This window comes from Betta splendens, chromosome 21 (assembly GCF_900634795.4).
Source record: "Betta splendens chromosome 21, fBetSpl5.4, whole genome shotgun sequence".
NCBI lineage: Eukaryota > Metazoa > Chordata > Actinopteri > Anabantiformes > Osphronemidae > Betta > Betta splendens.
In genome coordinates, this window is record NC_040899.1 from 7,200,857 (window position 1) to 7,270,642 (window position 69,786).

The 69,786-nt window shown below is 41.6% G+C and overlaps 5 protein-coding genes and 2 long non-coding RNA genes across 28 annotated transcripts in view; 4 read left to right on the forward strand and 3 right to left on the reverse strand.

Moving 5' to 3' along the window:
- LOC114847081 (nectin-3-like) overlaps positions 1-8,109 on the forward strand; it is a 9,320-nt gene extending 1,211 nt beyond the window's left edge. For 2 of the 7 annotated variants that reach the window (XM_029136428.3, XM_055505102.1), the window contains exons 2-7: positions 1,405-1,743; positions 1,828-2,130; positions 3,315-3,408; positions 3,499-3,653; positions 4,098-4,203; positions 4,288-4,979. In XM_029136428.3, the coding sequence (XP_028992261.1) occupies positions 1,405-1,743; positions 1,828-2,130; positions 3,315-3,408; positions 3,499-3,653; positions 4,098-4,203; positions 4,288-4,366 (1,076 nt within the window). In that variant the 3' untranslated portion in view covers positions 4,367-4,979. Of the gene's footprint in view, positions 1-1,404; positions 1,744-1,827; positions 2,131-3,314; positions 3,409-3,498; positions 3,654-4,097; positions 4,204-4,287; positions 4,980-7,278 lie in introns of those variants that run through there. The other 5 variants (XM_029136432.3, XM_029136433.3, XM_029136429.3 and 2 more) reach the window with 5 other exon arrangements.
- A 1,175-nt stretch (positions 8,110-9,284) lies between these two features.
- On the forward strand, positions 9,285-45,395 carry LOC114847079 (nectin-2-like). 8 transcript variants are annotated; one of them, XR_008693418.1, is made up of 15 exons: positions 28,765-29,191; positions 30,562-30,900; positions 30,985-31,287; positions 31,707-31,800; positions 31,891-32,045; positions 33,511-33,613; positions 33,700-33,764; positions 39,137-39,475; positions 39,560-39,862; positions 40,647-40,740; positions 40,831-40,985; positions 41,622-41,724; positions 41,805-41,894; positions 42,056-42,141; positions 42,595-45,395. XR_008693418.1 is itself a non-coding variant. In XM_055505096.1 (14 exons), exons 2-14 carry the CDS (start codon positions 18,061-18,063, stop codon positions 41,872-41,874), a joined length of 2,199 nt encoding a protein of 732 aa, XP_055361071.1. In that variant the 5' UTR covers positions 9,285-9,342; positions 17,942-18,060; the 3' UTR covers positions 41,875-45,395. The 8 variants fall into 8 exon arrangements, 6 of the variants coding, with proteins under 6 accessions (XP_055361071.1, XP_055361070.1, XP_028992257.1 ...); XM_055505096.1 differs by lacking the exons at positions 28,765-29,191; positions 30,562-30,900; positions 30,985-31,287; positions 31,707-31,800 and adding exons at positions 9,285-9,342; positions 17,942-18,136; positions 19,244-19,582; positions 19,678-19,980; positions 20,400-20,493 and having other exon boundaries at positions 41,805-45,395; XR_008693419.1 differs by lacking the exon at positions 41,622-41,724.
- On the forward strand, positions 10,658-16,871 carry LOC129603515 (nectin-3-like). Of its 5 annotated transcripts, XM_055505109.1 has the most exons (8): positions 10,658-10,979; positions 11,460-11,559; positions 12,560-12,898; positions 12,983-13,285; positions 13,705-13,798; positions 13,889-14,043; positions 15,478-15,580; positions 15,667-16,871. In XM_055505109.1, exons 3-8 carry the CDS (start codon positions 12,670-12,672, stop codon positions 15,737-15,739), a joined length of 957 nt encoding a protein of 318 aa, XP_055361084.1. In that variant the 5' UTR covers positions 10,658-10,979; positions 11,460-11,559; positions 12,560-12,669; the 3' UTR covers positions 15,740-16,871. The 5 variants fall into 5 exon arrangements, with proteins under 5 accessions (XP_055361084.1, XP_055361079.1, XP_055361080.1 ...); XM_055505104.1 differs by lacking the exon at positions 11,460-11,559; XM_055505105.1 differs by lacking the exon at positions 11,460-11,559 and having other exon boundaries at positions 15,670-16,871.
- LOC129603518 (uncharacterized) lies at positions 23,157-26,832 on the reverse strand. Its single transcript, XR_008693420.1, has 2 exons — positions 25,869-26,832; positions 23,157-23,549 (listed from the first exon to the last, which is right to left on the reverse strand). It is a non-coding gene; the product is annotated as an uncharacterized LOC129603518 (long non-coding RNA).
- Positions 45,396-45,719: 324 nt separating the features above from the next.
- On the reverse strand, positions 45,720-48,879 carry LOC121201914 (uncharacterized). The gene is made up of 2 exons (XR_005897100.2): positions 48,739-48,879; positions 45,720-46,420 (listed from the first exon to the last, which is right to left on the reverse strand). It is a non-coding gene; the product is annotated as an uncharacterized LOC121201914 (long non-coding RNA).
- On the forward strand, positions 48,093-54,833 carry LOC114847084 (nectin-4-like). Of its 5 annotated transcripts, XM_029136445.3 has the most exons (9): positions 48,093-48,910; positions 49,432-49,471; positions 49,629-49,745; positions 50,827-51,165; positions 51,250-51,552; positions 52,392-52,485; positions 52,576-52,730; positions 53,360-53,471; positions 53,543-54,833. In XM_029136445.3, exons 3-9 carry the CDS (start codon positions 49,664-49,666, stop codon positions 53,607-53,609), a joined length of 1,152 nt encoding a protein of 383 aa, XP_028992278.1. In that variant the 5' UTR covers positions 48,093-48,910; positions 49,432-49,471; positions 49,629-49,663; the 3' UTR covers positions 53,610-54,833. The 5 variants fall into 5 exon arrangements, with proteins under 5 accessions (XP_028992278.1, XP_040924799.1, XP_028992279.1 ...); XM_041068865.2 differs by having other exon boundaries at positions 49,432-49,745; positions 53,546-54,833; XM_029136446.3 differs by lacking the exon at positions 49,432-49,471.
- An 8,548-nt stretch (positions 54,834-63,381) lies between these two features.
- On the reverse strand, positions 63,382-65,323 carry LOC114847178 (gap junction alpha-8 protein-like). The gene has a single exon (XM_029136653.2). The coding sequence runs from the start codon at positions 65,312-65,314 to the stop codon at positions 64,043-64,045; it is 1,272 nt and encodes a 423-aa protein (XP_028992486.1). The 5' UTR covers positions 65,315-65,323; the 3' UTR covers positions 63,382-64,042.
- Between the last annotated feature and the right edge of the window lie 4,463 nt (positions 65,324-69,786).

The window sequence follows — 69,786 nt, forward strand, 5'->3', positions numbered from 1 at the left end:
ATTAGGCAAAGCGCGCGATCTCCAGGCTTGCTTCAATAACTAAGCAGAGTAAGCACAATGCTGAGGTCTTTACATGTGTGTTTCTCTTACTCTAGAAAAAAGGAAACAGGCTGTTTTAGAATGTTTGATTAAATTGAACCAGTATATTTTTATCCTATAACTCACCACAACAGCTGTGACATTCAGCCTCCACGCCGCTAGAGGCGCTCTTGGGACTTTTGCTGTGGGTCTGAGTTTTAATTTCCTGTGTAATTAGTTGACCCACCTGTTTTGGTTTGTATATAAGGGATGTCTTTTGTTTCACACATTGCTGGTGTGTACGCGGTTGTAGCCAGATGCTACACCAAGTTATGTCTAAAGAGAGGAGAGTAAGTAGTGGAGTTCCTGCGTTTTGATTTGATGTCCTGTAAGGTTTGTGAGTGTCTTATGTTTCATGTTGAGGATTTTTGCCCGTAGTGTACGGAGCGTTTAGTTTGAGATAGTGAGTTAGGTTAATGATCACGTTTACCTGCATCGCAGTGATTTTTAGTTCTTCCTTTTGTGTTGACTGAGTCCTGCTGTGTAGAGAGTTTATGTTGTATTTAAATAAACCACTTTATGTTAACTGTTAAGTCACTGTGTTTGGGTCGTGCATTTGGGGTCTCCCCCCTCTCCTGTGTTCCCTGCGACCTGGTCTGCCGGTTGCGGCCAGGTGTCTGTGTGAGGGATTACACAGAGCTGTGTGCTGGAAGCACGTCGGCCGTGGTGCCTGAAGCCTCCGCTCAGTGTGAGCGCGTTCTCCTCCCGGCTCCGTGAGAGCCGTAGTTCTCCCCGCTTGGAGCGGGTGCTGTCACCGTCTCTCTCCACCGCATCTCCTCTCCTGCCCAGGGTTCCGTCAAAGCCCCGCCGGTTCGGAACCGACGGGGCGAGTTCGTAACAACAGCTGCTGTCACATGTGTGATACTTTTATTGATGACATGGTTGTAATGTGATCAGAGACAACTTTAAAACACAGTAATTTAAAGTATTGCAGTGCTATAAGTTGTAGTTCAATGTACAAAAATAATTATCTCATTATAATTAGTTGTGTTGTAAGTTCTTTGGTTAATAAACCAGGTATCAGATCCAGACATGTTAAATCCTTTGTTGCCACAATGAAGTAAAGCAGTGGGAACAGACTTTTTTTTTTTTTTTTTTTCTGACCCTCCTTTTTCACACACCAGTCATTTCACGCATTTCAAGTTGTATTGTTTTCAGGCCTCATTTAAAGGAATCAAATGGACAAGATGACAGCGTTAAATTGGATTACTTTTACAAATGTCTACTGATTTAGCAGATAGTTTTGTAACAGTCACAACCTCCAGAGACTGAAACCTCTTGTGCTTCTGCTCGTGTTTGTTTCCTGATTTTCCATTTGTCTTTCAGCTGTCCGGGTGGTGGGAGGAAACGTGTCGGTGGTTCTTGGAGAGAGCGCTACGTTACCCTGCCACCTCTTTGACACCACAGAGACGCTCACACAGATTTCATGGCAGAGAATGACTAAGGGGAAGCCAGAAAATGGAAATTTCATTACGATTATGGCTGATAAAACACACAACACCAATGGAGCTGACTATCGGTTCAGGAACATTGGAAACTTTACCAAATACGATGGAACCCTCCAGTTATCAGACGCCACGTTGCTGGATGAAGGCAGCTACTCGTGCATATTCACTCTGTTTCCGAGCGGAAATTTCAGGACAGATGTTACACTAAACCTGCTCGGTATGATAAATGTGTGTGTGTGGAGTAAACAGATAAAAGCTGGAGTCCCACACTGACCTTTGACCTGTGTGCTTCCTCTTGTAGTCCCTCCAGTCGTAACGGTGGAGGACGACGCCCCTCTGTTGGGGGGTGAAGAAGCTTCCCTTGCTACCTGTACGGCGGCTGGTTCCCGGCCTCCTGCTGAGGTGAAGTGGATTATGGGTTCTCTGGAGGGCTCGGTCCGTTCAACCACCACCTCCACCCTTCACGATAACGGAACCACCACCACGGTCAGCTCGCTGCTTGGAGTCCCTACCAGAGACGTCAACCAGCGTTTGGTGAGATGTGTCGTCACCAGCGCGGCGCTGACACAAGCAAAGAGCCTGCCCTTCACGTTACAAGTGTTCTGTGAGTATAATGATGTCATACGCTGCACTGGAGTCGGTGGAAATTCTCAATTATCCGGGTGACGTTTTGTGAAGGTTGAATCATTTCAACTGGATTTCTTCTTTTCCGTGGAAACGTTTTACCCTCGATTCAGGTGCTTGTTTTTCTTCAGTCTGAGTAAAGTTGACTTAAATTACAAGGCAGTGGATTTCAAGTGTGTGGTTGAATAGAACCACTCCACCCTTCTGACATTTCAACACATGCCTCCACTAAAACACATGTAAAGGCTAAATGGTTTTTAGGAATAAGGAATAACGTCTAACGGTCACTTTTTTGAATTGAATGAGATTAACTGACTTTGACTTTAGTAGACAAACCTCTAGTTAGTGACACTACGTACGCTGCACTGGAGTTAATATCCGTGGAGATTCTCAGTCATCCAGGTGATGTTATCTGAAGGTTGAGTTGTGTCAACTGGATTTCTTCTTTTCCGTGGAAACGTTTTGCCATTAATTTAGGTGTTTGTTTTTCTTCAGTCTGAGTAAAGCTGACTGAAGGCCACATATTTATCCTTCAGAGAGGTTTCCTCCACTACCTGTAGATGATTGTCTCATTATGTGAGCAAAGAGCTGGGGGCCGTGAGTATCTGAACTGTCAACTACTTATTTCTTGGTTTCACAGTGGACCGAGAAGAGAAGTGATTTGATAGAGGGTTGAGGGAAGAGTGATAAAATATGTACAATTTAAAGCACCCTCCCTCAACAGAGTAGGAGGCCTCAGACACAGTCTGGCTCCCATTTATCATGCTGCTATTTCATCTATTCCTGAGAAGATTAACACACACCACAACCCTGTAACGGTGGAGGAACAGCCAAGTAGTTGAGACTTCACAGCTGCTTACTGATACCTTGCTGTGGGTGGGGTGCTCTGCCTCACAGCAACACATTGTTACATGTCTGGTTGATTTATGGTCCTAAACACCTTAACAGTGTTTTTTTTAAGTGTCTGTGTGGTTGAATGGAACCACTCCACGCTTCTAACATTTCAACACTAAAACACGAGAAGGCTGAATGGTTGTTAGGAATGAGGAAGAACGTCTAACTGTTGCATTTTTTTAATTGAATGAGTTTAACTGACTTTAACTTTAGTAGACAAACCTAGTGACACAACCCAACAAAGCAGCTCATTCTCTCTCCTCTTTGCAGTTTCACCCACGACAGTGAACATCACTGAAAGGTCAGATAATTCATTTGAGTGTATGACTGAAGCCAACCCAGCTGCCAGCTTCACCTGGAGCAGGTACGGTGCTGCTGTCTGATCACAAAGAGCATCTTAATAAGTTGGTTTCAGGTGTTCGTGGTACAGGAACCTTTGTCTTGTGTGTTTCAGAGCTGACAAGTCCTGGCCTCAGTCTGGTGTCACTGTGGTCGGACCAACGCTGCAGTTTGTGAGGAACACCGCTGGCGTCAATGGCCTCTACCAGTGTGAAGCCTCCAACCAGTACGGGAGGAGTCATGGTAACTTCTATGTGCATGTGACATCAGGTGAGGCCTGTGCTCCAGGATGCACACTTATATTTGGAGGCTATTATTATTATTATTAGCACAGTGTTTTTATTATGCAAAGTAAAGGACAGACATGAGGAGCATTTTTCAGTCTTAGGATTTAAAATGAATCAATCGAGACTTAGAATGTAAAGTTTTACGTTTGGTTTACAATAAGTTCCTGCTCATTATGTGTCATAGAGTAGTAAAGTTATATGTTCGGTTTATAATAACTGTCTTTGGTTCCTGTTTGTTTTGTGTCAGAGTAATGTCAGCTGATCTGGGCTGAAATAAAAACTCCTGCTTTGTCTGTGTCTCTGCTAAAAACGTTAATGGTATTTTCTGTTGTCTTTGCTTCAGACTCTGACCTACGCAGGTCGTTCTTTCTGTCCTGGCAGCTCTAGTCCTCCTGTGTATTTGTCTTACGTGTGTGATTCCCTACAGGCTCCTGCACGGTTTGCTGGGTATTATTTAGCCTTTTGCTCGTCCTTTTTTTGCCATTGGTCTTGCTGCATGGTACTACCTTTTTTATATTCAGGCCCAAACAAAGGTACAAAATACAGTAATACTGCATATTATACTGGACATTTAATTTAAGTTTATAAATATATAAATTAATTGGTTTCTTTTCCAGCAGAGAAGAGTCTCCTGCATGGATGCAGCCTGTCCCTACAGAAGATGAAGCTGTAAAGCTCATGTTTAATGTAAACTAACTCTGCATTACTCAGAGACAAAGTGTCTCATTAACTACTTCCCCAAGTGCAAACACAGTATCAGTTTATGACGCAACAGTTTAATTCTCTGTGACTATTTGAGTACAGTTCTCCTTTTTTGTTTTTTGAGTACTTTTGTTTTGCTTTGGCAAGTTTACCCTCGTGCTGCAGGACAGAACAATGAGTGAAGGTGTAACCTGCATCAGTGCAGTGTGTCAACGTGCGAACAGACCTCACCATGGCTCCAATGTTGAAAGGATGCGTTTTTCTTCTGTGTTTTTTTTTTTTTTTTTTTTTTTTTTTTTTTTTTTGTTCTGTCCAGCAGTTTAGCAAGCAGCATATATTACGCTGAATGCCATATTGTGATGGACAGCTTTGCTTTAACAAGAAGAGTATATATAGAATATATATACACTCTTCCTGATTTATGGTTTATTTAATGGTTTATTTAGCTAATCCAAAATGTATGTGATGTTGCTGTGTTGGTGGACAGGTTAGGTTTCTGCTTTAGGGTGTGTATGCGGGAGGGTGTGTGGGGGGTAAGGGGTGCAACCAGCTGCTGAAACCAAGCAAATCTGTTAAGTAAACAATCGGAGCAAAAAAAAAAAAAAAAGCAGGGATGTACCTTAGGCTAACACATTAATAACTAAACAACTTTTGTACTGTGGTTCACCTTGGAGATTAATACTAATACCAATAATAGTGCCAAGGTATGTGCACATACTCATACAAACACATACATATAATATACATACATATGTGCATTATTACACATATCCCATACTACTTAATAAAAGTCCACAAATTCCATATTCACACTTTATTGATATTGGTAGTGATAAGTATCAATAATACTTACAGTTGGATTTGGAAAGTGTCTTTTTTATTTTATTTTATCTTATTTTATCTCTCTTTTTATCTGTTCAGTATTTCTTATATAGCGCTTTCATTGTCTTACTGTAAACTGCTGCTGGGTGAACCTATAATTTTTTTTGTACCTGTACAATGACAAATAAAATTCTATTCTATATACAGTATAACATACAATATACGTGTTTGCATTCTTCTTTATTTTGCTGTCAGTTTAATTCACATGCTTTCTCCAAATCGCCACACGCTTCAAATGCCAAAGCCTCGATACGGAACGTCATCACATCACTAGTAGATGCAGTAGGTGGCGGTAATGCACAGTAGTACGCAAGCTGCCATAAAAAACAAAAGAAGAAGAAAAAGAAAAACAGGCGCCATACACAACAAATATCCTGAACCAATCGTGCTCCTCCTTTAGTGATAATAGTGAAGAAGGCGAAGGCTGAGAATCTCCAGTCAATAATACCCTAAAAGTAATGATAAAAGGGGACGTGTAATCACCGATCAGGACCCGTTGTGAGGCGACAGACTTGTTGCGTGTAGTTTTCTAAATTTACAACACACCAGTCTTATTACGAATCAGAATACGGGCACAGTACATTTTTAGCTGGGTTAACGACGGATGAAATAATGACGACTGAATGACTTCGCTACGAGCAGGTTTTCTCTAGGGATCCTGCTCCCGCTCCTGCTAAACACGATCTGGACCGTGAAAGGTGCGTGGACAACACTTTCTGTACAACATCGTATGTGCCCTATTTATGTTAGACCGCTGCAACACGTGTAACAACAAAGTAGCTGTTGTGTGATTGTATTTAGAGATAAACTAGGTTATATCAGACTGAAGGGTGTGGAGAACTCCTTCTAATACTGGACGACAGAAGAAATATGCATATATATGAAATAGAGGCGATGGACTACTTGGAATATTATGCGTTTAAAAAAGCTGATTTCAGGTCGGTAAGAGTGGCTTCATTGTTTTGTGACGTTGGAAATGTAAATCACATGTCACATAGTTTGACTATTTCCACACCAAGTTAACATGTTTTCTATACACATATACACGTTTCAGCTAGAAAATAAATACATGTTGCTCAGCAGGTAAGACCCAAATGAAAGGCTCTGTTCATTCAGACAGTGACTGTTTTCTTCATCTTTCTGCTGCTCAGACACGTTTTCTGACCCTCTTTTACATTTTTCCTCACACCAGGCATTTCAAGGAATTCAGCTCTGACGTTGACACGATGGCAGAATTAGATTGTTTTAAACTGTATCCTAACTGTAACTGTACCTACTGTATTTTATTTACAGACACCTACCTCATGTCTGTAAAGAACAGACATGGGGACCCCTTGTTAAGTCATAGCAGGTGAAACGTAAATGTAAGACAACATTAAAACCAGCTACATTCATGAGATCTACAGGTGTCATGGCGTTCAAAGCAGCGGACCCACACGCACAGCGGAGACAGGACTTAGATAATGAAGGTGTTTAATCAGGCTCGTCGTCAGGCAGACAAAGGCTGCTACCACTGTGTGACAATCTGGCACTGGGCTATGGTTGAAACGGTGCTTAAATACAGGACAATGTGAGTAATGACTGATTCCATACAGGCTCCTGCACGGTTTGCTGGGTATTATTTAGCCTATTATAAGAATAAGAATAAGAATAAGAATAAGAAAACCTTTAATAGTCCCGCAGTGAGGAAATTACCTCTCACAACAGCAGTACAGAAGAGCAAGAATACAGGTACAGAACAGTTTGTGTTGGCACAGTACAAAGCAGTACAGTACAGTTAGAGTGAGTATGAGGTCATTGCAGGGTTATTGCACAGTAATGGGTATAAGATTTGTACCGATAACCGATAACATTTTTACCGATAACAATATACATGAATATACATTGCTCGTCCTGTTTGCCCTTGGTCTTGCTGCATGGTTCTTTTATAGATCCAGGGTCAATCAGTAAAAGGTACAAAATACAGTAATACTGCATATTTTACTGCATATTTAATTTAAGTTAATTGATAGTTTCTTTTCCAGCAGAGAAGAGAGCACACCTGCAGGGATGCAGCCTGTCCATGTAGTGGACGATGAAACACCTACGTAAAGCACATGTTAAATGTAAAATCTGTATTACTCATGAACTACTTTCCCAAACAAACACAATAACAGTATTAGTTGATAGTGCAACAGTCCAACTGTTGGTTTTTGTCAGTATTTGAGCACAGTTTTCCAGTTGTCCCATAAGTTCTGTTTTGCTTTGCCAATTTTACCCTTGTGCTTCATGTGTGTGTGTGTATATATATCTATATCTCCCTGGAAATACATCTGACACCTCAGTCCAGAAAAGTGCAGTCCTAGAAACAGCAGAACAACAGAACCCTCAAGCTCCCTGGCCTCTGGTAGAGGACCCAAGCTTAGAAAGTGGATGAGACCACCCGCGGAGGGAGGGAATAGAGTGGTATATTTAGTATGTTTATGCATTAACTTGTAATCATAGTGATCTACACTGTCAGTGAAAACTAATTGTATGTTTCCACTAGATTTTACTGACAGTGTAAAAAATCCTGCTTTGTTTGAGTTTTTCCATTAGACAACGTGTCAATAGACATTTATGGTGCTTTAGATCATGCTTCATGTTTTTCTTTATTGAGGCTCCTCAGAGCCTTTGTGATAAGAAACTGTCTCAAACGGCTGTTGTTTCTACACTGATATGAGCAGTTGGAGGTTGGTGGCGTCTTCTGTCTGTAACCAAGCATTTAATCTACGTCTGTGTCAATAGACCAGAGTTTGCTCAGTGAGCTATTAATGCACAGTAGCCCCTTTGTAAAGCACACTTTATATATTCACTATAAACAATAGTTTTTTTCATGATGTGTGCAGTTGAAAAGTTTTTTCCAAAAGAAATGATTAAACCTTTGTGTTATTTTTAGCTTATGTTATCTTAGCTTACAGCTGGAGTCATAGCTATAATTCAAGTTTTCTTTGTATTTAATTAACTTGTCGTTTATTACCACCATTACAAACTTGATGAAAACTGCAAATTGCTGCTGACAAAATCCACAACATTCAACATATGTATGAGACAAAGTGTCTGGAGAAAAGTATTACACTTTGAAGGAAAAAGTTTTGTGGGGATGATTTGATGTTTTTCTTCTGTAGCTCTGCTGCGTGATCTGATCATATGACACAACGTGACCAAGGTGTCAGGAGGCTTAATATGGTGGACCCACATGCACAGCACTTGAGACAAGTAGGTACCATTGAAGGGCTTTAATCACAGGTCCAGGAATGCAGGTACAGTAATCAGACAAACAGGTGATCAGATCAGGCGACGGTATAGACAGGGTTCAGGCAGAATGGGAGTACAGGCAAGGTTCGGTAACAGGTCAGAACCAGGAGAAACGCTGAAACATGGTGCTAACCCACAACAAACTGGCAGAGGTATAAGGTGAGTACTGGAGACTAAATACAAGACAGATTGTTAATTGTCTGCAGCTGCATGAGTCATGTAAAGCTCAGGCTAGACCTGAAACGGCAGTAGCTGGACAAGCACAAATTAAAACAGGAAAGGAAACCAGAAAAAAATAACACGAGTCCAGAGTATGACACAAGGCTTCACACGTCTTACAAATAAAAGTACAAAATTCACAACATCTGACACACATGGAATCAGTGTCATAGGGCTGTAATGGAAATGAGAGTCACAAGAGCAGCGAACACATGCCTGTGAATTACAATAACAGCAAACAAAAACAAAAAACGTTGACAGGCTCTTTAACAGTCCAGTTTCTACAAAAATTTGATTGATTATCAATTCAGTAATATAAATGTGAAAAAAAAATACATTTGATTTTTTATTTTGGGATCTTTATAAATTGTATTGTAGATAAATGTATGAATGTATTACAAAATCCTTATGTACAGAAATAAATTTTAGTTGGTGTTAATTTGCTTCAACTGCACAGCTTCCAAACAACACTTAATGTATGTGACTGTGTCAAAAATCTATTTTTTGCGTGTCAAACAAAACGAAGAGCTGTGTTTTTATTTTAAACATGCTTCAGAGATTCAGCTCCACGCGTATTTGAACAGCACTTTACGGTTGGGATGGGAGGTATGAGTTTTGTGGGGAGGTGGAGGGAGTGGAACATGTTATAATGGAGTGTAGAAGGAAAAGGGAAGGAATGGTGAGGAGTATGAGGGAAGCAGGAGTCAAAGATATATGTTTGAGGAGGGCGCTGGAAGTTGGAGGAGCAGGAAGTGGAATGATAGCATTGTTTAAATTTTTAAATGTTACTGGGTTGGAGAAAAGAATATGAGGGGTAGAGATATCGATAGGTGGCGGTAATGCAACAATTAGGATGCAAGCCGCCGCTAAACTCAGAAGAAGAGGAAGAACCGGAAGAGGAAGTTCAGCTTTAACGAGTCCGTCGCCACTGAACATCTCCCAGATCCGAACAAAGAGCACGTTGTTGTGAAGTGAGAGCCTTATTGTGTGTAGTTTTAACTACAACATATCAGTAAAGATGGCGAAATCGAAGCCTCATGAATCACTGAGCAACTATGACACAGTTGGGCTGAAATCAACACAATGCTCGACACCAATTTGACACAGTCAGAACATCGACATCTGCTGGTTGTGCGTTGGAACTGCATCAAAGCATACTGACCATCAAACCCTCGCTGATACGTGGTTGTTCAGGATCACAGTTTACATGTTTTATTGTCAAATAAAACATGGACTGTGATCTGGATCACAGTCCATGTTTTATTGTCAAATAATCTGGATAATAATAATAATCTGTGATCTGGATCACAGTCCATGTTTTATTGTCAAATAAAACATGGACTGTGATCCTGAACAACCACGTATCAGCGAGGGTTTATTGTCAAATAAAACATATGTAATCAAAGGTGAGTAATTGTGTTTCTCTGTGGATAATAATGTATAAGTAGCCTTGATATGGTAAATATGTTCGATAGTTCGATGTTATTAGAGCTGTATTTGGTTCTACTGCAACTCTGTTTATTACTACATTGAGGAGACATATTTGTCATTTAGTTAAATCAAAGACTTTTATTTTTTCCACAGAACATGACTTTAATCAGCTTCCCAACACCTCTCCAGCTTTGGAGAAGAGCCGTTTGCACGACACTGATGTCTGACTAATAAAGATATTTTTTTGGAACTGCGACTTGTCAAAATGTAGTTGTAGTCAACAACTACATTTGTGAACTTATCATAAATACATTACAGATATCCGTAATGTGAAACCTGTCTATCCTTTAGATCATCTAACATCTTATAGATCATCTCCGGACCGCTTGCCACGTTTATAAAGCTCTGGCATATTAAAAAAACGTCCATTCAAACTACAGATAAGATGCTCGGCAGTCACGTGACGTATCGACGCCTCTCGCTCTCATTGGTCACGTGATTCGGAACGCGCTCGAGATTCTGCTTACAGACACTTCTGCTTCAAAAGATCGACGCTGAGTCGAGTGGGAGGTCTCGAGTTGGACATCTCTACATATCACACGTCTTACCTTTCTGTGCAAACCGTAGTGCGGTCGCACTCCGTTTTGACGCCTGAATGATCGCAGTCTGAAACGGAGCCTCACACGAGGACAACCATTTCCAACGGACTTCGCTATGAGTGGATTTTCTCCAGGGATGCTCCACCTCCTCCTGCTGCTGCTGCTGCTGCTGCTGCTGAACCTGATCTGGACCGTGGAAGGTGCGTGGACAAAACTCTTTACTACATCATCACTTTATTTAGCTGAGACCGTTGTGTCACCTACAAGAACAAAGCAGCAGCTGTTGTTTGATTGTATTTAGATATAAACTAGGGTATATTACATTGAAGACTGTGAAGAACTCCTTAAACCTTTTAGACACCTGTCGTTTGACGACAGAAGAAATAAGGACCATAGAAGACAGTAAATAAGTAAATATATGACGCTGCATACAATGAGCACAACAATTATAGAACAAGATAGTTTTTTTATATATTAATAAAAAATAACTTTCATTTGCATTTCACTTTTAAGAAATGTCTCAGTGACTCCACTCACATTTTCATAAATTGTCATTTGTAACACTGTCTGGCTGAACTGTACTCTGGGAACAAAGCGTCCCTCATCTGAAGCTTTTATGTCATGTGTAATTCAATCATAGAAGCAGGATGAAAGCAGTGATGCCTGTTTCTTCTTGCCAGGAGCATCAACCCTTTTCAGGGAAGCAGCTGTGGACAGCTTCATACAGTTAATCTGAAGGATAAAATTTCAGTCATTGTCTTGATACCACCTGTTTTTCAGGTACATTACTGAGGTCTTTACATGTGTGGTTCTCTTGTACTCTAAAAAACAGGCTGTTAAGAACAGAACCAGAATATTTTTATCCTATAACTCACCACATGCCACAACAGCTGCTGTCACATGTGTGATGCTCTTATTGGTGACATGGTTGTAATGTGATCACAGACAACTGTAAAACATAAATTAAAGTATTGCAGTGCTTGTAGTTTAGCAATGTACAAGTGTAATTATCTCATTATAATAAGTTGTGTTGTAAGTAATGTTAAATCCTATGTTGTCAAAATAAAGTAAAGCAGTGGGAGCAGTCTGTTTTTAAAACATGGTTCATTATTTAAAGAAAACAAAAACCTAATGCAGTGAAAATGAACAACAGTAGATTCTCAGGGCAGCAGGTGTTTCTGGCAGTTAGACCTTTGTCTAAAAAACAAAGAAACAACAAAGAAGCTAATTTACTTAAACAGGTGAGGTCCACGTGAAAGGCTCTCTTTATTCTCAGACAGGTAATGTATTCTACATCACCACTCACCTGCTCAGACACGTTTTCTGAGCGGGTCATTTCAAGAATTTCAGCTTTTAGGTTTTATTTTTTTTTCAGGCCTCATTTAGTAGAAGCAAACGGGCACGATGGCAGAGTTAGATTGGATTACACTGTCCCTAATGGGCTGTAGGAGAGAAATACTCACATGTAGATACAAGCAAAGGTCAAACAAATGAACCACACGTGATTTTAAAACCGAGGCCTTGAATGGTGACAGACAGGATGGAGTCGAGGAAAGTGAGTCCTCCCTTGCTTCGTGTTTATCCAGTTTGTGAACACAGCTGTCCAGTATTATTGCACTTTTCTATTTCCTTCAAAATCAGCCTTACCACAGTTTTTATAATAGACATACAAATGTCTAATGATTTAGCAGATAGCTGTGTGACAGTCACAACCTCCAGAGACTGAAACCTCTTGTGCTTCTGCCCGTGTTTGTTTCCTGACTTTCCATTTGTCTTTCAGCTGTCCGGGTGGTGGGAGGAAACGTGTCGGTGGTTCTTGGAGAGAGCGCTACGTTACCCTGCAACCTCCTTGACACCACAGAGACGCTCACACAGATTTCATGGCAGAGAATGACTAAGGGGAAGCCAGAAAATGTGAATTTCATTACGATTCTGGCTGATAAAACACACATCTACAATGCAGCTGACTATCGGTTCAAGAACATTGGAAACTTTACCAAATACGATGGAACCCTCCAGTTATCAGACGCCACGTTGCTGGATGAAGGCAGCTACTCGTGCATATTCACTCTGTTTCCCAGTGGAAATTTCAGGACAGATATAACAGTAAACCTCCTTGGTATGATAAATGTGTGTATGTGGAGTAAACAGATAAAAGCTGGAGTCCCACACTGACCTTTGACCTGTGTGCTTCCTCTTGTAGTCCCTCCAGTCGTAACGGTGGAGGACGACGCCCCTCTGTTGGGGGGTGAAGAAGCTTCCCTTGCTACCTGTACGGCGGCTGGTTCCCGGCCTCCTGCTGAGGTGAAGTGGATTATGGGTTCTCTGGAGGGCTCGGTCCGTTCAACCACCACCTCCACCCTTCACGATAACGGAACCACCACCACGGTCAGCTCGCTGCTTGGAGTCCCTACCAGAGACGTCAACCAGCGTTTGGTGAGATGTGTCGTCACCAGCGCGGCGCTGACACAAGCAAAGAGCCTGCCCTTCACGTTACAAGTGTTCTGTGAGTATAATGACGTCATACGCTGCACTGGAGTTAATAACGATCAGTGGAGATTCTCAGTCATCCAGGTGACGTTATCTGAAGGTTGAGTCATGTCAACTGGATTTCTCCTTTTCCGTGGAAACGTTTTGCCATTAATTTAGGTGTTTGTTTTTCTTCAGTCTGAGTAAAGTTGACTGAAGTTACAAGGCAGTGGATTTTATGCGTCTGTGTGGTTGAATGGAACTACTCCACGCTTCTAACAACACATGCCCCCACCAATACACATATAAAGGCTCAATGGTTGTTAGGGATGAGGAATAACGTCTAACTGTCGCATTTTTGAATTGAATGAGTTTAACTGACTTTGACTTTAGTAGACAAGCCTCTAGCTAGTGACACAACCCAACAGAGCAGCTCATTCTCTCTCCTCTTTGCAGTTTCACCCACGACAGTGAACGTCACTGTAATGTCAGATAATTCATTAGAGTGTATGACTGAAGCCAACCCAGCTGCCAGCTTCACCTGGAGCAGGTACGGTGCTGCTGTCTGATCACAAAGAGCATCTTAATAAGTTGGTTTCAGGTGTTTGTGCTACAGGAACCTTTGTCTTGTGTGTTTCAGAGCTGACAAGTCCTGGCCTCAGTCTGGTGTCACTGTGGTCGGACCAACGCTGCAGTTTGTGAGGAACACCGCTGGCGTCAATGGCCTCTACCAGTGTGAAGCCTCCAACCTGTACCGGAGGAGTCATGGTTACGTCTATGTGCATGTGACATCAGGTGAGGCCTGTGCTCCAGGATGCACACTGATATTTGGAGGCTATAAATGTTAGCACAGTGTTTTATTATGCAAAGTAAAATAAAGGACAGACATAAGGAGCCTTTGTTCAGTAATAGCAAGAGAAGCACAAATATAAGACAACATAAAACAAGATAAATTCATGAGGGTTATGTTGTATATGGGGTGCCGAATGTAAAAGGAGCACCTATACCTAGTTTTCTCACATTTAACTAAATGACACAACATGTTTTCTTACATTTAGTTAAATGTGCAAAAGTCTAAATGTTAAATGTAAATGCTAAACGTTTGCCGAGTGTAAACTGAATATTCATGAATGTGCAAGTAGACTCCACCCCTACCCCGCAAACTCAAACACCTCCAACAGTGCGCGCAAACCCCTGAAACTTTTGTTTTTAGCCTGGACGTAACTTCGGCTAGCTAGTATAGTTAGCTAACTAATTCGCCACTGGCGCCACAGAAATATTCTATTTAAACCTATTTAACTCCCCATTAATGGTGTTTACGACAGAACAGCAGTTTGAAGCGGAGCCTCAGCCCGCACACCTGCCGTTACAGCCCGTTTGAGTCGGAGCTGGCGGCCATGATGACTTTGACTTTAGGCTTCTCTCCAGTATTTTCGTGCACCGATCCAGAGTCAGATGTGGGCGGAGCTATGCCTACTGTTTGACGTGTTTGAGTCCGCGTTACTGGTCTAGGACAATAGGGGGTGGAGTCCACTTAAATATTCAGTTTAATCCTTTAAAATTTAGATTTAACATTTACATTTAGATTTAACATTTACATATAGACTTGCATATTTAACTAAATGTGAGAAAACATGTTGTGTCATTTAGTTAAATTTGAGAAAACTAGTTATAGGTGCTCCTTTTACATTTGGCACCCCATAGTTGTGTAGTAATTACCAGAATAAAACAATAGTCTGATGTTTTTGGCTGTGAATGAATAAAACCCTTTAAAACAGTTGTTACAATACTTTAGAAGTTAGAGCTGACAGTGTTTACTTATTGACACATCGGATCATTTGAAATAAGTCCTCAGGCAAAGCTTACAGGCCTGTTCATAGAAAACTGTACAGTTTTAAACATGTTGGCTCTGTATGCATTTGAAATAATGAATCAGTCAAAACTTGTAGTGTTTTTATTTCCTGCTTATTTTGTGTCATAGCATAGTAAAGTGTTATGTTCTGTTTATAAAATAACTGTCCTTGATTCCTGTTTGTTTTGTGTCATAGAGTAATATCAGCTGATGTGGGCTGAAATAAAAACTCCTGCTTTGTCTGTGTCTGTACTATTAATTAATGGTCTGTTCTGTTGTCTTTGCTTCAGACTCTGACCTACGCAGGTCGTTCTTTCTGTCCTGGCAGCTCTAGTCCTCCTGTGTATTTGTCTTACATGTGCTCTGATTCCCTACAGGCTCCTGCACGGTTTGCTGGGTATTATTTAGCCTTTTGCTCGTCCTGTTTGCCATTGGTCTTGCTGCATGGTACTACCTTTTTATATTTAGGCCCAAACAAAGGTACAAAATACAGTAATACTGCATATTATACTGCACATTTTAATTTAAGTTTATATATATAAATTAACTGATAGTTTCTTTTCCAGCAGAGGAGAGAGCACACATGCAGGGAGGCAGCCTATCCTTACAGACGATGAAGAAGCTGAAACACCTACGTGAAGCACATGTTAAATGTAAAATCTGTTTTAGTCACGAGACTGTGTGAAGTGTCTCATGAACTACTTCACCAAACACAAAAACAGCATCAGTTTATGGTGCAAATGTCCAAGTGTGGCTGAGTATTTGAATACAGTTCTCCTTTTCCTTTTTTGAGAACTTCTGTTTTGCTTTGCCAGTTTACCCTCGTGCTTCAGGACAGAGGAATGAGTCAGTGTACAGTATGTCCTGTATCAGTACAGTAGGTCCACAGTAGCACCACAGCTCCAACTGTAAAAGGATGTGGTTTTTGTGGTGACTGAATATATCATTAGATTTAATCTTTTTTGCTTTAGTTGATCTTTGCCAGGTTAGAGTTTCAGACTGATGTATTTGCATATTTTACATTGTACGTTTAAGCATCAACTTAAATGTGCTGTCAGTGATATAACCTTCACAGCTTCTAAAACTACTTGTATGTTTCAATTGACTGTACTCACAGTAAAAAAATCCTGCTGTGTTTGAGTTTTTCCATTAAATGTGTCCAGAGACATTTGTTACATGATTTAGTTAAATGCTTTTTGTAATAACATATTTATTGGAGTTCTTCTGAGTCTCACAACAGATTATTCCCACTGTCAGCAAATCCTGTCTCTTAGTTTTTTTGCTTTGTTTGTTATCTTGTTCTACATTTGTCTTTTATTTGTTTGATTTGTAACCTTACAAATGTGTCTGGTCTGTCACATCATCACCTAAAACGCTTTAGGAGTCCTGTGACCAGTGTAATCTGCGCTGCTTTCAGCTTCCTCAGAATAGTCAATGTTAACAAAGACCAGGCAAAGAGCAGCTACAGCGATCTTCATAGTACAAGTCTTTGTGCTGTAGAACAAAAATAATGTTCAGATCGGTTTGTTATGAATCTAAAATGCTGTCATATAAAGTCGATTGTCTGTAGATGCTGAAGTGGAGTTGGGACGTTAACGCTGAGGTATCAGCACGTCACCATCTGTGCCACTGTGGCTTTTTGTTTCTAGACGAGTTCAACTCTCCTGCTGCACAATATGTCTGTCTGTTCATTGAAAGTAGTGAAGTTTGCTTCAAGTATTCTTTATATGAAGGTTCCCCATTGTGAGACTATTAAAGGTTTTATTAAGGAGACAGTTTAGTAGGTGTGTCATTGGTCCTGCTCTGTAGCTCATTGTTTAGATGGATTTGAGTCTCTCTGGGTGCTTTGCATACCGTTATGGGTTGGGCTGATAAAACTGTCACATCCAACGTCTTTTGTTCCACGCTGCTATGAGCAGTTGGAGTGTGGTGGTGCCGGCTGTCTGTAACCAGGCATTTGATCAACGTCTGTGTCAGTTTGCTCAGTGAATCATTAACGGACTGTAGCCCCTTTGTTGACACGCACCTGTTTTCTCTATAACAGTGCTTCTCAATTATTTTCTGTAACACCCCCACAAGAAGTAAACATTTTGCACCCCCTTCTCAGAATGTGATAAAAAGCAAAATTCTTTCAGCTTTTTATGTTAAAAGTGGATTAGAACCTACAACCTCGGCATCAGCAGCGTTGTTGGTAATATTCGTCACGTTTTCGCAGAACAAACTCCAGCGACTTGTCAGCGTGATTGGGGTGTGATGTCTTAGTGACTCTTGTTTATAAAAGCTTATTTGGCTTCATGCTGTCCGCTGCCAACACGTTCAGACACAGTAAACATAGCGGTCTTTCCTCGTCTCCACCGTATTTACAGTGAAGCCAGGCGCCACAGACGCTTCGTCATAGCTCCTCCTCTTAACTTTCTAGAGCCTTCCGTTTGTCTCATTATCTCCGTCTGTCTCCACCTTTCCTGTTATCCCAGTTAAATACCATTCCGTTGTTTGTTATCTGGTTTTCATGTGTCCGGTTCTGGGCTGTGTCTTGTTCACTGCTAAAAACTACCTGATAGCGACGATAACGATTCGTTTAATATAAACAAATTTTGACTCAGGAGGAACAAGTCCTCTCAGTGAACACCTCGTTCAGTTCCGTGTGGTACCTTCTCTCCTTCTCTCGCCACGTGGCAGCAGCTGCTTAAGCTCAGTGAGCAGGACACCTGAAACAGAAGTGAAGGAAGGAATGGTGAGGAGTATGGGGAAGAAGAGCACGTTGTTGTAAAGTGAGAGCCTTATTGTGTGTAGTTTTAACTACAACATATCACACATCTCACCTTTCTGTGCAAACCGTAGAATGCGGTCGCACTCCGCTCTTTTAGCTGGGTCAACGACCGATGAACTAATGACGGCTGAATGATCGCAGTCTGAAATGGAGCCTCACACGAGGGCAATCATTTCCAACGGACTTCGCTATGAGTGGATTTTCTCCAGGGAGGCTCCACCTCCTCCTGCTGCTGCTGCTGCTAAACCTGAGCTGGACCGTGGAAGGTGCGTGGACTTTATTTATCTTAGACCGTTGTGTCACCTACAAGAACAAAGCAGCAGCTGTTGTTTGATTGTATTTAGATATAAACTAGGGTATATTACATTGAACACTGTGAAGAACTCCTTAAACCTTTAGACCCCTGCCGTTTTAATGGGCGACAGAAGCAATAAGGGCCACAGAGACAATACATAATGTTTTACATTTAGAAAAGGTTCTTGTTAAGAAAGAAACGGTGGTTTTGTTGTTTTGTGAGGTTGTAAAAGTGAATCACGTGTCACATGAAGATCAGTTTGTAGGGATGGTTGGATGTTTTGGTCTAAAAAATGTTAAGCGGATTTCCTTAGAAAAGAAGTAAATATGACTATGAGCTGCATAAACAACAATTTTAGAACAAGATTAAGTTTTTTTTTTTGCTATTATTGAGCAAAAATAACTCTTTCATTTGCATTTGACTTTTAACAAATGTCTCAGTGGTTCCACTCACATTTTCATACATTGTCATTTGTAACACAGTCTGGCTGAACTGTACGGAGAACAGCCTCTCTCATCCAAAGCTTCACATTTTACCATGTCATGTGTAATTGAATCATGTATAGAAGCAGTGATGTCTGTTTCTTCTTATTTTGAAGTTAACTCTACATCACCACTCATCTGCTCAGACATGTTTCTGAACCTTCTTTGCAGTTTTTCATTTCAAGTATTTCAGCTCACAGGTTGTATCTTTCCAAGCCTCATGAATGATTGGATTACACTGTCCCTAATGGGCTGTAGGAGAGAAATACTCACATGTAGATACAAGCAAAGGTCAAATCATTAAATGAACCAGACTTGTGATTTTAAAAGCGAGGCCTTGAGTGGTGACAGACAGGATGGAGTCAGGCACATTGAGTCCTCCCTTGCTTCGTGTTTATCCAGTTTGGGAACACAGCTGTCTAGTATTATTGCAGTTTTCTATTTCCTTCAAAATCAGCCTTACCACAGTTCTTATAGTAGACACACAAATGTCTAATGATTTAGCAGATAGCTGTGTGACAGTCACAACCTCCAGAGACTGAAACCTCTTGTGCTTCTGCTCGTGTTTGTTTCCTGACTTTCCATTTGTCTTTCAGCTGTCCGGGTGGTGGGAGGAAACGTGTCGGTGGTTCTTGGAGAGAGCGCTACGTTACCCTGCCACCTCTTTGACACCACAGACACCCTCACACAGATTTCATGGCAGAAGAAGACTAAGGGGAAGCCAGTAGATGGGAATTTCGTTACGATTCTGGCTGATAAAACACACATCTTCAATGGAGGCGACTATCGATTCAAGAACATTGGAAACTTTACCAAATACGATGGAACCCTCCAGTTATCAGACGCCACGTTGCTGGATGAAGGCAGCTACTCGTGCATATTCACTCTGTTTCCCAGTGGAAATTTCAGGACAGATGTTACACTAAACCTGCTCAGTATGATAAATGTGTGTGTGTGTGTGTGTGTGGAGTAAACAGATAAAAAGCTGGAGTCCCACACTGACCTTTGACCTGTGTGCTTCCTCTCGTAGTCCCTCCAGTCGTAACGGTGAAGGACGACGCCCCTCTGTTGGGGGGTGAAGAAGCTTCCCTTGCTACCTGTACGGCGGCTGGTTCCCGGCCTCCTGCTGAGGTGAAGTGGATTATGGGTTCTCTGGAGGGCTCGGTCCGTTCAACCACCACCTCCACCCTTCACGATAACGGAACCACCACCACGGTCAGCTCGCTGCTTGGAGTCCCTACCAGAGACGTCAACCAGCGTTTGGTGAGATGTGTCGTCACCAGCGCGGCGCTGACACAAGCAAAGAGCCTGCCCTTCACGTTACAAGTGTTCTGTGAGTATAATGATGTCAAACGCTGCACTGGAGTTAATAACTATCCGTGGAGATTCTCAGTCATCCAGGTCACGTTATCTGAAGGTTGAGTCATGTCAACTGGATTTTTTCTTTTCCGTGGAATCGTTTTGCCATCAATTTAGGTGTTTGTTTTTCTTCAGTCTGAGTAAAGTTGGCTGAAGTTACAAGGCAGTGGATTTTATGCATCTGTGTGGTTGAATGGAACTACTCCACGCTTCTAACAACACATGCCCCCATCAAAACACATGTAAAGGCTCAATGGTTGTTACGAATGAGGAATAACGTCTAACTGTTGCATTTTTGAATTGAATGAGTTTAACTGACTTTGACTTTAGTAGACAAAGCTCTAGTTAGTGACACAACCCAACAGAGCAGCTCATTCTCTCTCCTCTTTACAGTTTCACCCACGACAGTGAACGTCACTGAAAGATCAGATAATTCATTAGAGTGTATGACTGAAGCAAACCCAGCTGCCAGCTTCACCTGGAGCAGGTACGGTGCTGCTGTCTGATCACAAAGAGCATCTTAATAAGTTGGTTTCAGGTGTTTGTGCTACAGGAACCTTTGTCTTGTGTGTTTCAGAGCTGACAAGTCCTGGCCTCAGTCTGGTGTCACTGTGGTCGGACCAACGCTGCAGTTTGTGAGGAACACCGCTGGCGTCAATGGCCTCTACCAGTGTGAAGCCTCCAACCAGTACGGGAGGAGTCATGGTAACTTCTATGTGCATGTGACATCAGGTGAGGCCTGTGCTCCAGGATGCACACTTATATTTGGAGGCTATTATTATTAGCACAGTGTTTTATTATGCAAAGTAAATGACAGACATGAGGAGCATTTTTCAGTCTTAGGATTTAAAATGAATCAATCGAGACTTAGAATGTAAAGTTTTACGTTTGGTTTACAATAAGTTCCTGCTCATTATGTGTCATAGAGTAGTAAAGTTATGTTCGGTTTATAATAACTGTCTTTGGTTCCTGTTTGTTTTGTGTCATAGAGTAATGTCAGCTGATCTGGGCTGAAATAAAAAGTCCTGCTCTGTCTGTGTCTCTGCTAAAAATGTTCAATAATGGTCTGTTCTGTTGCCTTTGCTTCAGACTCTGACCTACGCAGGTCGTTCTTTCTGTCCTGGCAGCTCTAGTCCTCCTGTGTATTGGTCTTACATGTGCTCTGATTCCCTACAGGCTCCTGCACGGTTTGCTGGGTATTATTTAGCCTTTTGCTCGTCCTCTTTGCCATTGGTCTTGCTGCATGGTTCTTTTATAAATCCAGGGTCCAGGGATCCATCAGTAAAAGGTACAAAATGCAGAAATACTGCATATTTTACTGCACATTTAATTTAAGTTTATATATATTAATTAATTGGTTTCTTTTTCAGCAGAGAAGAGAGCACACCTGCAGGGATGCAGCCTGTCCCTACAGAAGAAAATAAAGCTGTGAAGCTCATGTGTAAACTCTGAGTACTTTTGGTTTTTATTTTGCAAGTTTACCCTCGTGCTGCAGAACAGAACAATGAGTGAATGTATATATGTGCATCAGTGTATTGGGTCAATGTGCAAACAGACCTCACCACGCACCAGGATGCGTTTCTTTGTTTTACAAGCATCAGCATTAACTGTTCATTATGGAAGAAGAGTGTGTAGAACATAAGAATAAGAATAAGAAAACCTTTAATAGTCCCGCAGTGGGGAAATTACGTCTCACAACAGCAGTACAGATGAGCGAGAATACAGGTACAGAACAGTATGTGTTGGCACAGTACAATATAGCATATAGCATATAGCATATAGCACATACCAAGCCAACCAGGTTACTGACAGAGATTATCTGTCATAATTCATGTTTCTTAGTTACATTTCTTAGTTACGTTTTTCAGTCTTGTCTGGTTTTATTTTGTTACTACTTCCTGTTTAGTTCACATCCAGTTAACCCAGCTTCACTTCCGGTCCTTGTTAACCTCACCTGTGTTTCATCAGTAATCAGTTCACTCAGCACTTAAGCACCAGTTCTTGCCTTGCCCAGTTGCCAGATTGTCTACGTTGTTTTCCTGACTAGCATTCCAGCATTCTTTGTACTCTTGCCTTTCGTGATTGACCATGCCTTGCCACTGATTCAGCCTCCGACAATCCAGTGCTTTAAGTCTGACCATTGCCTGTATTTTGACCTTGCCTTCGCCTGCTCCTTGTCGGATCCTGTTTGCTGCCACAACGTTTATGACCTCTGCCTGCTTGAACGTGAATATTAAAACTCTGATCTTAACCAAGCCCCCCCTCACCATCCACAACACAGTGTCTACCGTGGACTCATTCAGGTCACTCACAGGACCTGAAGTGGTCCCCCCACAAAGACACTACCCGCAAAAAGGCCCAGCAGAGCCCCAGGAGCTGCTGACCATCTTCTACACAGCCATCATCCAGTCTGTCCTCTCCATCACTGTGTGGTTTGGTTCAGACACTAAGCAGGACAGACACAGACTGCAGCGGGTGGTCCGATCAGCAGAAAAGATCATCAGGACTGAGCTTCCTTCTATTGAACACCTGTACCGGGCCAGACTCAGGAAACGGGCTGTCAGCATCACTGCTGACCCCACACACACTGAACATAAACTGTTTAAACGCCTCCCCTCAACACAATGAATCAATGACTCTTCACAGACACAGACATAAATGTGCAATAACAAAAGTGATGTTAATGTGCAATAACAAAAGTGATAGTGAGCTGCAGTTTATATTATTTTATTCTTTATTTTATTTGTCCTGTGCAAACTTGGCGATTAAAGCGGATTCTGATTCTGATGTATGGTTTGTCCAAGATGGCGGTGCGTACGGACGCAGCGGCTCGACATTCTCCACAAATCTTTACCCTTTTATGCTTCTACTGTCTTTTGCATTTGTTTTTGCCCCATCCTACAACAGATTAACCTACAGTCGAGAAGATCTGATAGCCACAGAACAGCAACAGAGGTTACTTATTGTTTGATCAGACAGGATCTGTTCAAGATGCGAGTACTTATTTCTTATTTTATCTCTCTTTTTATCTGTTCAGTATTTCTTATAGAGCTTTCATTTTGTACTATAAACTGCTGCTAAATGAACCTGTAATTTTTTTGTACCTGTACAATGACAAATAAACTTCTATATACAGTATAACATACAATATACGTGTTTGCATACTTCTTTATTTTGCTGACAGTTTAATTCACAGGCTTTCTCCAAATCGCCACACAATACAAATGCCAACTGGCAGCACAGACCATGACAGAGAAAGACTGAACAAGCTGGTGAGGAAGGTCTGCTCTGTCCTGGTCGGTCCACTGGACTCTAGGGAGGAGGGTGAGAGGATGTCGGCCAAGCTGACGTCCATCATGGACAAGTCTCTCACTGCATCAGACAGTGGAGGCTCTGAGCAGCTGCTTCAGTGGCAGACTGATCCACCCCCAGTGTAGGAAGGAGCGGTACCACAGGTCCTTTATACCCACTGCTGTTAAACCGTACAATTCAACAGTCAAACAGACTCAACTGCACTCTGCTGGACACTTTGTGTACTGCACCCTGTGTGTGAGATAAAGATCTGTTACGTGTTCGTCTTAATTCTGCTCAAAATTAAGTCCAGTACTGCATGTGTGAGTTGTACATTCTGTCTTACGTCCTTTTTAATTCTACACAAGATTTTTGCACATTTCCGTTTTCCCAAATGTTTATCTTGCTCTTTTCTTGTGGCTACTCTGGCAATTGAATTTCCAGACTGTGGGATAAATCAGCCACACCTTCAATGAGGAAGAACTCAGAGCAATTTCATGAATTGGCTGAACAGTTTTAGATTTTGTGTTCCAGTATTTGAGCTGTCGGGACAATGGATGGACTGTAAGCAGCTCTACACTCAGAAATAAAACGGTGCTTGTGTTCAAAACGTTACACGAAAGCATCCAAGTAATGAATAACTAAAGTTAATATGAAAGGAATAATTAAGAGGTGCCACACAATATATAATGGATTGATTAGATCAGTGCTGGATTATAGAAGTATTATATATGGATCAGGTAGTATAACATTACTTAAGGAACTAGATAGAATTCAAGATTCAAAAAAATTTTTTGCACACTTTGATCGCTGTCACAGTTGGAGGTATACACAGGAAGGGCAGGAGATATCAGGCTCTAAGGTTATGCTGTGGAGCAGTGTAAGACCACACCAGTATCAGCATTACAGGTGGAATAAATAAGAATGCCATTAGGAGAGAGGAGACAGCAGTTGGCAATCAATTATTGGGCCAATTTAAAAAGGACACAGGGAAAGTCATCCAACAAAGGTAGTGTTAAAGCAATGTCAGGAGAAGACCAGAACAGAGGAAATCTGGAGTTTTGGGTGGGTAATTGGAGAAATGTAAGGAGGTAAGCCCAACGATGCCACTTTTATTACCCCTAGTTCCACCAGGTGTAATAGAAGATGTAGAGGTGAATCTGAGTCTGCTAGAAAGAAAAGGAGAGGAAGGAGTTGGTGCACATGAGGTGGAAGAATACATTGGGTTAAAGTATAGAGGGTATATAAAAATATACACAGATGCATCAACAACAGGTGGGCAAGTAGGGATTTTGTGGTAACAGAGGTTAAGGTAGAGCAAAGACAAAGAATTGGTGAGTTATTGGTGTTTATAGTGTAATTAGTGGTAATATTGTATGCACTTAAGTGGGTAGAGGTATGTAGGGCACAAAGGGTGGAATAGGTTCAGACTCAGGTATCTCACTGATAAGTATTAAACAAATGGAATTTGAAGCTAGGTAGGATGTGGTGGTGGAAATCTTAAACACAGTGCATAGAATAAGGAGGACAGGGGTGGAAGTGATGTTTGTATGGATACCAGCACATATAGGAATATTGAAATATGGTATAATAAAAGAGAAAGAACAAAAAAAGTGGCAAGAATAAAGGGATAGAGGAAGTAAGGGAAGAGCATATACAACATACAAAGGAAAGTTGGAACAGTAATAGGATGTAGTGGGAATAGGAGGAGGGATGATTTGATGAACAGAATGAGATTGGGACATACAAGTCTTAATAGTACAAAGAAGATACTTAAACGCATGAAACAGGATAGTGTGATATGTGATAATCTATTGCCCAACGTATAGTGTTCAAAGGGAAAGGTTGATAGAGTTCTTAAGAGTAAAAAAAGCAAAGTTAGATTTGAATATAATATTAAATTTTAAAGCAAGTGACATGGGGTAGAGCTGTTTTTAGGTTTCTAAGAGAAATTATTATTATTGTTTTTTTTTGTTGTAAAGTTAGGAAAGAGAGTAGATGTGTAGATATGTATATGTAGTGATGGGCAGATGAAGCTTTATGAAGCATTGAAGCCTTTCATCCAATAGGTTCACTTCAGCGCAAAGCTTCTTGAATCTTTATTTGCTCTAGTAGGACATCTACTGGACGCAATATCAGCTGGCATCAATTTGAAGCGTGTGGCATTTTGCAGAAAGACTTTAAATTAAACTGTGAGCAAAATAAGTATGCAAAACATGTATATTGTATGTTATACTGTATATACAAATACACACACACACACACACACACACACACACACACACACACACACACACACACACAAACAAACACACACAAACTGGCATTATGGAAAATGATTATTTAGAAATTATGAAAATGGAAATTATTATTTACAATGAGGTGAGGGGGTTGTTTTTTCATTATTTAAAAACGTCAGTTTTTCCTCTTTTGACATTATTTCTTCTGCTTAGTAGATACAGTAGGTGGCGGTAAGTACGCACGGTAGTACGCAAGCTGCCATAAAAAAAAACAAAAGAAGAAGAAGAAGAAGAAGAAGAAGAAGAAGAAGAAGAAGGCGGCGCCACACACAATAAATAACCTGAACCGATCGTGCTCCTCCTTTAGTGATAATGGTGAAGAAGGCGAAGGCTGAGAATCTCCAGTCAATAATACCCTAAAAGTAATGATAAAAGAGGACGTGTAATCACCAATCAGGAGCCGTTGTGAGGCGACAGAGTTCTTGACTGCGGTCAAGTGAGCCGTCGTTCAGCCAGCCGCGCTTCAAAAACGTCTTGCGCCCGTATTACGCGCTTTACAGCAGAGCACAAAACGCGCTCGTCGCGACTTCCTCTTTTCATAGGGAGACGTCGGTCTGTTCAAAATATATAAAACTACGAAACAAAATATTGCATATATAGAAAAACTGTCGCCCAATAAAGATCTGTGTACTTTTACTGTAAAATTAAGCATTTATTAGTATTTAAAAATACCATGTCATACTGTAAAACCTTTATAATTAATAACTTAACTTTGGTGCATAGTTCCAGGCTCAGACCACTTCCCCCCTGATCTACTAGAGGTGTACTATCACCACACAAAGATCTGTGTATTTTTACTGTATAGTTTAGGATTTATTAGTATTCAAAACTACCATGTCATACTGTAACTGTATAGGCCGTATAGTCAAATTTAATGATCAATACCTTGACTTTGGTGCATAGTTCCAGGCCCAGACCACTTTCCCTTTGTTCTACTAGAGGTGTACTATCACCACACAAAGATTCTTGTATTTTTACTGTATAGTTTTGGATTTATTAGTATTCAAAACTACCATGTCATACTGTAATACAGTCAACTTTGATCAATAATAACTTGACTTTGGTGCATAGTTCCAGGCTCAGACCACTTTCCCCTTGTTCTACTAGAAGTGTACTATCACCACACAAAGATTCGTGTATTTTTACTGTATAGTTTAGGATTTATTAGTATTCAAAACTACCAGTTCATACTGTAACTGTATAGGCCGTATAGTCAACTTTAATGATCAATAACTTGACTTTCGTGCATAGTTCCAGGCTCAGACCACTTTCTCCTTATTCTACTAGAGGTGTGCTATCATCACACAAAAATTCGTGTATTTTTACTGTATAGTTTAGGATTTATTAGTATTCAAAACTACCATGTCATACTGTAATACAGTCAACTTTGATGATTAATAACTTGACTTTGGTGCATAGTTCCAGGCCCAGACCACTTTCTCCTTATTCTACTACAGGTGTACTATCATCACACAAAGATTCGTGTATTTTTACTGTATAGTTTAGGATTTATTAGTATTCAAATCTTCCAGGTCATACTGCAATACTCTATGGGCCTTATATTCAACTATGATGATGAATAACTTGACTTTAGTGCATAATGCCAGGCCCAGATTATGTCACTTTTCATATAAAAAACTGTGAGTGAGGCTAAGCACACACACATTAAATCCTTTTATTACCATCTGTTAGGACTCCAAAGTGTGACTTAATATTGAAACTAAATGTTTAATGTTTAATATAAAGTCATGAAACAGTCAAAAACTGAATATTTATGTGTGAAACATACATTAACGTGGTGGAGGAGTTTGTGTGCCTGAATGACCCTGGGAGCTATGTTGTCGGGGGCTAAATGCCCCTGGTAGGGTCTTCCAAGGCAAACAGGTCCTGGGCTGGGCTGAACTGGAGGAAGTGTCCGGAGAGAGGGAAGTTTGGAGTTTGCTTAGACTGTTGTCCCCGCGACCCGCCCCCAGAAAACGCGGTTGAAAATGGATGGATACTGAAATCATTATTTGTTCTCATTAAACCATTTCCCATGTCTGGAGTTTGTTTTATCAAAGTTATTGCCGTCTCTGTTCTTGCACATTGTAATATCTAGTTTTGAACACTAAAATGTAAATACAAAATGTATATAACCAAATATTCAGGATTAGATTTAATGCAATTATTCTCTCTTCACAATACAAACTTAAAACAATAAAAAAGAAAGTTACACACTACACTGTTTGTAGTGCAGTACTTATTGGTTTTATGCTTGACTGTAAGGGCCATATTTCAGCATAACATGGTACTACTAAAATCCTAAACTATATAGTAAAAATACATGAATCTTTGTGTGGTGATAGTACACATCTAGCAGAAATAGGAGAAAGTGGTCTGGGCCTGGAACTATTTACCAAAGTCAAGTTATTAATGATTAAAGTTGACTATACGGCCTATACAGTTACAGTATGAAATGGTAGTTTTGAATACTAATAAATCCTAAACTATACAGTAAAAATACACAAATCTTTGTGCGGTGATAGTACACATCTAGCAGAAATAGGAGAAAGTGGTCTGGGCCTGGAACTATTTACCAAAGTCAAGTTGTTAATGATTAAAGTTGACTATACGGCCCATACAGTTACAGTATGAAATGGTAGTTTTGCATACTAATAAATCCTAAACTATTCAGTAAAAATACATGAATATTTGTGGGGTGAAAGTACATCTCTAGTAGATCAGGGTGAATGTGGTCTGGGCCTGGAACTATGCACCAAAGTCTAGTTATTAACGATTAAAGTTGACTATACAGCCCATACAGTTACAGTATGAAATGGTAGTTTTGAATACTAATAAATCCTAAACTATACAGTAAAAATACACAGATCTTTGTGTGGTGATAGTACACCTCTAGTAGATCAGGGGGAAAGTGGTCTGAGCCTGGAACTATGCACCAAAGTTAAGTTATTAATTATAAAGATTTTACAGTATTACATGGTATTTTTAAATACTAATAAATGCTTAATTTTACAGTAAAAGTACACAGATCTTTATTAGGCGACAGATTTTCTATATATGCAATATTTTGTTTCGTAGTTTTCCATATTTTGAAAAGACCGACGTGTCGCTATGAAAAGAGGAAGTCGCGACGAGCGTGTTTTGTGCTCTGCTGTAAAGCGCGTAATACGGGCGCAAGACGTTTTTAAAGCGCGGCTGGCTGAACGACGGATGAACGAACGACGGCTCACTTGACCGCAGCGGAAGGGGAAGGGGAAGCTCAGCTTCAACCAGTCCGTCACCACTGAAAATCTCCCAGATCCGAACAAAGTGCACGTTGTTGTGAAGTGAGAGCCTTATTGTGTGTAGTTTTAACTACAACATATCACACGTCTTACCTTTCTGTGCAAACCGTAGAATGCGGTCGCACTACGCTCTTTTAGCTGGGTCAACGACCGATGAACTAATGACGGCTGAATGATCGCAGTCTGAAATGGAGCCTCACACGAGGACAACCATTTCCAACGGACTTCGCTATGAGTGGATTTTCTCCAGGGAGGCTCTTCCTCCTCCTCCTGCTGCTGCTGCTGCTGAACCTGATCTGGACCGTGGAAGGTGCGTGGACAAAACTCTTTACTACATCGGCACTTTATTTAGCTTAGACCGTTGTGTCACCTACAAGAACAAAGCAGCAGCTGTTGTTTGATTGTATTTAGATAAAAACTAGGGTATATTACATTGAAGACTGAAGACTTTAATTTGCATTTCACTTTTAAGAAATGTCTCAGTGACTCCACTCACATTTTCATAAATTGTCATTTGTAACACTGTCTGGCTGAACTGTACTCTGGGAACAAAGCGTCCCTCATCTGAAGCTTTTATGTCATGTGTAATTCAATCATAGAAGCAGGATAAAAGCAGTGATGCCTGTTTCTTCTTGCCAGGAGCATCAACCCTTTTCAGGGAAGCAGCTGTGGACAGCTTCATACAGTTAATCTGAAGGATAAAATTTCAGTCATTGTCTTGATACCACCTGTTTTTCAGGTACATTACTGAGGTCTTTACATGTGTGGTTCTCTTGTACTCTAAAAAACAGGCTGTTAAGAACGGAACCAGAATATTTTTATCCTATAACTCGCCACATGCCACAACAGCTGCTGTCACATGTGTGATGCTCTTATTGGTGACATGGTTGTAATGAGATCGCAGACAACTGTAAAACATAAATTAAAGTATTGCAGTGCTTGTAGTTTAGCAATGTACAAGTGTAATTATCTCATTATAATAAGTTGTGTTGTAAGTAATGTTAAATCCTATGTTGTCAGAATAAAGTAAAGCAGTGGGAGCAGTCTGTTTTTAAAACATGTTTCATTAATAAAAGAAAACAAAAACCTAATGCAGTGAAAATGAACAACAGTAGATTCTCATGGCAGCAGGTGTTTCTGGCAGTTAGACCTTTGTCTAAAAAACAAAGAAACAACAAAGAAGCTAATTTGAGGTGAGGTCCACGTCAAAGGCTCTCTTTATTCTCAGACAGGTACTGTACTCTACATCACCACTCACCTGCTCAGACACGTTTTCTGAGCGGGTCATTTCAAGCATTTCAGCTTTTAGGTTTTATTTTTTTTCAGGCCTCATTTAGTAGAAGCAAACGGACACGATGGCAGAGTTAGATTGGATTACACTGTCCCTAATGGGCTGTAGGAGAGAAATACTCACATGTAGATACAAGCAAAGGTCAAACAAATAAATGAACAGTACAGTGAGTCCTCCCTTGCTTCGTGTTTATCCAGTTTGTGAACACAGCTGTCCAGTATTATTTCAGTTTTCCATTTCCTTCAAAATCAGCCTTACCACAGTTTTTATAATAGACATACAAATGTCTAATGATTTAGCAGATAACTGTGACAGTCACAACCTCCAGAGACTGAAACCTCTTGTGCTTCTGCTCGTGTTTGTTTCCTGACTTTCCATTTGTCTTTCAGCTGTCCGGGTGGTGGGAGGAAACGTGTCGGTGGTTCTTGGAGAGAGCGCTACGTTACCCTGCAACCTCCTTGACACCACAGAGACGCTCACACAGATTTCATGGCAGAGAATGACTAAGGGGAAGCCAGAAAATGTGAATTTCATTACGATTCTGGCTGATAAAACACACATCTTCAGTGCAGCTGACTATCGGTTCAAGAACATTGGAAACTTTACCAAATACGATGGAACCCTCCAGTTATCAGACGCCACGTTGCTGGATGAAGGCAGCTACTCGTGCATATTCACTCTGTTTCCCAGTGGAAATTTCAGGACAGATGTTACACTAAACCTGCTCGGTATGATAAATGTGTGTGTGTGGAGTAAACGGATAAAAGCTGGAGTCCCACACTGACCTTTGACCTGTGTGCTTCCTCTTGTAGTCCCTCCAGTCGTAACGGTGAAGGACGACGCCCCTCTGTTGGGGGGTGAAGAAGCTTCCCTTGCTACCTGTACGGCGGCTGGTTCCCGGCCTCCTGCTGAGGTGAAGTGGATTATGGGTTCTCTGGAGGGCTCGGTCCGTTCAACCACCACCTCCACCCTTCACGATAACGGAACCACCACCACGGTCAGCTCGCTGCTTGGAGTCCCTACCAGAGACGTCAACCAGCGTTTGGTGAGATGTGTCGTCACCAGCGCGGCGCTGACACAAGCAAAGAGCCTGCCCTTCACGTTACAAGTGTTCTGTGAGTATAATGACGTCATACGCTGCACTGGAGTTAATAACGATCAGTGGAGATTCTCAGTCATCCAGGTGACGTTATCTGAAGGTTGAGTCATGTCACCTGGATTTCTTCTTTTCCATGGAATCGTTTTGCCATCAATTTAGGTGTTTGTTATTCTTCAGTCTGAGTAAAGTTGACTGAAGTTACAAGGCAGTAGATTTTATGCGTCTGTGTGGTTGAATGGAACTACTCCACGCTTCTAACAACACATGCCCCCATCAAAACACATGTAAAGGCTCAATGGTTGTTACGAATGAGGAATAACGTCTAACTGTTGCATTTTTGAATTAAATGAGTTTAACTGACTTTGACTTTAGTAGACAAGCCTCTAGTAAGTGACACAACCCAACAGAGCAGCTCATTCTCTCTCCTCTTTGCAGTTTCACCCACAACAGTGAACGTCACTAAAAGATCAGATAATTCATTAGAGTGTATGACTGAAGCAAACCCAGCTGCTAGCTTCACCTGGAGCAGGTACGGTGCTGCTGTCTGATCACAAAGAGCATCTTAATAAGTTGGTTTCAGGTGTTCGCGCTACAGGAACCTTTGTCTTGTGTGTTTCAGAGCCGACAAGTCCTGGCCTCAGTCTGGTGTCACTGTGGTCGGACCAACGCTGCAGTTGGTGAGGAACACCGATGGCGTCGATGGCCTCTACCAGTGTGAAGCCTCCAACCAGTACGGGAGGAGTCATGGTTACCTCTATGTGCATGTGACATCAGGTGAGGCCTGTGCTCCAGGATGCACACTGATATTTGGAGGCTATAAATGTTAGCACAGTGTTTTATTATGCAAAGTAAAATAAAGGACAGACATAAGGAGTCTTTGTTCAGTCATCATAGCAAGAGAAGCACAAATATAAGACAACATAAAACAAGATCAATTCATGAGGGTTACATGTTTTGTATGGGGTGCCGAATGTAAAAGGAGCACCTATACCTAGTTTTCTCACATTTAACTAAATGACACATGTTTTCTCACATTTAGTTAAATGTGCAAAAGTCTAAATGTTAAATGTAAATGCTAAACGTTCGCCGAGTGTAAACTGAATATTCATGAATGTGCAAGTAGACTCCACCCCTACCCCGCAAACTCAAACACCTCCAACAGTGCGCACAAACCCCGCCCACATCTGATCTTTTGAACCTGTCCGGAAACTTTTGTTTTTAGCCTGGACGTAACTTCGGCTAGCTAGTATAGTTAGCCAACTAATTCTCCACCGGCGCCACAGAAATATTCTATTTAAACCTATTTAACTCCCCATTAATGGTGTTTACGACAGAACAGCAGTTTGAAGCGGAGCCTCAGCCCGCACACCTGCTGTTACAGCCCGTTTGAGTCGGAGCTGGCGGCCATGATGGCTTTGACTTTAGGCTTCTCTCCAGTATTTTCGTGCACCGATCCAGAGTCAGATGTGGGCGGAGCTATGCCTACTGTTTGACGTGTTTGAGTCCGCGTTACTGGTCTAGGACAATAGGGGGTGGAGTCCACTTAAATATTCAGTTGGATCATTTAACATTTAGATTTAACATTGAACATTTAGATTTAACATTTACATATAGACTTGCATATTTAACTAAATGTGAGAAAACATGTTGTGTCATTTAGTTAAATTTGAGAAAACTAGTTATAGGTGCTCCTTTTACATTTGGCACCCCATAGTTGTGTAGTAATTACCAGAATAAAACAATAGTCTCATGTTTTTGGCTGTGAATGAATAAAACCCTTTAAAACAGTTGTTACAATACTTTAGAAGTTAGAGCTGACAGTGTTTACTTATTGACACATCGGATCATTTGAAATAAGTCCGCAGGCAAAGCTTACAGGCCTGTTCATAGAACACTGCACAGTTTTAAACATGTTGGCTCTGTATGCATTTTAAATAATGAATCAGTCAAAACTTGTAGTGTTTTTATTTCCTGCTTATTTTGTGTCATAGCATAGTAAAGTGTTATGTTCTGTTTATAAAATAACTGTCCTTGATTCCTGTTTGTTTTGTGTCATAGAGTAATATCAGCTGATGTGGGCTGAAATAAAAACTCCTGCTTTGTCTGTGTCTGTACCATTAATTAATGGTCTGTTCTGTTGTCTTTGCTTCAGACTCTGACCTACGCAGGTCGTTCTTTCTGTCCTGGCAGCTCTAGTCCTCCTGTGTATTTGTCTTACATGTGCTCTGATTCCCTACAGGCTCCCGCACGATTTGCTGGGTAATATTTAGCCTTTTGCTCGTCCTGTCTGCCATTGGTCATGCTGCATGGTACTACCTTTTTATATTCAGGCCCAAACAAAGGTACAAAATACAGTAATACTGCATATTATACTGCACATTTCAATTTAAGTTTATATATATAAATTAACTGATAGTTTCTTTTCCAGCAGAGAAGACAGCACACATGCAGGGAGGCAGCCTGTCCCTACAGAAGATGAAGAAGCTGAAACACGTACGTGAAGCACATGTTAAATGTAAAATCTGTTTTAGTCACGAGACTGTGTGAAGTGTCTCATGAACTACTTCCCCAAACACAAAAAAAGCATGAGGTTATGCTGCAACAGTCCAACTGTCGGTAAGTCTTTGAATACAGTTTCATTTTGCTTTGCCAGTTTACCCTCGTGCTTCAGGACAGAGGAATGAGTCAGTGTACAGTATTTCCTGTATCAGTACAGTAGGTCCACAGTAGCACCACAGCTCCAACTGTAAAAGGATGTGGTTTTTGTGGTGACTGAATATATCATTAGATTTAATCTTTTTTGCTTTAGTTGATCTTTGCCAGGTTAGAGTTTCAGACTGATGTATTTGCATATTTTACATTGTACGTTTAAGCATCAACTTAAATTTGCTGTCAGTGATATAACCTTCACAGCTTCTAAAACTACTTGTATGTTTCAATTGACTGTACTGACAGTAAAAAAAATCCTGCTGTGTTTGAGTTTTTCCATTAAATGTGTCCAGAGACATTTGTTACATGATTTAGTTAATGCTTTTTGTAATAACATATTAATTGGAGTTCTTCTGAGTCTCACAACAGATTATTCCCACTGTCAGCAAATCCTGTCTCTTAGTGAACACATTTTTTGCTTTGTTTGTTATCTTGTTCTACATTTGTCTTTTATTTGATTTGTAACCTTACAAATGTGTCTGGTCTGTCACATCATCACCTAAAACGCTTTAGGAGTCCTGTGACCAGTGTAATCTGCGCTGCTTTCAGCTTCCTCAGAATAGTCAATGTTAACAAAGACCAGGCAAAGAGCAGCTACAGCGATCTTCATAGTACAAGTCTTTGTGCTCGAGAACAAAAATAATGTTCAGATCGGTTTGTTATGAATCTAAAATGCTGTCATATAAAGTAGATTGTCTGTAGATGCTGAAGTGGAGTTGGGACGTTAACGCTGAGGTATCAGCACGTCGACATCTGTGTCACTGTGGCTTTTTGTTTCTAGATGAGTTCAACTCTCCTGCTGCACAATATGTCTGTCTGTTCATTGAAAGTAGTGAAGTTTGCTTCAAGTATTCTGTATATGAAGGTTCCCCATTGTGATACTATTAAAGGTTTTATTAAGGAGACAGTTGAGTAGGTGTGTCATTGGTCCTGCTCTGTAGCTCATTGTTTAGATGGATTTGAGTCTCTCTAGGTGCTTTGCATACCGTTAGGGGTTGGGCTGAAAAAACTGTCACATCTAACGTCTTTTGTTCCACGCTGCTATGAGCAGTTGGAGTGTGGTGGCGCCGGCTGTCTGTAACCAAGCATTTAATCAACGTCTGTGTCAGTTTGCTCAGTGACTCATTAACGGACTGTAGCCTCTTTGTTGACACACACCTGTTTGCTGTATGACAGTGCTTCTCAATTATTTTCTGTAACGCTTCGCAAGAAGTAAACATTTTGCACCCCCTTCTCAGAATGTGATAAAAAGCAAAATTCTTTCAGCTTTTTATGTTAAAGGTAGATTAGAACCTACAACCTCGGCATCAGGAGCGTTGCTGGTAATATTCGTCACGTTTTCGCAGAACAAACTCCAGCGACTTGTCAGCGTGATTGTGGTGTGATGTCTTAGTGACTCTTGTTTATAAAAGCTTATTTGGCTTCATGCTGTCCGCTGCCAACACGTTCAGACACAGTAAACATAGCGGTCTTTCCTCGTCTCCACCGTATTTACAGTGAAGCCAGGCGCCACAGACGCTTCGTCATAGCTCCTCCTCTTAACTTTCTAGAGACTTCCGTTTGTCTCATTATCTCCGTCTGTCTCCACCTTTCCTGTTATCCCAGTTAAATACCATTCCGTTGTTTGTTATCTGCTTTTCATGTGTCCGGTTCTGGGCTGTGTCTTGTTCACTGCTAAAAACTACCTGATAGCGACGATAACGATTTGTTTAATATAAACAAATTTTTATATCACTCAGGAGGAACGAGTCCTCTCAGTGAACGCCTCGTTCAGTTTCATGCGGTACCTTCTCTCCTTCTCTCGCCACGTGGCAGCAGCTGCTTAAGCTCAGTGAGCAGGACACCTGAAACAGAGGTGATTCGTTCACGACTTCAACTGAGCGTCCTTCCTCGGGGATTCGTTCTTTTATGACGTGACAGCCAGGCCACGCATGCTCTAGTTCTTTTCCATTTGTTTTTGGATCCTTACAGGTCGTTCTTTTGTCACGTGACAGCTTTTCACATGGTTTGAGTTGCTTGTGACATTTTGTGATTTTATAATTTGTCCGCTGAAGCAAACCATGTTGTCTTCAGTATATAGTGTTTGAGAACCGCGACTATTATTGCGACAGCCTGTGTGGTCCGTGCATCACATTCATGTGATGTTGCGTGACGGATCATCTGATCACACACACACTTTGCCACAGAATCTGCCCCACAAAGATGATGCGATGCACATTATCATGGCTCACAATGAGTTCAGTTATTGTGAGGCAGGTTGAGTGGCTGTTATTCTCCCGCAGGTAAAGCAGGCTCTGAGACAGGAAGTCCAATGATGGAGCATGTCTAAATGTCACTGTTTAGAATACTTGCAAAGATCGGCACAACATTAGAGCGTCTTCCTGGGCATAAGAGCATCAACCGGCCAAGCAGGAGGAAGCGATTTCAGTGTCATCATAAACTGAAAAATCACCGGAACACCGCAGATGCGCTAAATTCCTCCCCATCAGGTGTCGACAAGGTCGTGATGTCGCTGCACTCCTATGTGTCGAAACACGACTGCAATCCTTCAAGAGTTACACATATTTGCGGATGTTGCGCTTCAAATGCTGTTGGGCGTTTTATTGTGAAAGTCCGGCGACTGGCCCCGCCCCCGGTTTCCCTTTTTCCTATTTCATTTTGAAAGTGGAGAAAATGAGAATGAGTAAATCAGTATATCGCAAATGTGTTTTACCGATTTACGGAAACGAAACACAGCATGAAAAGACGTTGTTCAATTTTCATTTTACGCATGAATAATTAATTGCACTTCATGCACGGACCAATGATGCAGCTCCTCTGTTTTCAACAGGATTTGTTGGGTTTAGTTGTGTAACGTCTTAAACCTTACCTTGAAAAGTGCCTTGAGATAACTTTGCTGTGATTTGGTGCTATATATTTAAAATTAAATTGAAAATTAAGTTGACTTACAGTCTGTGTCGTCCTTGTTTATAACAGGAACCTCGTCATGTCACAAAATCATTTTATGCTTTTTCTTTGACTTTGTATTGATGTCATGTATCTTTGCAGCTGTCTAAATCTACATTAGTGGCCTTGGAAATAGTATTGCAACATTATTAATCTTCATAAATGATTATGCCCTGTGAAGGAAATATAGTGACACATTTTGGAGTAGCTTTTGAGCCAGTAGATCTTATGGTTTGGACGGCATTGAATTATTGATTTCTTGAGAAGCGACTACCATGTGAAGCTTCCAAAAGGTTCATCTGATTGTGCCAGAAAATGAACCAAAGTTGCGGGGCTTTGAAACCACACAGAACAAGTGACGTCATCCACGTACAACCGTAGGTAAACATTGTTTGGGATTCATTTTTCTTTCACAGAATAGCGCGTTCAGGCGTTTAAACAGATGAGATACGTCTGAACCTTGGTTCGACCAAACAATGTATTCGACGTCACCAGTCAAGTGACCAGCGCCACGTCACACACACACACACGACTTTGTGCTAAACCACGCTGGTTAACGAAGAAAACTGCCGAAGCGACTGCGTTAAACGGGCATTATCTGGGTTTCTCTTTAAATCTAAACCGCGGGTAAACGACGGATGAACTAATGACGGATGGAGGACTGCGGTCATAAACGGAGCCTCACACGAGGATAACTATTTCCAAAGGACGTCGCTATGGGCGGATTTTCTCCAGGGATGCTGCTCCTCCTCCTGCTGCTGCTAAACCTGATCTGGACCACGAAATGTGCGTGGACAACACTTTTATTTACTACATCAGCATTACATCACATGACGTCATCTTTCTCTTCAGTAGGTTAGACCGCTGCGTCACCTATGAGAACAAAGCAGCAGCAGCAGTTATTTTTTTCTAGTTATTAAGCAAAAATAACTTTCATTTGCATTTGACTTTCTTTTTAACAACTTTCTTTTTTTAAACTACTTTTCTTTTAACAAATCTCCCAGCGGGTCCACTCACATTGTCATGAATTGTCATTTGTAACACAGCTGGTTGAACTGTACTCTGAGACCAAAGCCTCCCTCATCCAAAGCTTCACATTGTAGCATGTGTAATTTAATCATGGATAGAAGCAGTGACGCCTGTTTCTTCTTGCCAGGGGCTCCATACAGTTAATCTGAAGGATAATATTTCATACATTGTCTTGAAACTTTCATGAAATTTTGTGGACGCCGCCTGATGTTTAGGTATATTACTGAGGTCTTTACATGTGTGGTTCTATTGTACTTTAAAAAACACGCTGTTAAGCCAGTATATTTTTATCATATAATTCACTCACATGCCACAACAGCTGCTGTCACATGTGTGATGCTCCTATTGGTGACATGGTTGTAATGTGATCAGAGACAACTGTAAAACAGAGTAATTTAAAGTATTGCAGTGCTATAAGTTGTAGTTTAGCAACGTACAAGTGTAATTATCTCATTATAATTAGTTGTGTTGTAAGTTTTGTGGTTAATGAATCAGGTTGTATCAGATCCAGACATGTTAAATCCTTTGTTGCCACTATAAAGTTAAGCAGAGGGAGCAGAAGTTTTTTTTTTCAATGCTTCAATAACAAAAGAAAAAAGGTCATACAGGCAGCGGCTGCTTCCTTTGTTTACAGATGCAGTAAAATGAACAACAGTAGATTCTCAGTGCGGCAGGTGTTTCCGACAGTTAGACCTTTGTCTAAAAAAACAAGACACAAGCTAATTTCCTTAAACAGGTGAGGTCTACATGAAAGGCTGTATTTATTCTCAGACAGGTACTGTACTCTACATCACCACTCACCTGCTCAGACACGTTTTCTGAGCCTCCTTTGCGTTTTTTACCACGAGTAATTTCAAGCATTGCAGCTCTCAGGTTTTATTTTTTCAGGCCTCATTTAGTGGAAGCAAACAGAAATGATGGCAGAGTTGTATCACGTGTATATACAAGCCGAGGTCAAATCATTAAATGAACCACTCTTGCTTCATGTTTATCCAGTTTGTGAACACAGCTGTCCAGTATTATTGCACTTTTCTATTTCCTTCAAAATCAGCCTTACCACAGTTCTTATACAAATGTCTAATGATTTAGCAGATAGCTGTGTGACATTCACAACCTCCAGAGACTGAAACCTCTTGTGCTTCTGCTCGTGTTTGTTTCCTGACTTTCCATTTGTCTTTCAGCTGTCCGGGTGGTGGGAGGAAACGTGTCGGTGGTTCTTGGAGAGAGCGCTACGTTACCCTGCAACCTCCTTGACACCACAGACACCCTCACACAGATTTCATGGCAGAAGAAGACTAAGGGGAAGCCAGTAGATGGGAATTTCGTTACGATTCTGGCTGATAAAACACACATCTTCAATGACGCTGACTATCGGTTCAAGAACATTGGAAACTTTACCAAATACGATGGAACCCTCCAGTTATCAGACGCCACGCTGCTGGATGAAGGCAGCTACTTGTGCATATTCACTCTGTTTCCCAGTGGAAATTTCAGGACAGATGTTACACTAAACCTGCTCGGTATGATAAATGTGTGTGTGTGGAGTAAACAGATAAAAGCTGGAGTCCCACACTGACCTTTGACCTGTGTGCTTCCTCTCGTAGTCCCTCCAGTCGTAACGGTGAAGGACGACGCCCCTCTGTTGGGGGGTGAAGAAGCTTCCCTTGCTACCTGTACGGCGGCTGGTTCCCGGCCTCCTGCTGAGGTGAAGTGGATTATGGGTTCTCTGGAGGGCTCGGTCCGTTCAACCACCACCTCCACCCTTCACGATAACGGAACCACCACCACGGTCAGCTCGCTGCTTGGAGTCCCTACCAGAGACGTCAACCAGCGTTTGGTGAGATGTGTCGTCACCAGCGCGGCGCTGACACAAGCAAAGAGCCTGCCCTTCACGTTACAAGTGTTCTGTGAGTATAATGATGTCATAGGCTGCACTGGAGTTAGTTGGAGTTTGGGGTAGATTCTCACTCATCCGGGTGACGTTATCTGAAGGTTGAGTCGTGTCAACTGGATTTCTTCTTTTTCATGGAAACATTTCCCCACCAGTGGCTTCTTCAGTCTGAATATTTATCCTTCAGAGAGGTTTCCCCTCCGACCTGTAAATGATGGGTTTGTTTTGTGACCTAGCCCAATCCAATTGGACTCAACCTTCAAAAAAATGCTGCAAATGAGAAAAGAAAACTAATTTTAGATTTTAAAGCTGCAATAATTTATTGAATAATTTAACCTTCACCTCATTATATTCCTGTTTCACAAACCAGCGCATTCCTTTGCTATCTTGGGTATTTTGTCTGGAGGAAAGCATTTCATATGAGGCCACAAGCTCTTGCAATGTGTTTCTCCATTTATGCAATATGTTTTGTGGTTGTTACAGAAACTGCTATTCAGCTTAAAGACTCTGCAGTCTTTCTAGGATACGTTTCTGCCTCACAGCAACACATTGTTAGCCCACTGTTAAATTACAAGGCAATGGATGTGTGGTTGAATGGAACCCATCCCCCTTGTCTAATGTTTCAACACAGGCTCCCACTATAACACACGAGAAGGCTGAATGGTTGTTAGGAATGAGGAATAACGTCTAACGGTCGCTTTTTTGAATTGAATGAGTTTAACTGACTTTGACTTTAGTAGACAAGCCTCTAGTAAGTGACACAACCCAACAGAGCAGCTCATTCTCTCTCCTCTTTGCAGTTTCACCCACGACAGTGAACATCACTAAAAGATCAGATAATTCATTTGAGTGTATGACCGAAGCCAACCCAGCTGCCAGCTTCACCTGGAGCAGGTACGGTGCTGCTGTCTGATCACAAAGAGCATCTTAATAAGTTGGTTTCAGGTGTTTGTGCTACAGGAACCTTTGTCTTGTGTGTTTCAGAGCTGACAAGTCCTGGCCTCAGTCTGGTGTCACTGTGGTCGGACCAACGCTGCAGTTTGTGAGGAACACCGCTGGCGTCGATGGCCTCTACCAGTGTGAAGCCTCCAACCTGTACGGGAGGAGACATGGTTACCTCTATGTGCATGTGACATCAGGTGAGGCCTGTGCTCCAGAATGCACACTGATATTTGGAGGCTATAAATATTAAATAAATATATATAAAAGTAAAGAACAGACATGAGGACCCCTTGTTAAGTCATAGCAGGTGAAGCATAAATGTAAGACAACATTAAAACCAGCTACATTCATGAGATCTACAGGTTTTGTAGTGATTAGCAGAATAAAACAATAGTCTCTCGTTTTGGGCTGTAAATGAATGAAACCACTTAAACCAGTTGTAACGATACTTTAAGTTAGAGCTGACAGTGTTTAGTTATTGACACATCGGATCATTTGAAATAAGTCCTCAGGCAAAGCTTACAGGCCTGTTCATAGAACACTGCACAGTTTTAAACACGTTGGCTCTGTATGCATTTGAAATGAATCAGTCGAGACTTAGAAAGTTTTGCGTATGGTTTATAATAACTGTCTTTGTTTCCTGCTTATTTTGTGTCAGCTAATGTCGGCTGAAATAAAAACTCCTGCTTTGTTGTGTCTGTGCTTAAAACGTTCAATTATGGTATTTTCTGTTGCCTTTGCTTTAGACTTTGACCTACGCAGGTCGTTCTTTCTGTCCTGGCAGCTCTAGTCCTCCTGTGTATTTGTCTTACATGTGCTCTGATTCCCTACAGGCTCCTGCACGGTTTGCTGGGTATTATTTAGTCTTTTGCTCGTCCAGTTTGCCATTGGTCTTGCTGCATGGTACTACCTTTTTATATTCAGGCCCAAACAAAGGTACAAAATACAGTAATACCCCATATTATACTGCACATTTAAGTTTATATATATACATTAATTGGTTTATTTTCCAACAGAGAAGAGAGCACACCTGCAGGGATGCAGCCTGTCCACACTGCAGAAGATCAACCTGAAACACCTATATGAAGCTCATGTTAAATGTGAACGTATGTATAGTAGTATAGTAGTAGAAAGTAGTTCATGAGACTAAGTGTCTTATGATCTACTTTCCCAAGCGCATTAACAGTATCAGTTCATGGTGCAACAGTCCAACTGTTGGTGAGCCTTGGTCGCCTTTTTTTTGAGTACTTTCATTTTGCTTCGGCAGGTTTACCCTCGTGCTTTAGGACGGAAGAATGAGCGAATATACGTCCTGCAGTAGGTCAACGAACAGACCTCACCACGGCTCCAAAGGTGAAGAGATGCAGTTTTCCAACCATCAGCCTTAACTGTTCATATGAGAAGCACATACAGTAAATACAGTACATAAGAAATCAGGTTACTGAGAGAAATTATTTAAATTCTCTGTTAGACTATGACTAGTCACAGCTTCTATAACTAATTCTACTTTTCCACTAAAATTTACTGACAGTGTAAAAGATCCTGCTGTGTTTAAGTTTTTCCATCAGACAACGTGTCCAGAGACATTTGTTACATGATTAAGTTCATGCTTTATGGTTTTGTAATAAGCTATACATATAAGATATTTTTTGAGGCTCTTCAGAGTCTCACAGATTATTCTCACTGTCAGCAAATCCTGTCTTAGTGAGCAAATTTTTTTGCTTTGTTTGTTATCTTGTTCTACATTAGTCTTTTATTTATTTGATCTGAAACATTGCAAATGTGTCTGATCTGTCGCATCATCAGTGTTTTAGGAGTCCTGTGACCAATGTAACCTCCTCTGAGCTGCACTGAGACTAAGTGTCTCAGGAACTACTTCCCCAAGCGCATTAACAGTATTAGTTTATGGTGCAACAGTTCAACTGTCGGTCAGTATTTGAGTACAGTTCTCCTTTTTTTTGAGTACTTTTGTTTTTGCTTTGGCAAGTTTACCCTCGTGCTTCAGGACAGATATTAGTGAATGTATGTCCTGCATCAGTGCAGTAGATCAACGTGCTAACAGACCTCACCACGGCTCCAACGGTGAAAGGATGCGGTTTCCCAACCATCAGCTTCACTATAACTGTTCATATTAGAAGAGCAGCGTGTAGCACGTACAATAAATACAGTACATAAGAAACCAGGTTACTGACAAAAAAGTTGACTGGAATTAGACATATTACAAAGACAATTTAACAAAACTTTAGCAAAACCAAAAGTCCAGCAAACCAAAACATGCAGCATTAAGAAAATCACAAGTTTTCTACACATCATTGACCGAATATAACCTGTGACCAATGTAACCTCCTCTGAGCTGCCCTGCTTTCAGCTTCATGTTCCTTGTCATGTTCCTGTCATGTTCCTGTCATGTTCCTGTCATGTTCCTAGTCATGTTCCTGTCATGTTCCTAGTCATGTTCCTGTCATGTTCCTGTCATGTTCCTAGTCATGTTCCTGTCATGTTCCTAGTCATGTCCTGGTTTTATTTTGAAAGGAGTTTGTTTTCATTCATGTTGTCATGTTTTAGTTCCGTTTTTATTTTGTAGTACTTCCTGTCTCACTCATGCTGCACCTGTTCTCCATGCTATTCCCAGTTTATCACGCACACCTGACAGTCATCCCGTAATCAAGCACCAGTATTTAGTCACCACCTCACGCACCAGTCAGACGCCAGATCGTCGCATGTACACACCACTTTCCAGCACTCTCGTATAGTAGTGATGGGTCCGGCAACACAGATGCGTCGGCGCCTGCGTCGAGCTCTTAGAGCGAAACACTGTGTCGGTGCGCGTATCGCGTCGGGAAAGCACGTGACCGATACAGTTCCTGTATCAGTCACTGTCTGACGCGCCAGACTGTGTTTATAAGGAAGCGCATGTGTCGGGCTGCATCTGCCGAATGGAATCCCTGAGCGTTTGCCGTTCATCGTCAAATTCATCTATAATTCATCTCATATCGGAAAATAAGGTTTCTTTTGTGATTTAATTTTATAATAAAGTGAAAGTGTATTATTAAATTAATTAATTAATTTTAAAAAGTTTTCACTTGATCTATTTGAATTCAGATTAATTTCCAAAGTGACTCTTTACTAATCATATTGTTTTATGCAGGTTAAATTTCGTATTTATTCGACAGAACTTTTCTATTAAAAAAAAAAAACCTCAGTGTGTTGACCCCAGCAACACTTCTAGACCCCAGATTTAAATCACTCTGGTTCCGCAGTTCCTCCAAGTGCAATGAGGCCGTCAGTAGACTGCAGGCAGAACAGCAGCTGTCTGCACCCACTTCAGGCATGTTATTCAGCATTATTTGTTTCTTGTTGTTTGGAAATGGTGTACTAAAATGGCATTGTATTGTTTCTAGATAAGGTGTCAGATGAGTCCGTCAACTAGGTTGGCTGTAGGGAGTTTTAATGTCCAGTAGGTGTCAGTATTCAGTGACACAGTATCGGCACAGTATCAATACAGTTTTGCAATGTGTCGAAACGTTTCATGACGCCTCATCTACCCATCACTCTCGTATAGCTTACCTTGTCTTGATCGCGTTTGCACCTGATTCCCGATTCCTGCCTGCTCCTTGCCTGTACCATTGCTGTGAATATCCTGGTAACGTACCTGTTCCTTACCTGTACTTCTGCCGTGTTCACTCGTAGTTGAAACCTCGCCTGTCCCCGGATTTGAGTTTGCCTGTTCCTTTTGTACTCACGCCTGAAGTCCTCTGTGAATAACCCTGCTTGCCTTGCCTTTAAATAAAACTGTCATCACTTAAACCACCAACCTGTCTGCGCTGTGCATGTGGGTCCAATACCTGCGCATTCCTGACAAGCAGCCACAGCGATATATCAATGGTATTGAGTCTTTATGCTCTAGAAGGAAAAAAAATGTTCAGATCATTTTGTTATGAATCTAAAATGCTGTCATGTAAAGTAGATTGTCTGTAGATGCTAAAGTGGATGTAGAACGTTAACGCTCTGTGGTTGCTCAGTATCTGAGGTCGTTTGTTTCTAGATGATAAACCAGTTTAACTCTTCTGCTGCACTATGTGTGTTGTTCATTTCAAGTAATGAAGTTTGCTTCAAGTAATCTGTATATAAAGGTGACATAGTTTAGTAGGTGTGTCATTGGTCCTGTACTGTAGCTCATTGTTTAGATGGATTTGAGTCTCTTTGGGTGCTTTGCATACCGTTAAGGGGTTGGGCTGATAAAACTGTCACATCCAACGTCTTTTGTTCCACGCTACTATAAGAAGTTGGAGGTTGGTGGTGTCTTCTTCTTGGAGTTTGAGTAGCCCCTTTGTAACGCATACTTTATATATTCACTATAAATAAGTGTTCTTTTTTTATGATGTGTGCATTTGAGCTTTAGCTCAATAGCCTGTTAGCTCAGTGGGTAGAGCATTGACCTGGGAAGCAGATTCAAACCCACCAGAGCTCCAGCTGGGTCCTTGAGTAAGACATCCTTGCATGGCAGCACACTGCTCCCCCAGGGGATGGGTTAAATGCAGAAGACCAATATTGTTGTTACGTTGTAAAATATGTGATAATGACAAATAAAGGCTTTCTTAGCTTAACATGTCAGGTTTTCTTTGTGTTTAATTAACATGTGTTTATTTCCATCATTACAAACTTGATGCAAACTGGAATATGGCCACTGACAAAATCCACAACATGCAACATATGCATGACTTCTTGCAAAGTGTCTGCAGAAAAGTATTACACGTAGAAGGAAATAGAGTTTTGTGGGGATGATTTGATCTTTTTCTTCTGTAGCTCTGCTACGTGATCTGATTATATGTGTATTAAAGTGAGAAAGAAATACATTACATTTCTTTAACGTTGGGATCATTATAAGTTTAGTGTAGATAAATATATCAACATATTACAATTAAAGCTCATTACCAGGTGAGATTTTAATTTATAAATGCAGCCAATAGTCGATTTATTCAAATACAAATTTAGTAGTTTTATTTAAGTTTGTGACTATTTAGTTTGCTTTAATACAACTGCACAGATTCAGTATTTTTCCTTTAAAAGCAGAATGACACCAAGTTCCATAATAATAATAATAATGCACATTCACTAACCTATGCACAAAATGGGGCTGTGGCTGTAAAAAAAAACTATTTTTTCTTTTCAAAGGTAAAAACCTGATGAATCACTGACTCTACAACTAAACTTTGTTTACTTCTTAGTAAGTACGCTTATAACCAGAAGCCGCACTCAGACAAGCATCTGTTTCACTTGTACTTCTTTTTGGTTTGTATGTCAGATTTATGCAGCTGATCGTTTCTCTATAGTCTGTGTCGTCCATGTTTATAAAAAACCTTATGTCACAAAATCTTTTCATGCATGTTCTTTGACTTTGTATTGATGTCACGTATCTTTGCAGCTGCCTAAATCTACATTAGTGGCCTTTGGGAAAAAAAAGGTGTTCATTGTTTTAACAAGCATTTTGCTATTAAATAAATGAACAACAGTTAAACATTTACTGTATCATTCCAGGAAAAGTTGTGGTTTATTTCCTTCCCATGCGTTGGTTCACTTTCCTTGGTTTCATCGGTCCTTTTCAGTTCAGATCACAGCACAGGAACAAGCTCTGTAGTTGTAGTGATGACAATCAGAGCATTAATTCTTTTCCAGGTAGTTTTCATTAATGTCTTCTGGACTCTGTGGAGGTGGAGGGTGAGAGGATGTCGGCCAAGCTGACGTCCAGCATGGACAAGTCTCCCACTGCATCAGACAGTGGAGGCTCTGAGCAGCTCCTTCATTGGTAGACTGATCCACCCCCAGTGTAGGAAGGAGCGGTACCACAGGTCCTTTATACCCACTGCTGTTGGACCGTACAACTCAACTTTCAAACAGACTCAACTGCACCCTCTGCTGGACACTTTGTATACTGCACTCTGTGAGGTGTAGCTCTGTTACTGTACATGTTTATTTTAAATTCCGCTCAAAAATAAGTCCAGTACTGCATGCGTGAGTTGTACATTCTGTCTTACGTCATTTTTAATTCTACACAAGATTTTTGCACATTGCCTATTTCCCAACTGTTTATTTTGCTCTTTTTTGTGGCTGCTCTGGCAATAGAAACAACGCGATGCTTGTGTTTGAAACGGTACACGAAAGCATCCAACGGGTTTATGGGATTTCTGTCAGGTGGAAGATTCAGTAGAGAGAAGTGACGAAGTAATGAATAATTTAAGTTAATATGAAAGGAATAATCAAGAGCTGCCACAAACCGAGAAAAAGAACCTGAACCCATCGTGCTCCTCTTTTAGTGATAAAAAGGAAGAGGGCGTAGACTGAGATTTTGCCAATGATACCCTAAAATAACACGTTGTTGTGAGGCGAGAGCTTTGTTTTATTACGACCAGAAAACGGCACCGCGGTGAAGTTAGTTTGACGTTAGACATTCAACAGACATTCGACCGAAAATACCTCCAGACAAGAGGTCCGTGTTTGAACAAGCGACCCGCGTTTCGCCATCGCTACGCGGACACAGAACGAGACCGCTCGGCACGAGAAGACGTTGACTTAGGGACCGTCGATAAACTATTTGGCTTTTCAAGAAATTAATAATTCAATAGCGTCCAAACCATGGGACCATGAGGAAATAGTAATGTTGCATATTTTTCTATAATATTTTAGTGTAAATATTACTGTAATTTTTCAATACCGTCCAAACCATATGACCTACTGGTTCAAAACCTTCTCTGAAATATTCATCTACATCCCCTTCACAGGGCACAACCATTTATATGAGTAAATAGTCATGTTGCATATTTTTCTAAAATATTTTAGTATAAATATTACTGTAATATTTCAATACCATCCACAGCATATGACCTACTGGTTCAAAACCCGCTCCAAACTGTGTGTCTACATCTCCTTGTTGGGGCACAACCATATTTGTTGTTTTAACACTGAAATATTATAGAAAAATATGCAACATGACTATTTACTCAGAAAAAAGGTTGTGCCCTGTGAAGGGGATGTAGATGAACATTTCAGAGGAGGTTTTAAACCAATAGGTCATATGGTTTGGACGGTATTGAAAATTTACAGTAATATTTATACTAAAATATCATAGAAAAATATGCAACATGACTATTTCCTCATATAAATGGTTTTCCCTGTGAAGGACACGTGGACACATAGATTGGAGCAGGTTTTGGACCAGTAGGTCATATGGTTTGGACGCTATTGAATTATTAATTTTCTTGAAAATTCAAATATTTTATTGACGGTCCCTAAGTCAACGTCTTCGTGTACCGAGCGTTCTCGTTCTGTGTCCGCGTAGCGAACGCGAAATGCGGATCGCTTGTTCAAACACGGACCGCTTGTCTGGAGGTATTTTCGGTCGAATGTCTGTTGAATGTCCAACGTCAAACTAACTTCACCGCGGTAAAATACCACGTTGTTGTGAGGCGAGAGCTTTGTTTTATTACGACCAGAAAACGGCACCGCGGAGAACAAGTGTTGTGTGTCTACATCTCCTTGTTGGGGCACAACCATATTTGTTGTTTTAACACTAAAATATTATTGAAAAATATGCAACATGACTATATAATCTAGCTGCAGGGGTTGCAAGACAGTGACCTCTGATCCAGTCCCAAGCCTGGATCAATAGAGTGTTGCGTTAGGAAGGGCATCCGGCGTAAAACTTGCCAATAACAACCATGTGAATTGTCAATAAGAATTTCATAACGGATCAGGCGAGGTCTGGGTTAACAACAACAACAACAACAACAGGGTGCCGGTAGAAATTGGGCTACTGTTGGTCGAAGAAGGAGAGCAGGCAGAAGGGTGTGTTCTACCATGGTGTGGATAGAAAGACAAACGGAGTAGGAGTGATCCTGAAGTGAACGCTGTAGCGAACGCGAAACGCGGACCGATTGTCTGGAGATATTTTACCTGAATGTCTGTTGAATGTCCAATATCAAACCGCGACGTTCACCAGAACCACGGCTACATGGCCGCAGTCTTACACGAGGATAATCATCTATAAAGAATCCCGCTATGAGCAGGTTTTCCCCTGGGATCCTGCTCTTCCTGTTGCTGCTAAACCTGAGCTGGACTGTAGAAGGTGCGTGAACAACACTTTTCTTTACTACATTTGTACATGAGGGCATCGGTCCTTTACGTATGTCAGACCGCTGCATCACCTACAATAAACAACCACAAAGCAGCAGCTGTATTTAGAGATAAACTAGGTTATAATCAAATGAAGGTCGCAAAGAACTGCTTCAGTACTGGACGACAGAAGCAATAAAGGCCACAGAGACGATAGAAGATATTAAACTATGTTTAAAAAAGTTAAAATCGAAAAAGAAAAATAGTGACGTCATTGATTTGTGAAAGTGGAAAGTCGAAGCACGAGGGAAGATCAGTGTTTAGGAATAACTGGGCTAAAGAATTGAAGGGGATTTCCCACCGTAATTGGAAAATAAGATTAGCTTCATTTTATTTTCTAGTTTTAAACTAGAAAGTTTAAAACAAAGGTAACTTTCACTTGACTTAGTTCTTTTTAACAAATGTCCTAGTTGCTGCAAACACATTTTGATAAATTGTAGCATCTGAGGACGTTTGTTTATTGTGTTGCCACAGGAAATTGTTTTGGATTTGGAAAGGGCGGAGCTGTTGCAAGGTCAGTGAATGTGCCACAAAGTTTGTTTTCCACGGCCTTGAAAGCGCCACAACAAGCGAGAAAGCTGGACACGGCGCTGAACGCAAAATAATACAGGGGAAGAGACGTTATGGAAGAAAGAAGCAAATTACAGCTACGGTATTTTTGTTTTGTTTAGCTCCGGTCAAAGTGGCAACGAGATGAAGCTTAATTATGAAGGATAAGATTTCATCCATTGTCTTGAAACTGTCTTTGAAGTCTCGTGGTCACCACCTGATGTTAGTCAGGAATCAAGGTGAGGGACCCGAATGCACAGTACGCACATACAATGACTTAAATTATATTGTTGTACATTGACACAGTATCAATATAGTTTTGCAGTGTGTGGAAACGCTTTATGACGCCTCATCCACCCATCACTGCAGATACCGTTTGTGGAGGTTTAACGCAGGCTCTTGGTCAGACAGGCAGAGGTCTGTACACAGAGTGTCATGGAAGAAGGCAACGGTGCAGACAGGGATTAGGCAAAGCGCGCGATCTCCAGGCTTGCTTCAATAACTAAGCAGAGTAAGCACAATCCTGAGGTCTTTACATGTGTGTTTCTCTTACTCTAGAAAAAAGTATATTTTTATCCTATAACTCAACAACTGCTAACTAATGCCACAACAGCTGCTGTCACATGTGTGATGCTCCTATTGGTGACATGGTTGTAATGTGACCAGAGACAACTGTAAAACACAGTAATTTAAAGTATTGCAGTGCTACAAGTTGTAGTTCAGCAATGTACAAAAATAATTATCTCATTATAATTAGTTGTGTTGTAGGTTTTGTGGTTAATAGATCAGACTGTATCAGATCCAGACATGTTAAATCCTTTGTTGCCACAATGAAGTAAAGCAGTGGGAGCAAAATGTTGTTTTAAATGCTTTAATAATAAAAGAAAAAAAGGTGCAGCTGCTTCCTTTGTTTACAGATGCAGTAAAATGAACAATAGTGTGTTTTTTATGAACTCTCAGGGCAGCAGGTGTTTCTGGCAGTTATATCTTTATCTAGAAAACAAAGACAAACTGAAAAGACCCATAATGAAAGGCTCTATTGATTCTCAGACAGTTACTATGTTTTTCACCACTCACCGGCTCAGACATGTTTTCTGACCCTCCTTTTTTACACACCAGTCATTTCAAGCATTTCAGTTTGTATTTTTTCAAGCCTCATTTAAAGGAAGCAAATGGACAAGATGACAGCGTTAAATTGGATTACTTTTACAAATGTCTACTGATTTAGCAGATGCCTGTGTGACAGTCACAACCTCCAGAGACTGAAACCTCTTGTGCTTCTGCCCGTGTTTGTTTCCTGACTTTCCATTTGTCTTTCAGCTGTCCGGGTGGTGGGAGGAAACGTGTCGGTGGTTCTTGGAGAGAGCGCTACGTTACCCTGCAACCTCCTTGACACCACAGAGACGCTCACCCAGATTTCATGGCAGAGAATGACTAAGGGGAAGCCAGAAAATGGGAATTTCATTACGATTCTGGCTGATAAAACACACATCTTCAGTGCAGCTGACTATCGGTTCAAGAACATTGGAAACTTTACCAAATACGATGGAACCCTCCAGTTATCAGACGCCACGTTGCTGGATGAAGGCAGCTACTCGTGCATATTCACTCTGTTTCCCAGCGGAAATTTCAGGACAGATATAATAGTAAACCTGCTCGGTATGATAAATGTGTGTGTGTGGAGTAAACAGATAAAAGCTGGAGTCCCACACTGACCTTTGACCTGTGTGCTTCCTCTTGTAGTCCCTCCAGTCGTAACGGTGGAGGACGACGCCCCTCTGTTGGGGGGTGAAGAAGCTTCCCTTGCTACCTGTACGGCGGCTGGTTCCCGGCCTCCTGCTGAGGTGAAGTGGATTATGGGTTCTCTGGAGGGCTCGGTCCGTTCAACCACCACCTCCACCCTTCACGATAACGGAACCACCACCACGGTCAGCTCGCTGCTTGGAGTCCCTACCAGAGACGTCAACCAGCGTTTGGTGAGATGTGTCGTCACCAGCGCGGCGCTGACACAAGCAAAGAGCCTGCCCTTCACGTTACAAGTGTTCTGTGAGTATAATGACGTCATAGGCTGCATTGGAGTTAATAACGATCCGTGGAGATTCTCAGTCATCCAGGTGACGTTATCTGAAGGTTGAGTCGTGTCAACTGGATTTCTTCTTTTCCGTGGAAACGTTTTGCCATCAATTTAGGTGTTTGTTTTTCGTCAGTCTGAGTAAAGCTGACTGAAGGCCACATATTTATCCTTCAGAGAGGTTTCCTCCACTACCTGTAGATGATTGGCTCATTATGTGAGCAAAGAGGCCGTGAGTATCTGTGAACTTTCAACTACTTATTTCTTGGTTTCACAGTGGACCGAGAATATAAGTTATTTGATAGAGGGTTGAGGGAAGAGTGATAAAATATGTACAATTTAAAGCACCTTCCCTCAACAGAGAAGGAGGCCTCAGACACAGTCTGGCTCCCATTTATCATGCTGCTATTTCATCTATTCCTGAGAAGATTAACACACACCACAACCCTGTAACGGTGGAGGAAGAGCCAAGTAGTTGAGACTTCACAGCTACTTACTGATACCTTGCTGTGGGTGGGGTGCTCTGCCTCACAGCAACACATTGTTAACATGTCTGGTTGATTTATGGTCTTAAACATCTTAAATTACAAGGCAGTAGTCTTTAAGTGTCTGTGTGGTTGAATGGAACCACTCCACGCTTCTAACATTTCAACACTAACACACGAGAAGGCTGAAAGGTTGTTAGGAATGAGGAATAACGTCTAACGGTCGCTTTTTTGAATTGAATGAGTTTAACTGACTTTAACTTTAGTAGACAAGCCTCTAGTAAGTGACACAACCCAACAGAGCAGCTCATTCTCTCTCCTCTTTGCAGTTTCACCCACGACAGTGAACGTCACTAAAAGATCAGATAATTCATTAGAGTGTATGACTGAAGCCAACCCAGCTGCCAGCTTCACCTGGAGCAGGTACGGTGCTGCTGTCTGATCACAAAGAGCATCTTAATAAGTTGCTTTCAGGTGTTTGTGCTACAGGAACCTTTGTCTTGTGTGTTTCAGAGCTGACAAGTCCTGGCCTCAGTCTGGTGTCACTGTAGTCGGACCAACGCTGCAGTTTGTGAGGAACACCGCTGGCGTCGATGGCCTCTACCAGTGTGAAGCCTCCAACCAGTACGGGAGGAGTCATGGTTACCTCTATGTGCATGTGACATCAGGTGAGGCCTGTGCTCCAGGATGCACACTTATGTTTGGAGGCTATAAATATTAGCACAGTGTTTTATTATGCAAAGTAAAATAAAGGACAGACATGAGGAGCCTTTGTTCAGTAATAGCAGGTCAAGCATAAATGTAAGACAACATTAAAACCAGCTACATTCATGAGGGTTACATGTTGTGTAGTAATTACCAGAATAAAACAATAGTCTCATGTTTTGGGCTCCAAATGAATGAAACCATTTAAACCAGTTGTAACAATATTTTAAGTTAGAGCTGACAGTGTTTAGTTACTTATTGACACATGGGATCATTTGAAGTCAGTCCTGTTCAGTTTTAAACATGTTGGCTCTGTATGCATTTGAAATTATTTAGTCAAGACTTAAAATGTAAAAATTTACATTTGATTAATAATAACTGTCTTTGGTTCCTGCATATTTTGTGACATAGAGTAATGTCAGCTGATCTGGGCTGAAATAAAAACTCCTGCTTTGTCTGTGTCTGTGCTATTAATTAATGGTCTGTTCTGTTGCCTTTGCTTCAGACTCTGACCTACGCAGGTCGTTCTTTCTGTCCTGGCAGCTCTAGTCCTCATGTGTATTTGTCTTACATGTGCTCTGATTCCCTACAGGCTCCTGCACGGTTTGCTGGGTATTATTTAGCCTTTTGCTTGTCCTCTTTGCCATTGGTCTTGCTGCATGGTTCTTTTATAAATCCAGGGTCCAGGGATCCATCAGTAAAAGGTACAAAATACAGAAATACTGCATATTTTACTGCACATTTAAGTTAAGTTAATTGATAGTTTCTTTTCCAGCAGAGAAGAAAGCACGCTTGCAGGGATGCAGCCTGTCCATGTAGTGGACGATGAAACACCTACGTAAAGCACATAATGTAAAATCTGTGCTACTCATGAGTGTCTCATGAACTACTCCTCCAAACACAAAGACAGCATCAGTTTATGGTGCAACAGTCCAACTGTCGGTGAGTATTTGAGTACAGTTTTCCAGTCCTCCCATAATTTCTGTTTTGCTTTGGCAAGTTTACCCTCGTGCTGCAGGACAGAACAATGAGGGAATGTATATATGTGCATCAGTGCAGTGGGTCAATGTGCACACAGACCTCACCATGGCTCCAACGGTGATGGATGCGTTTTTTGTGTTTTCCAACGATCAGCCTTAACTGTTCATATAAGAGGAGCGTGTAGCACATACAGTAAATACAGTACATAAGAAACCAGGTTACTGACAGAAAGTATCTCAATTCTCTGTTAGACATGGCACATCTGTAAACTACAATGTAGTGGTCAATTCTAGAGCTTTAAATAAATTAACAAAGATCCAACAAACAACATGCATTTCTAAACATCATCTTTTTTGCTTTAATTGATCTTTGCTATGTTAGATTTTCAGACTAACATAGTGTATTTTTATATAATTGTATGTTTCCACTAGATTTTACTAAGAGCATAAAAAATCTTGCTGTTCAAGTTTTTCCATTAGACAACATGTCCAGAGACATTTATGGTGCTTTAGTTCATGCTTCATGTTTTTATAATAACATAATATAATCTTAATTGAGGCTTCTCAGAGTCTCACAACAGTATTTCCACTGTCAGCAAATCCTGTCTCTTAGTGAACACGTTGTAGTTTTGCTTCATGTTTATTATCTTGTTCTACATTTGTCTTTTATTTATTTGATTTGTAACATTACAAATGTCTCTGTCCTGTCACATCATCAGTGTTTTAAGAGTCCTTACATTTCAAGTAGTGAAGTTTGCTTCTGAATATGAAGGTGACATAGTTCAGTAGGTGTGTCGTTGGTCCTGTACTATAGCTCTTTGTTTACAGTATAGATGGCCTTGAGGCCGTCTAAGTGCGTTACATACCGTTAAACAGTTGGGCTGATAAGGAAACTGTCTCAAACGGCTGTTGTTTCTACACTGATATGAGCAGTTGGAGGTTGGCGGCGTCTTCTGTCTGTAACCAAGCATTTAATCTACGTCTGTGTCAATAGACCAGAGTTTGCTCAGTGAGCTATTAATGCACATTAAACCCTTTGTAAAGCACACTTTATATATTCACTATAAACAATAGTTTTTTTCATGATGTGTGTAGTTGAATTCTTGCCAAAAGAAATGATTAAACCTTTGCGTTATTTTTAGCTTATCTTAGCTTGGCTTACAGCTGGAGTCATAGCTATATTTCAAGTGTTCTTTGTATTTAGTTAACATGTCATGTTTATTTCCATCATTAGAAACAAACTTGATGCAAACTGTAAATTGCTGCTGACAAAATCCACAACATGCAACATATGACTTCCTGCAAAGTGTCTGGAGTATTGCACCACAGAGTTTTGTGGGGATGATTTGATCTTTTTCTTCTGTAGCTCTGCTGCGTGGTCTGATCATATGACACAATGTGACCAAGGCTTCACACGTCTTACCTCCTAATTAGTCAAACCCTACAGTGTCCCCCAGCGTATTAAAGTAAACAACCCACGGTTGTTTTCAGAATCGGTGTCACAAGGGCTCTGATGGAAATGAGAGTCACAAGACCAGCGAACACACGCCTGTGAATCACAATAACAGCAAACAAAGAAAATGCACTAACAGGCTCTTTAACAGTCCAGTTTTCACCAAAAATGGGAAACATCCAATCAATTGATGATCAATTCAGTAATATAAATGTGAAAAAGTATATAAAAATAAATTAAGACATTTGCTTTTTCATTTTGGGATGATTATAAATTTTATTGTAGATAAATGTATGAATGTATTACAATGAAAGCTCATCATTAGGAGGGATTTTAGGTTATAAGTTATCTAATAGATGATTTGATCAAATATTCCAAAATAAACTTAATTCTGGGTCCTTAAATACAAAAATAAATATTGGTCGATGTTAATTTGCTTCAGTACAACTGCACAGATTCAGTCTTTTCTTTTCTTCTTCATTCACTAACCTATGCACAAAACGGGGTTTTGGCTGTAAAGAGGCTTTTTATGTTTGTATTTTAAAGAACCGATGGATTACAGTCTCTAGAACTAAACTTTCTTTGCTTCTTAGTTAGTGCTCTTAGTTCTGTAAATCATCGGGTGAAGGAAGGACCTTTTTCTTTCTTTCGTTCATTTTCGGGTTGGTTTATCAAATGATGCAGCTGCTCTGTTTTCTACAGTCTGTGTTTATAACAGAAACCTCGTCATGTCACAAAAGCTTTTTATGGATCTTCTTTGACTTTGTGATGCTGTCAAGTATGTTTGCATCTGTTTAAATTTGCAATGGTGGCCTTAAAAATAGCGTTCAGTGTTATTATAAAAACATTTTTTTATTAAATAACAACAGTTGAACATGTATCATTCCAGGAAAAGTGCTTGTGGTTTGTGTTTCCTTCCTATGCGTTTCTTCTTCCTTCCTGTGGTTTCATCGGTCCTCTTTCCTTTTGAATTCAAGTCACAGCACTTTGCACTGAGCCCTGTGTTTGTGGTGTTGACAACTGAAGCATTATTAATTCTCATAAATGTCCAGACAGTTTTCATAAATCTCCTCAGTTTGCTTCTATATAGAAGACAATAGAACATAGGACAGATGCATCAGCATACAATGAAAGTAATGATCTTATAAATATGTCTCTAATTTACTTTCTGCCTTTGTTCATTTCACTGCACTTAGTTTGAGGAGTACATGTAAAATGTCCGCTTCAATATCAAATACACTCCAGAATTAGGAGCCTCGTCACCAAGCTGAAAATTGGCCCCTTTAGTTGCTGACAGGCTAAACTAGCTTCATATTTGATCTTCTCATAGTAGAATCATTTTAATTTATTATCGTACTTACCTCCTCTGCCATTGGAGAGTTTCTACAAGAGAGGGTAACATTTAGTTTGTCTGTATATGTTTATGTTATATGTAAACGTGTTATAGATTGACTGGAGGCTGTCGACTCACTCTGCCTGATGTTTGCAGGATCTTCGCATGATCGTCGAAGTTAATATAAAGATCAGGCAACAAACACAGGGAACAATAACAGCCACTAAAATCAGCAGAATTGTCTGATGCTCTGCTTTGTCATCATCTGGAAGAAAGTCACTTTAAAATGTGAGAGTTATAAACTTAATACGCTTCATCTCATATTTTTATATCTCATATTTTAAAGCTGTGCCGGTGCTCTCGTGTCCTGTGGTCGCCTCACACTAACACTGTCAATGTGTATAGTTATAATATGTAAGGTGGCAACTTTAGAGGCATTTCTACTCATCTCAGAACAGGCTCACTGTTCATGTCCAATGTTATGGGTTAACAACGCAAGGGTCCATTTAACCTGCTCTGATCCACTCACCTGTGATTATTAACTCCCACGTCTTTTCCAACACTCCTGCTGTTGTGACGGTTTCACAGCTGTAGTTCCCAGTGTGAGACTTGTCGGCTCTCTCTATGATCAGACGGTACAGCTCATCCTCTGACCGAGACATCTTTAAGTTCAGGGCCGAAGCCTTTGGAGAAGTGTAAAGGGGTTTATTTGGGCTATGGCTGAAAAGGACAATATTGTTCATCTTCCATGTGAGTTGAGTCAGTGAGCTCAGTGACTGATTCAAACAGGGCAGCATCACTTCACTGCCAGCGACCTTCACGATGGTGTTTGCTTCTGTGAGAGGAACAAATGATAGATTAAATTATATCTAATACAACAGTTGAAGGAATCATTTAACATTTATAGGACTGTATTATTAACTTGCACATATACTGTCGCTGGGCGTTTAGAACCTTTAGCCAGTGAGCCCAGTCTAACATGTAGGATGGAAACAGGAAACCAGCGGCCAAATCAGCCCAACGGTAACAAACAAAGCCCACATAGCAGCTCTTCTATGTCATTTTAGTTGGTGCGTTAACTTATATTACACCAAACAACACTTAATGTATGTGTGTTATTTAAAATAATCAAAAATCTATTTTTTAACATGTCAAACAAAATATACTAATTAAAGTAACTTGTCACAGTAAGGTTGTAAATGAATTTTACCTGCAGCTGAGAAAATTAGGAAACACATCAACAACTTGCTCCTGATGCCGAAATATCTGTAAAACTCCTCCATCGCACCTTAAAGCAAAGATCATTTGTTCTGACCGTCGTGTTTGTGTTTTTCAATTCACGGTTCAGACATAAACACAATAATTGTTATTCTTTCAAAGCGTTAACATATTTAAACCACTGTAGATTTGCTGAGAAATAACAAAACATCATCGTTCATTGAAGATTAAACAAAGTTGAATCACAAACTGTCAAAGCCCAAAACACAATATAAACATTCGATTTTAATGAATTGCAGTTGCATCTACATAAAAATCACCTTAAGAATCACAATGTCGGCAGCTACGCCTCGAGAAATATAGCAAATAAACCCACTTACCAGCGAGTGTCTGCATCAGCTGCACGGGTTCTTTATCTCTGACTTACTGTTTAACTTCAATTTCATTTCAGCAACAAGAAGAGCAAAACATAAAATAGAGACTGAACCAACCTAAAGCTGAAGTGAAATGTGTGTATCATATGTGTGTGTTTCAATGCTGCACACAGAAGTTTCCATACAGGAAGTGATCTCTGGTGGTCTCTGCCCACGTTAGCACCGTGCTGCTTCTCTGACTTCGAGGTTGGATAATATGTGAGAAAGCTGCGAATGTCCTTTGATGCTCTGAGGCCACGGTTTCATACGTTTGGTAGATGACACACAGTCTTGAGCGTGAGCTATCTCACAACACCAGCAGGTCGCATTCACACAGTAGCAGCCGATCTCAGGCCTGTGATGTAAAGCTAATCAGACAACCACTGTCTGGTTTGAACCAGCATGTAATTTGTGCGGTTGTGACCCACGAGACAGAGAACCCACAGAAGAGGTGGGAGTAAATCCTCACAGTGGGAACATAGGCAGGTTATTTCAAGCAATGGCACGATAAAGTCATTAGCAGATAAAAACTAAGTCTTAGCTAAAGCTGCTGGCTTCCTGAGCTGGACTTTCCCACACAACCCCTACACCAGCATAGTGGATAGTACATAGTGACATGGTGTGTTCTGCCTGAACGGCGTCAGACGCCTTCTTAAGCAGAGTTTGCATTTCGGGGATTGTCTGTGTCTTCATCCATCACCTATGGGCTCCAGAATGTATGTGGTCTTTGTGGGAAACGAGATGATGAGTGAGTGAGCTCTAAGTGTCTGCGGCTGGGTTGGAAAAACATAAACAGGAGTGAGCTGGTTGGAAAACACATTCCACACACTGAGACTAGTGTTTATCCAGATGGTTTAAAACGAAGGTCGACGTCTGCAGGCTCCATCTGCAGAGATGAGCAACCTTTTGGGTGAAAAGCAGAACGTTTTCATCTTAATTCTGAAGACTTTTCTCTAAATTTACATTCATTTGTGGGGATTATCCGTTAAGACACGCCCAGTTGTTGAAAGCCCACAGTCTGTGGTAACTTCTGTTGGCTTGTTGCTATAAAAACCCTCCACATACAGCAACTGGCCACAAAAGGCCCGGTCACGTGGTGAGGTTGTTCTGGCCATGTTTATATCATTTAAACTATAGTTAGAGTGTGAAACTATGAGAGCTGTGTAGAATTTGGTACAAAAGTTATAACAACCATGCGAAACAGCTAAAATATGTGTAGGTGACTAATATATTCCAATGGTGGAATAGAGTTATGTTTGGCCCCAAACTCACTCCCATAAATGAGCAAATGTTTCCTGCTTGTAAAATGTTCCACCCAGAAGGATTTCTTCCAGCCATCGAGGAAACATACTGCCCCCAGTGGTGACATAGGAGATGCACATTGTAGTAATGAAGGTAACAGGATGTGACGTCTGCTTCTGATGACGGAGGCTCAGACACTGAAGGATGAGCGGTCAGTCACATTTCAGACAGAACAGTAGACAGATGACTGACTGACGTACTCATGTTTCTATGGGGAATCAGCGACGGCTGCTTCTGTAAAAGACAGTGGTCTTTATTATTTGACTATCTTCACTGAGCCGATATTTAATGATGTAATGTGTTAGAGGCGCATTGGAGACTTACCCTGTGCAGCGTTTATAGGCTACTTTCACCATCATCAAAGTAAATATGAAGAGCAGGGAAGATGCACAGTAAACAACAGCAGCCACAGGAACCACAAAAGCCTCCTCATGCTCTGCTTCTGTAACAGACGCTGCAGCTCATTCATTTGTTCATGAAGGACGAGGCACTGCAGCTATAAAATACACATACTGTATGTATTATATATAATACCAATACAATAATACAATAGATGATGACTGGTCTCAATGAAGTGTCCATCATAAATAAGGGCAGCGTGTCTGTGCTGTACACGTGTAGAGTCCAACTCTGTGTTGTGGGTTTTCATGTCTGTGGTTCACTGGTTTATTTCCCACTTGATCCACTCACCTGTGATTATTAACTCCCACGTCTTTTCCAACACTCCTGCTGATGTGCTGGTTTCACAGCTGTAGTTTCCAGTGTGAGACTTGTCGGCCCTTTCTATGATCAGACGGTACAGCTCATCCTCTGACAGAGACATCTTTAAGTTCAGGGCCGAAGCCTTTGGAGAAGTGTAAAGGGGTTTATTTGGGCTATGGCTGAACAGGACAATATTGTTCATCTTCCATGTGAGTTGAGTCAGTGAGCTCAGTGACTGATTCAAACAGGGCAGCATCACTTCACTGCCAACGACCGCTTCTGTGAGAGGAACAAATGATAGATTAAATTTACCTCATATAACAGCTAAAGGAATCATTTTAAAAATGTATACAGGTAAGTTTTCTCTGTTTTCATTATTACAGAGTGAGCCCATTTTAGCATGTAAGGTGGAAACAGGAAACCACCAGCCAACTCAGCCCAAAGGTGAAACAGTCCACATAGCAGCTCACATGTTCACATGTTAAATTACATTAAAGGTTTTTAAGACACAACAAAAAGAACAGCTTTAAATACAAGACTCTGTGGTTTGCAAGTAAATGCACACATGACTAAGTTGTCAAATAATTCAAACAAAATAAACAAACTAATCGAAGTACAGAACGAAGTACTTGTCACATTAAGCTATTATATTAACTTTACCTGCAGCTGAGAAAATTAGGAAACACATCAACAACTTTCTCCTGATGCCCGAATATGTGTAAAGCTCCTCCATCGCACCTTAAAGCAAAGGTCATTTGTTCTGAAGATTAAATAAATCACAAAGGATTCAAACACAATACACATGTCACAATTTTTCTAATTTAATAAATTTCAGTTGTATCTACATCAAAACACATCCACACGATGCTGTTTGACAAATACAGCAGATAAATCCACTTACCAGTGAGTGTCTGCATCAGCTGGACTGGTTCTTCTACAACTTGTCACGTCACGTCAGCAACAGAAGAAGCAAATGAGCAGCAGGACAGGAAGTAATGACTGGTGGTCGGCGCTCACATGTTACTAATCTACAGTTTGTCTAAGTGTCATGTTGGACGTTACATGCATTACTAGTCACACACAGAAAAAGAAATAACCTTAGATGTCCTCAAAGGGCTTTTAATTGTCCACTATCAGATGAATGAGATGATGAAATGTCGGGCTCAGAATCACTGATTCACCACATTTGGCGTTTCATGGTGCCAGCACACATTGTACTTCAGCTGTCAGAGGTCGACTCTAAGAACAATTGTTTCCAACGATCTGGAATTTTGTACTGAGCAGGAAAAGCGGAGATGAGCTTTTCCTGGGGTTTTCACTAAAATGGCTGCTTGGGACACTTCCTCTGCGTACAGATCCACTCACTGGGTCCCTGGCCTGTTTCACCACCATCAGTTTGAAGTCTGGTTTGTGGATTTCCAAATTATTCTGTAATTGACATAATGAAGATTGGATCTCATGAGATTTAAATGAGGACACATGGACCTCTTTGACACTGGGTTTGACCTTCGCAGGCAACTCCCTGTATTTTTGTTGTATTTCATAATGTAAGCTTTAATCTCATTATGTCACGTGTCCTGCTATGACTTATTTTGTAATGTGTAACTATATATATAAATAAATTTAAATAAACTATGTCGTAAGCATTTCCTCACAAAACGACACAGGGAGTAATAAGGTTTGTGTAACACCGCCCCCTAGTGGTGACCTTTTAAATGTATTCATTACAACAAAGTCCCGTCTGAGGAGATTTTAAATGTTTGAAAGTGAAATTTTTGTGCTCATTAGACACATTGTTCCACATGTTTAAGCACAATTAATATATATATATTACTATAGTTTTTGGTCCAAACTCACATCGATGGGCTGATTTTAGAAGAAACACTAAGTCAACACTTCTTGACCACATGTGACTTTTTATTGCGTTGGTTCACATTGCAAAAGAAGATGCTGCTAAACATCTACATCAGCAAAGAAGACTACAAGTTAGTAAAAAGAGTTTTCTCTCTAAAGATTAATTGTGTTTCCTTACAAACATACAGGCACATTCTTAAAATACAGAACGTCAAACATGACCAGTCACACGGCGCATCATGCTCCATTCAAAACCTTCATGTGTCTGACAATCTGATGACTGAAGGCTCGCCTTGATTGTCTGGAGGTCACAAACAGCTCAAAGCTCCTCCAGAGCCTCTGATCTGTGAGCCTGCGTGTGTTAAAGCGCGTGATCTTCATGAAGCGGTGTCGTCATGTAATTAGCAACACGCTCGTGTGTCTGCGCACAGAGAGAGGCGCGCATTGAAAACATTCAAACAAGTTCACAAAGGTCCCAGAGCAAAAGCACTTGATACAATCATGCAACATTTGAGAATTGACATGTACAGATAAGGCACAGGAAGCTGTGTAAAATAACAAAGCCAGATCTGTGATAAACCCAAGACAAACTTTAAACTGAAATTCTCAAAAAAAAAAGAAAATACACAAAACTGCAGATTGGGATTTTTTTTGGAGTTTTGGAAGTTAGCGGGATGTTTAAACTAATAAAATGACAGCTATAAAGTGTGTGATCCTGAAATAAGTCTGCACATAATAAGACGCATGGCATCACGGAGCAGGAGTCACTGCGGTTGTTAGTTTTTCCTCCCTATGCGAACGAAAAACACGCCGCGTTGTGTGTTTTCCTGCCGGGTAAGTAACTCGCGTGCTCATATATTCAAGTAGAAACATTTTTCCAGCGCCAGGTCAAGGATGTGTGTTTTCATTGATGAGTGCGGTTTCTTTTATTGTCTGCGCCGCACAATACTTTGTGCTGACGGGGCACGATCTTTATCGCCCCGGACGCCTGTTTGCACAGCGCGAAAAGAGAGGATTTGGCCTGAGGTCGCTACTATAGTTCATTCTGTGATCGGACAAAATGAGCCCCCGCATTCTTCCACGGGAAACTAATATCACAGCGCACAGTTCTACGCGAAGGCCACAAAACAGGATGCGAATCTAAAGAGGCAGAGGTGCAGAATCACACTGAAAGAGACGAGACAGGTGGTCGTTTTTCTCCTTTTCCCTCGCTACCTGGTATATAAACATGCAAACCGATCTGTACCGGAGAGAATCCTGTGGAAATGGATGCGTGGATGAGGTGTTGTGACAGTTAATGGCCTTGCACAGAGTCTAAAGCTCAGCGTGTGCAAAAAAACACGACGTGCTCCTCTCGACCTGAACACGGACTCTTCTGCTGCTGCGGCTGAAAGAGCGGCATTCCTGGAGAAGCGGCCGCACTGAACGTGCTGCTGTCCGACTGGGAGTGAAAGCGAACGTCGCCGATCTGCTGACACACGAATGTCCTGAACCTCCTGCCCCTAATCTATCAAACCCCCGAGTAAAAATGTCTAATCGTATGTGATTAAAAGTCTTTCAATAGAAAAAGATGCTAAAAATTGAACATGGATTTTCATCAAGTAAAAACTCCCACCCTGCGTGTGTCCTTTCACATGTTGAAACATAAGAACACGCTGAATAAAAAAAACCTACTCCCCCCTCGTTGAGCTACGTTTTAATCTCATTTTAACACAAACACTCATTTTTTTTGTCGCTTGGTTTAATTGTTGCCTCCGTCCTAAAGGTTTTTATTTATCCCTGTTGATTTTGATTTTCATCCGCTTAGTTTTCAACCTGCCTGTTCCAGAGTATGCATTGTGTGTGTGTGTGTGTGTGTGTGTGTGTGTGTGTGTGTGTGTGTGTGTGTGTGTGTGTGTGTGTGTGTGTGTGTGTGCGCGTGCATGCCTGTGTGCATGCGTGTGTGTGTGTCTCTCTCTCTCTCTCTCCCACGTTGAACATCTTTGCATCTGCAGGTTTACACGCTCCCTCTTTCTCAGGTTCATACAGTGAGATCATCTGACCTGGCCCTGCTGCTGGCTTTACTCAGCCGGCTCAGCGGTCTGGTGTCTTCTATCGTATCCGTGGTCTCCATCGCCGCCTCGGCCGGAGTCGCCCCCTCCCCGTCCGCCGCCCGCTCCACCTCCACATCCTCATCCGCCACCTCCTCCGCCCTCTCGGCTTCCGCCTCCGCCGGCTGCGCCTCCGTGGCGCGCTCTTCGTGTAACGTCACCCCTCCCGTCTCGGTGGTTTGAGCGTAGGAGGGCAGAGTCTCGTCGTACACCTTAGAGATGTCCTCCATGGGCAGCGCCTCCTCGCCCTTCTCCTCCAGGCCCTGGAAGGGCGGGGCCCCCCTGCCAGCCTCCATGCCCACCTCGGCCAGCGGGTAGAGGTGACTCGCTGGGGGCTTCTCTTCCTCCAGCAGCTTGTAGCCCTTGGCTCTCTGCAGAGAGGTCACAGCCAGGGGGGGCAGGCTCTTCCCCTGCGGGGGCAGGGGGGCCGAGCCCTCGCCCTGGGCCGGGCCCGGGCCCGGGGCCGGCTTTCGGAACACAAAGCGAATCTTCTTGAGGCCCAGGTGGCTGATCTCCACAAAGTTGAGGAAGAGGGAGACGCAGGCCACGGCCAGCATGAAGATGATGAAGACGGTCTTCTCTGTGGGGCGGGACACAAAGCAGTCCACTGTGTTGGGGCACGGCCAGCGGCTGCATTTGTACAGCGGCAGGATGCGAAAGCCATAAAGGAAGTACTGACCCACCACAAAACCCACCTCAAACAGAGTCTTGAAGATGATGTGGCAAATGTATGTCCGCAGCAGCGTGCCCTCCAGCCGGAACTTCTTGCTGCCCTTGGTGCTGGTCTCCTTGGTGGTGCGGACGCTGCCCTGGTCGGGCGCCAGCGGCAGGCGCTCCTCGCTCAGCTCCTGCTGGCGGCTCAGTTCCGCCTCCTCGCGCTCCTTGCGCTTCTCCTCCATGTGCACGTGGTGCACGGCGTGGCCCACGTACACCAGAGACGGCGTGGACACGAAGATGATCTGCAGCACCCACAGGCGGATGTGGGAGATGGGGAAGGCCTCGTCGTAGCACACGTTCTCGCAGCCGGGCTGCTGCGTGTTGCACACGTAGTCGGACTGCTCGTCGCCCCACACGAACTCCGCCGCCGTGCCCAAGATCAGGATGCGGAAGATGAAGAGCACCGTGAGCCACACCCGGCCGATCACCGTAGAGTGCTCGTTGACTTCCTCTAAAATATTACCCAGAAAGCTCCAGTCACCCATGATCGGTCCGTAGCACTGCAGGGACGAAGGGTGGGGTCGGCAGGTCGCGTGGGGGGAGGACAGAGAACGGTAAAAGTAAGAAATGTGAGAGAGGAAACGCAAATAAAACTTAAATAACTGCTTTCTGCTGCACATGGTTGTTTTAAAACACAAGCAAAAGTTCACATGCTTTAATAGTCGACGAATTTTGTAAAACTTTGAGTAAATAAATTAAATCTCTTAGCGAAGCAGCAACGCAGCTGCACCGTTAACTCTGTTCAACTCGTGGAGAAACGTGAAAAATCACCAGATCTGTCGCTTTAGCTTTTAAAAAAAACCCACACGGCAACCGACCAACACCAACCTCGCTAAAGACTTATTACTTCGACGCTTCTCCGTTAGGCAAGAAAACCATGAATTGTAATGAAATGGGCAACTTGCCACAGCTGCGGCTCCAGCGAAGTTGAGTCCTGTCCCGTTCTCTTGGCACCCGGCGGGGGAAAGTGAACTTTTTTCTGCCCTCTTTCCCACCTAAAGCCCTGTTCTTGTCGCCCCACTGAGCAGATGTGAATGAATCGGCTCTGATGGTTGGTTTTTAGTTTGCTGCAATATTTAAGCTTGGAGCCAGACGGCCTTTATTTGCCGGGGCGACGTGTGGTGACGCAGAAGACAATAGGATCAACAGAGCCAGCGCGGGGATGTATGGGAGCAGGCCTCAGGCTCTCACAGCAGCGTGGACGCCGTGCGGCCGGGGCACCGGGTCCACGGACAGCGGGCCGGCACCGGGCCGGCACCGGGCCGGCACCCTTCCAACGCATATACTGTTTATGGAGACACAGATGCAGTGGTGGACGAGAGGCAGCATCCTCCGGCTGCACCCGCGCTCATCTGCACAATGACAAACTATAGGATGAGGCAGGAGACGCTGGGCGTCGGTTACACTGTTAATAGAGGCCGTTAAACTGAAGTGAATGTGTACTGCTTCATTAGAATACACAAATAATGTATTTGGTGACCCGTCTTTACATTTTGTCCTCGTGTGACTGAGAAAATGAGGTGTTGACTCTATTGTGCCACGCATACAGCTGCACCGAGTCAGCATAGGCTTCATGAGGCCACATAATATGCATCTGGATGGAGAATCGTTAAAACGTTGCCGAATATAAATACAAATATGCAACAAGCCTGTAATAAATCACATTTAATCTAGGAAATTTACATTAAACATTCAGGGGGTTTATTCTCTATTTTTAATGACATGTTTTCTGACTAAGCTGGTTTTTACTTTATTTATTTTATACATGTGGACATTTTTAGTGACTCCGTTTTAAACAGTGTGGTTATAGCTTCACCTAAAAACGAGCTCGACCTCCGTGTCTCGTCTCATACAGTTACTGGCATGTGAAGCATGTGTGTTGTGATAGGACGCGCTGGGACACTTGCGTAGGACGTGTTTTGGTGGTTAGTCACACGTCTCACAGCAGAGGAGCATCTTTGATCACTGACTCATTCCACACGCGTTTGAAAGACTCTAGTTTTCACTGTTTAAACCCCTAAATTCCCATTATGAAATAACTGTAGGCATCCACAGCCACATGAAACAAATATTTAAATAGAATTAATACACATACAAAAAGAAACTATAAAGTAGTATAGTCACTCACGTCAACACACTAAAACTAAAGACTAAGTAGTTTTGGTAAAACCAACAGCTGCATGATCTCCTGGAAAATATAATTGAATAAATTGCTGAAACACAATTAATTGTACTCTCAATCATTGTATTATTTTTATTTCAGTTTATCATTTTATTGTTTATCATTGCAGCAAATTTAGCTGATTATATTCAGTCTAACACAAATTGAAGAAATTGAATATTCAAATATTTCAACACCTTCAATTAGTTGTAATTATATAAGTATTTAACTTGATGTTTTTTACATTTTTTTGTAAATGCATTTACTTTTTTTGTTCTCCTCATTTTTCCTAATGAAACATTTGACATTTGTAATTAAAGAAAAATAACTGCCTATAAACTCTAAAACCTTAAATAAGCCTGGGTGGTGTTAGCAATAAATCATATATAATAATATTTCTTATCTGTTAACTAATATTTATTATCTACATGTATGAAACATCTACATGTTTGTAAAGCTGTGTGAACATCTGTTAAAATCATTTTTGATAAGGTTGTAATACTGTAATAATCCCAGAGTTCACATCTGTCTGTTCTCAGTCACATGTAAATGTGTTTCTCTATATGTCTGTGTTTTTCTGAATCTCTCTGGGTTTTAGGAAATGTTTAGGAAACGGGCAACAGGATGTTGAGAACTACATGTTGAACTACTACATGAGAACATTCAAATAGAAAGCTCTCTATGAAGCTAAAGTCGTTTCTGCTAAAACTGCGCCAGGACCCAGAATGTTTATTTGAAGAAAACGCTGTTTGCCTGTTATCTAAACCAAATCTTGTTCTGTGAGTAAAACACTAATGGAACAAATTAAATAAAGGAACTAAACAGTTCCACAGCAGCCTGAAGCACACGCTGTATTTACACTTACACAACTCATTTCCTTTTAAACAATCTAATTTCCAGCTTTCACAGCTCCTGCTCCCAGTTTGAACCAACGCTGGCGTCCATTCATGAGTAACACGAGTGCAATTCTATAAGGATGTCACACACTGACATTTAATATTAACTATTAAATATTAAAGTGGTTTGCTCAAATAATGTCAGTTGTAGTTCATATATAAAACATAGGAGTTTCAATATTAATATATAATGGTTTCAATCATTTAATCATATTAAATTTATATTAATCATCTAAATTTATTTCCATTTTTAAACATGGCTGCCTCCGCTCTGCCCATCATTAGGACACACCCTCCCTGTCTCTGAGCCAATGGCGTCGCGGCCCTGGTGGACCCCACTGGGCCGCTCGACCCGATAGGCCACCTCCTGATGTCTGCTGGCGGCAAAGCAAGGCTCCGGTGACCAAACAGCCTGTTAAACCAGAGCCACGCCCGCCCCAGACACACATGCCGCCATGTTGAACGTCCCCAAATCATTTGCTATGGGTTCTCCCTGAATAATCTAGTCTCCGCGTATCCAGGGGCAGTGTGACATCTTCTAATATAAAAGTGTCCTCGCTGTCCTCTGGGCCCCTGTGGCTCATGGGCTCGGCCCGTTGTGTTGAAGGCATCAGAGAGCGTCCACCGAGCTGTGGGACCAGGGGGACTCCCTTTAAAGAGGCTGTGTGTTGGTATAGTGGACGCTCGCATGTTAAGCCCCACGATGGGCGCGTGAATGGCCCTGGGATTTCACACAAAGACATGATGTCATGATGCAGGGCGCGGACTCCATTGAGCATGTGCAGCGAGGCGTGCGGCCAGATTAGAGCGCCGAAGCAGGGCCGCTCGCGGTCAACCAGGATGCTAGCATGCTAACAAACGTATCGAAGGCCGATCTGCCTGTGGCGCGATGGTGCCACGCGCTTCCTGCTCGCGGGGCCTTTCAAAGACAGGACGGAACCCGGGTCCGAGCGTGGAACCGCCTTATCGACGAGATTCAAGACATCGCGTTAACACAACAATATGCATTATGCGATTCCGACGTGCTGGCAGGGGGCTGGTTTGATTTGGCCTCGCGGTTAGCGCTCACACAATTAACATCTGCCTCCACTCCCCGAGGGAAAACACGTTACGGGAGCAGTGTTTATTTTGATAAAGATGAACCATAACTGAAGGCGGAGGTCGGAGCTGCAGCTTTCCATCTCCCAACACTCAACTTCACACACATTCAGGGTTCCTCTAGTTTCCCCGTCTGACGACGCATCCAATCAGAATGGGGATTTGAAACGTTGAACCTGTTGTTTACGGGCGATTGCTCATTCGTCTGATTTACAGCGGACGTCCTATTCTGGAAAACAAGCCAGTGGTTCCTGCACATTCCAGCTTCCCAGCAGGGAGGACGAGCACGAGCGTCAGGCGTGAGACGAACTCCCCCAGGAGCTGATGTTTTTATTATATACGGTCCTGTTCCCTGGGATTTACTGAGAAACACAGCGCCGTCCTGCTTTTGGCACAATCCGCTAAGAGGCCTTCAAATAATTCCTGGGCGCTGATAGGGGGCATCCTTTAGTCAGTGAAGAGCTACAGGCCTGTGAACCAAGTCCACACAGCTTTAAACCTACAGTCGGCATCAGGTGAATGCTTCAGTGCTCAGCCAGGTTCACAGACATTTCTATATATTTAAATTACCACCGAAAATTAAATTACACCAAATGTTAAACCGTTATGTTACAAATACTGCATTTACTGGAGCAATAAAAATGAACATCTGTCCTGACGTCTGTGTCTTTTCGTTGCAGCTTTCACCGCATGAACCGTCACTTTCACAAGCCCAGAAAGAAAAACGCCTTTCATTGCGGTTAAAGAGACGGCGTGAGCGATGCCCTCCGCTGATACAACATGACCTCGTGTGTCCGTGTCT

What these genes read in the sequence shown, in the direction of transcription:
- LOC129603515 (XM_055505104.1), top strand. Translation starts at nt 10,895, where the DNA reads ATGAGTGGATTTTCTCCAGGGATGCTCCACCTCCTCCTGCTGCTGCTG. An exon ending in TATAACAGTAAACCTCCTTG is followed by an intron (nt 12,899 to 12,982) that starts GTATGATAAATG and finishes TTCCTCTTGTAG; the next exon opens with TCCCTCCAGTCGTAACGGTG. An exon ending in GCCAGCTTCACCTGGAGCAG is followed by an intron (nt 13,799 to 13,888) that starts GTACGGTGCTGC and finishes TGTGTGTTTCAG; the next exon opens with AGCTGACAAGTCCTGGCCTC.
- LOC114847079 (XM_029136424.3), top strand. Translation starts at nt 29,113, where the DNA reads ATGAGTGGATTTTCTCCAGGGAGGCTCTTCCTCCTCCTCCTGCTGCTG. An exon ending in CTTCACGTTACAAGTGTTCT is followed by an intron (nt 31,288 to 31,706) that starts GTGAGTATAATG and finishes TCCTCTTTGCAG; the next exon opens with TTTCACCCACAACAGTGAAC. An exon ending in GCTAGCTTCACCTGGAGCAG is followed by an intron (nt 31,801 to 31,890) that starts GTACGGTGCTGC and finishes TGTGTGTTTCAG; the next exon opens with AGCCGACAAGTCCTGGCCTC.
- LOC114847084 (XM_029136445.3), top strand. Translation starts at nt 49,664, where the DNA reads ATGAAGGATAAGATTTCATCCATTGTCTTGAAACTGTCTTTGAAGTCT. An exon ending in CTTCACGTTACAAGTGTTCT is followed by an intron (nt 51,553 to 52,391) that starts GTGAGTATAATG and finishes TCCTCTTTGCAG; the next exon opens with TTTCACCCACGACAGTGAAC. An exon ending in CAGGGATCCATCAGTAAAAG is followed by an intron (nt 53,472 to 53,542) that starts GTACAAAATACA and finishes TTTCTTTTCCAG; the next exon opens with CAGAGAAGAAAGCACGCTTG.
- LOC114847178 (XM_029136653.2), bottom strand. Translation starts at nt 65,314, where the DNA reads ATGGGTGACTGGAGCTTTCTGGGTAATATTTTAGAGGAAGTCAACGAG.